At 43.8% G+C, this 68,929-nt stretch overlaps 2 protein-coding genes across 2 annotated transcripts; one reads left to right on the forward strand and one right to left on the reverse strand.

The window, feature by feature from the left end:
* The first annotated feature begins 697 nt into the window (after positions 1 to 697).
* On the forward strand, positions 698 to 48,420 carry DPYS (dihydropyrimidinase). Its single transcript, XM_066624390.1, has 9 exons — positions 698 to 946; positions 15,755 to 15,913; positions 19,943 to 20,122; positions 20,497 to 20,686; positions 26,794 to 26,950; positions 30,901 to 31,042; positions 31,401 to 31,543; positions 44,539 to 44,746; positions 48,355 to 48,420. Exons 1-9 carry the CDS (start codon positions 698 to 700, stop codon positions 48,418 to 48,420), a joined length of 1,494 nt encoding a protein of 497 aa, XP_066480487.1.
* Positions 48,421 to 52,685: 4,265 nt separating this feature from the next.
* DCSTAMP (dendrocyte expressed seven transmembrane protein) lies at positions 52,686 to 58,641 on the reverse strand. Its single transcript, XM_066626434.1, has 3 exons — positions 57,616 to 58,641; positions 53,921 to 54,247; positions 52,686 to 52,769 (listed from the first exon to the last, which is right to left on the reverse strand). The coding sequence occupies exons 1-3, from the start codon at positions 58,639 to 58,641 to the stop codon at positions 52,686 to 52,688; spliced, it is 1,437 nt and encodes a 478-aa protein (XP_066482531.1).
* Positions 58,642 to 68,929: the final 10,288 nt, after the last annotated feature.

Genomic DNA, 68,929 nt, shown 5'->3' on the forward strand with positions numbered 1-68,929 from the left:
AAAGTGAACACGATTCAAGGCTGCAGCTTTATCAACAGGCACATGTTGCATTAATGGAGAGGGGGTGTGGTCTGAAGGCAGTTCCATATTATTTTTTATGTGATCCTCAATATTTCCACAGAAAACCAAGGCAAGGGTTACTGCCATGTAAGCTTCCCTAAGGTGGCAGCATTCAGTGGCGTAGCTAGAGAGGGGGGCAAAGCACTAAGTTTTGCAGGGAGCCTCACTGCAGCGTGCAAGTGGCTCCTTCCCCTCCCCTTCAGAGTCATTCCGGGTGGGGGGAGTAAATCGGAGATGTTTTGCAGGGTGAGGCTCCCTGCAAAACCTAGTGCTTTGCCCCTCCCAGCTACCCCATTGATGAGCGCTCCTGCCATGTTGGGGACAAGTCACTTAGCTTTCCCAACATTGTATCCGTCCCCCCATTCCTCCTAGAGCAGCAACGTCCAAAGTACTTTTGTGTCCCGCCCCCCCCCATCACACTGTTGGGGGCAGGACAAGGGGGCTCTAGAAAGTACTGTCCTGCCCCAAGTGCAGGGAGGAAAGGGTTAAGTGCTCAGCCTCCAAGGGGGGAGTTCCCCAGGATGTGAAGCTCAGCCCAGGGAGGGGGGAGCCTTGGAAAGTGCGGGCTTCTCTGGCGCCCTCCTGCAAACTGGAGAGCGTTTGCAGAGACTTGCTGTGCGGGGCAGGCGAGGGGACCATGCAGAGGCTTCTGATCCGAGGCGGGAGGGTCGTGAACGACGACTGTTCCCAAGTGGCCGATGTCTACGTGGAGGACGGGCTGGTGCGGGCGGTGGGGGCTCACCTGGAGCCCGCCTCCCCCGCCGGCCTCCAGGTGATCGACGCCTCCAACATGCTGGTGCTGCCCGGGGGGATCGACACCCACACGCACTTCCAGTTCCCCTTCATGGGCACCCAGTCGAAGGACGACTTCTACCAAGGCACGAAGGTAAAGCCCGCTTGGGCAGCCTTCCCCACCCCGCACCCCCCACCGGCAAGGTCCAGGGCCACCTTGGAGGTGCTGAGAGCCAGCCTGGGCCACCCCACAGTCAGTTCAGGTCATGGGTTCTACAGCCTCCAGAGAAAGTGGGGCTACAATCCTGTCCACACTTACCTGGGAGTAAGTCCCATTGACTATGATGGGATTTAGGCATGCATTGGATTGGGGCTCCCAATAAGTTGGTACTGGGGCCAGCACACTTTCCACTTTAGGGCTCCTGGACCTTTAACAACTGAATAGAGAGAGAATTTCAGCAGGCGCAGCTTTCCATCTGTGAGACAAGAAGCTGCACTTGCTGAAATGCCCTCTTCTATACAACAGTTAAAGGTCCAGGAGTCCTAAAGTGGAAAGTTTGCCCACCCCGAGTTAGTACATTAGCCACCCCTCCCCCCAAAAACCAGCCCTGTGAATTTCCAGCACTTTCTGGAATGTGGAGTGTACAGAGAGACTAGAACTGTCTGCAGAGGGTGCCTTTACAGCCCCTGGGAAAGAGGTGTGGCCTTGCCTGGCCAGAGCTATGCCAAAAATCCTGGATTCAATGACATAGCTGGAGGGGGGGGCAAAGCACTAAGTTGTGCAGATGCCTGAAGGTGCCAGGCAAATGGTCCCTCCCCTTTGGAGCTATTTCAGGCAGCATTTGCCTCTGTTTTGCTCCTCCCCCACCTGGAATGGTTCCAAGGGGGAGGGGCCACTTGCATGGCCCATTCAGGCACCTGCAAAACTTAGTGCTTTGCATCCTCTCTAGCTACACCACTTCCTGGATTATCCATTTATCATTCTGCTGGTAAAACAGAGGAGCCCTAAAGGGTGGGGAAAAATTGCCCCACTGAATTGGTGGGCCAGTGTGAGATACGGGAAGCTGGACTAGATGGGCATTTGGCCTGATCCAGTGGAGCTTTTCCTATGTTCTTAACTGCAAACTCCTTCAAGTTTTTCTTCTGTGCTGTGACTTTCGCATACCGCTTCATTCCACCCATTGATTCCAGGCTTACAACTCCATCCACACTGCAATGCCCAGTGATTTGTAGGTCTGGTTCAGTTCCATTCTTCCCAATTTGTCAGCATCTTCTTAGCACCTGTACTGCTCTTTATCTCTTCCCCTTCTCTGAATTCCGAATAACTGGGATATATCCCAGGACTAACACTACAAAAGACCATTTCTCATGCATTTACAGGACTGGTGTAACATTATGTGTGTCTTCCCAGAATTCAAGGACTACTGGATGTTCCCAGCACATACATTCCCAGGTGGCACTCTTCCTTACACACTTCCAGCCAGCAGTAGTAACTTACCCTTCACAAAACATTCTCCAGGAGCCCACTGTATTCTGTGCAGAATGTTCTGTGGAATCTGTCTTAAATTTATATCTCTGATGGGACATTTAATAATGGCCAGCACCTCCATCTGCTGTGCAGCAAAAAAATCAAAAACTCTTGTATAACTCTTATGCATTTATTAATTTTATATCATTACAAATATTATTTTTATTTCATTAAACTAATAAAATGTTTTGGTATCTGTCAAGATGGTGGAAAGAACCTAAATTTTATGCTTAAGTTACAACACTGCATATGGTATATACACTACCATATATTATAGTATATAATACAATATACTATATACAGGTGGGAAACCCTGTCCTCTGAGCGGCCCGCTTGGAGGCAGGCTGTGCAGCATGGCCTTTCCCAGTTTGAAGAGACACTTGGCCAGCAGTCTGAGGCTAAGAGGCAAAGAAGGAAAGCCCATAGCCATGGAGACAGACCAGGGACAGACTGCACTTGCTCCCAGTGTGGAAGGGATTGTCACTCCCGAATCGGCCTTTTCAGCCACACTAGACGCTGTTCCAGAACCACCATTCAGAGCGCGTTACCATAGTCTTTCGAGACTGAAGGTTGCCAACATGACATGATATTATAGTATATTACAGGTATCATAAAATATGGAGAATACTGCATCGAAACGCAGCTACATTCAAATCTAGTTATATTAAAACAGTTAAATATTCTCTTTGCTTTATAAGTGAAAAATAGGCAAAATAGCTAGCCAAGAGAGTTGTGTAAGATAAATTGGCAGATGAGATTTTTTTTTCTCTAAAGGAAAATTCTTGGTGGGACAGACAAGAACATAATAAATGGGTATAATAAATGGGTAACGGGTTGAATCCAAATGAAATTCATTTCTGCAACTTCTTTATGCAAGTGTATAAAAATGGAGACCAAGATGGGAGGGGCTGAGTGTTTGTCCCTGAAAATGTAAAAGAATGGACTCTGTAGATCCTGAATGATTTCCAAATAAAACAAGCTGCTGCTGATGGATCAGTTAAGCTAATTTGCATAATTTCTTGATTTGAGTGTCAATTTTCCTGGAGTATTTATTATTTTGCATTACTATATTCTAGTTTTGCTGGGCATTAGGGAATGTCTAGGAACTATGACAGACCCTGTGGCAATTCCTCATTTCTGCATGTTGGAGATTTTATTCAGCCAGCTTACTCACATGGAGGCCTCCTCAGAAGGCCTCCCAGATGCAACCAGTAGCCATTTCCAGATGTGTTGGGAGGCCCTCTGCAGTGTGGGCTCAGCATCTGTAGATGCTCAAATCTAAAGATGCTGAGCCTGAACCACAGAAGGCCCACTGTACAGTAATATGTACAGAAACACTGTAATTTCCTTTCAGTGTTGCTGTATAGATAACACCAAGATAATAGATTATACACATTAGATGCTTTGCACACTCAGAAAATAAAAGCTAAGTATTTTTGACAACTATGTCCAAATGGCCTAATTCAACTGTCTGATGGTGAAGCCCGACCACATAACATTATTTTGTGACTTTGTACAGGTAGAGGAGTCTTTTCATATCTCCTCCCAAAGAAAAACCAGCCCAGGTGCAATTTCTGGCTGGCATCCAAGTCAGAGTGAAGTATGAAGTGATGGTATTTAGGTATCATTATGCATATTTTTAAGAAATAATGTCGTTTATATAGACAGCTGAAAAAATTTAATAGATCTACCTGAAGCTTTTTTTTCTCTTTTGCAACTAGCATGGTCTAACTAACCTGAGAGCCCAATCCTATCCTTTCCCCTGCCCTTGCTTGTGTAGCTGTGCCAAAAAGGAGTGTCCTGTACCCAGTAAGGGGATTAGGAGACTTTGGAAAGGAAAGGGGATTTAAATCCCCTTATCCCTCTATAAGCCTCCACAATAAGTTTCCTTGGGCCTGCATCACTCCAAAAAGAAGGGATAAGATCTGGCACATGCTATTGCTATGGGATCCACCCCCTCCCACAGTCTTTCCGCCCCATTCCAACCCCCACCCGGTTTCATTCCCTCCCTGCCCCCTACGCAGCCTTACCTGCTCCACTGGCTGCAGACAGGTCCAGTGACAGACGGACCAGTGGATGTGTCTTTCGCTGTCTCAAAACCCAGGCTAACCAACTGGAGTTCTGTGCACACTCTCATGCAAGCAAGACCCATTAAATCATGTGCACACTTTCTTACACTTTCTAAGAACCAGAGACTTGCTTCTAAATAACTATACGTAGTTATAGCATAGTTGTGCTAGCAACCTCAATTCTATATCTGTTCCATCTTAGAAACTGCAGACTGGGCTTTTCCACCATACCTGGTGACATCTTTTTCCACACACATCCACACCCTCCTCCCCAGTTAGTGTCTAGCTTGAAGAAGAATTCCAGAGAAGTCAAAACACTTGCTCTTTCCTTTGTGGTCCTCTAGTTGGTTCTGATAAAGGCATTGCCCTACTGTTATGTTTGGATTCTTCTAATCGATGGCCATGGCCAGCCTCTGTTAATGAGGAGTTGTGAAGCAACTGCCTTGTGGGTGGATTAGTGGAAGCTGCAAGAGCACAATGCAACCATCACCTCATTGCACCATTAGCAAGTCACCCACTACCCCTCTCCAATCCAACTCCTCCCTCCTTTTCCGGGGGGGGGGGCTGCAGCCCCTGCTGTTCCTTCTCCTGACCTCTTCCAACTCAGAGTTGGTGAAGGTAACGTAGAAAAGTAGAGTGGTGGACTAAAGTGGAGTTGCTCATTGTTTTGAAAAGGCAAGGAATGGGAAGAGGAGAAGCACTGACAGCAGACAAGGAAGGGGGCATGAGTGGGAGTGGAAAAGGGGAGTACAGCCTGCTCCCTTTGAAGTGGTGAGAATTGTAGGGAAGAAGCCAGGTAGCTGAAAGGAAAATACCATGTGCCACAAAAGAGTAGGTTTGGTGCATTATGATCTGGTTGGCCATCACTTTTTGGTTGAATGCAGACTTTGAATTCTGAACTTTATTTATGTTGGACATTTATATCCTACCTTTCTGTCTGGATACATAAGGTGGCTCACAAAATGGATGATCTAGAATTAAGTGCCTTGATCCAGAGTACTGTACTGTACTGTAGTCCTTTTCTTTTTCTTTCCCCTGACAACTTCACACTTCTAAGTGCTGCATGATGGACAGAAATGGAGCAGCTGCAGCTTATGCAGACATGAAGATTTAGCACTGAAGAAAGCTGCACCTGTTTCATTTCTGTTTTTTACAGGCTGCTTGTAAAGGCAACAGTTAACAGAAAGCTGGCAAATCAAATTCAACAGAAGAATGAGGGAAGATCTGCATGCAATTTTTAAAAAAGTGTATTTGTTTTTATAATGACATGTCTGTATCCTAGCAGATGCTGCTTGTGAAACCCTGTGGTAAATAGGACCTTTCACCGCTACTGAGAAGCCCCTATATGCAAGTATCTAACATGGAGCTGGCTTGCCTTAGGCAGCCAGTATAGCTTTACCATCACAACTTTTGTAACCTGCACACCCACAGGAAAAGCTTACCCTGGTATGTGGATTGACAGCAGCAGCTTGTCTGACATCTGGTTCTGTCAAAACAATGGCAAGAAGGAAAACACTAGCACCTCTTGGGTTGTGCTCCCATACACCCAGTCAGGGCCTCTGAGATGAATTTTGTCAGGGGGTACAAAGTTTCTTTTGGACCCCTTCCCAAAGAGGGAGGGGAAGAAACAGAGTGGGGGGGGGATGGGGGGAGAATGGGGGCAAAACAGGCAGGAGGAAAGTGGCAACAGCCAGAATAGTCTGGAGCCCAGGTCTACCAGTCTTCCCAACTCAGAGCTCAGTCTTGGCAGCTAGTTACAGTAATACGGAAAAACCAAACACACTCCTAAGTTTCTCTGATACCTTTCAAATATAGAAAATCAATGCAGGAGATTAGTATCGTTGTACTTAGGCTCACACTAGAATGGAGAGTGTCCTGTGTACACCATAACTGACTTCCGCAGTCGCTGCAGTCCTACAGCTGTGTCACTGTGTTCCTATGGTTAGCAGATCCACAAGCCGAAGAGCTACTACAGCAGGTCAGTTTTCTCCCAGATGTGACTTTTTAATGAATATATGCATTCTTGGGCCTGGCTTATAGCAGTAATCACCGTCACATGCCCACAGTAATAGCCATGTAGACAGTGAGTCTGGGTGAGATTGGAAAATGTAAGATCCCAGGAAATTTGTGAGCCCCCTCCTTTGGCTCCTGGGCCCCCTTTCTGACCCTGGGCTCAGGTATAAATTACCCCCTTTACCCCCTCCCCCAGGCCCTGCACCCAGTGGTCAAGTCTGTCTTCCTGGCTATGGCCGAGGAGAGATCCCCAGGCTACAGTGAAGTTTCCCACCATTGGAGTATCAAATAGGGAAGGTAGAATCCCTGAACCGCATAAAAGAAGAAGACTGGGTTGAGCGATATGTGTCTTGTTCTGATTCTTATTGTGACACCTGTACATTGTGGTCCCTCCCCTCCAGACTCTGGAGAAGAAAATGGGAACTGCAACTAAGGCTGTAAGTCTAGCTAAGAACTTGTCTAGGAAGCCTGCATGAGGATTTTGTTTCATTTGCTCTAAGGTAGAAGACCTGATTATGTTTCAGTTTCAAGACTTGTTTCTATCCACCTCAAATGCCTGTCTTTTAAATACTTAAATGCTGCCTAATCTTCCTGTTCACTCTTTCCCCCCTTACCCTTATACTGAATACAGCTATTTTTGAAACTTTTCTGTCCCATTTCAGTCAGACTAAAACAGAATTGGCCATTGCACTCTTAGAGAGTGCTCATTCCTAATAATATAAAATCTTGTATGTATGAATAGATACAGAGGAGCTGTGCCTGGCCATGTCAGACACTTCTGTAGCAAGTGGCCTGCATCATGAGAGAACCCTGGTAATTGGACGCTCTCCAGATGAAAGGAAGGGTATGCAATGGCACCCCCACCCCTGTTTTCTGGTTTTTTCTGCTGGCAGCAACTATCCTTTCTGGGACTGTTTGCATCAGGGTCTTATGCATGTCACAGTTGCCCCATAAGGAACTTCTGACAAGAAATTTTATCAGGGGGGAACAAAGTTTATTGGGGAGGGAGCAAAACAAAGCAGGGGGAGGTTGTGACAGCCAGAAAGTCTTTGGAGCCCAGGTCTACCAGGCTTCCTGATGCAGAGCCCAGGTCTACCCATCTGCACGGTGTTGGCAGCTAGATACATTAATACAGAAAACAAAATGCACTCCTCTCTAAAATCTTTGAAATATAGAAAACCATTACAGAAAATTAGCATCATGGTATTTAGGCTCATGCTACAATGGAAAGTGTCAAGTTGGTGCCAAAATGTACTTCAGCAGCAGCTATAGTCCTGCAGCTGTATCCCTGAGCTTCAGTACACTCCTTCATGATAAGAGGATCCACTGTACTGTAAAAGGAGCTACAGTAGCAAGCCAGTTTCCTCCCAGATTTGACACGGTGTTAAGGAGTGTCATGTATGCATTCCTGGGCCCAATGCATACGGCTTGTGGCCCTCTCCTTTGGCTTCTGGGCACCCTTTTTGACCCTGGACCTGAATACAAATTATCTCCTGTACCCCTGCCCCATGGGCCCTGCCTGAAAGAGTGCGGGGAAGGTAAGATGCATGAGCTGTGTGCCTTTCTGCATCCCCACTCCTATATGGAAGGCCATGGTGGTCCCACCAGATCAGTGAAGGATCTTGCTGCTTTCAAGCCATGATCTATCTCAGCTATTTTCTTCTTCACATTGCTTTCCTCCTCTGCATCTACTGTAATTGAGTAACTAAAGGCCAAATGTTGTGTAACAGAGACATGTGACACCAACTGTAGTGGCATTGCTAGGGAGGTGCAGGGGGTGAGGGTCTCACTGGGTGATGCTCACAGGGGCGACACCACTACTGGCCAAAATTTTAAAAATCTCGGTATTTTCAAATAACACCATCATGTTGTATATCATTTGATGTGTAATTTCATGCAAAATGCAATGAAACAAATCGCGTTGAAATATCTATATTCTATCAAAAGTTATAACCAAAAAACCAGAGGGCGGGGCAATGGTACATCTACATGCCCACCACCCGGGGTTGTCCTGCCCACTGCATGGGAGGAGGTCCATTATGGGGGTGTCACACTGGCCTCCTGCACCAAGTGATGCCACTGCATAACTATGCCCTAACTTTGTTTAAAAGTGAAAAATGTGAGAAGCTGCAGCCTAAAGTGGAATACCAACAGGTGAGGAGAAGATGCTTGACCCTTTTCCTTTCTGTACATTTTTCCATCGGCTGGATGGGTTGTCTATCCCATATAGCTTGACAATAATCAGTCTCCAATTCTACCCTTCCTCAAAGCACAGCTTTGCCTTTTTTCCCCCTCAAAGGATGAAGCCAAGTAAGTTTTTGATTTTGCTTGTTTCTTTGTCTACTCAGGAATATATATTGAGTTTCAAATTGATTTAAACACAGGAAAAAATGGAGAATGTATACTCCTCTACAAGAATCATTGTCAGAATCCATTGAATAATTCTCGGAGGGAGTTCAAGGAGCACCAAAGCATCCCAAAGTAGTTTTATAATTGATCTTAACACAAGCCTTTACACACAGAACAGTATTGCTGTGTTTGCTGTTCTAGTTAAATTGGCTGGGATGATGAGTGGACCCAAACTTTTCTGAGAAACTTAGATCAATAAATATTACTTTGAATTTCACACACACACACAAACACGCACAAACACGCACGCACACACACACACACACACACACACACACACACACACACACACACAGGATTCAGTGCCACTGAATGTTGCATTGATTCAATGTGATGAAATATGTTCTTGTGTACAAGCTGAACTACAAATTTCCATGTGTACTTTTTGTAAATCTGGAATATTTTGCACAAGTTCGAGTAAAAAGTGGTAAACTAGCTTCACTCTTAAGAGCTGCAGATAATCCCAGCTCCGTACTTTTATCTGCATAATGACATAAGAACATGCAAACAGCTCTGTATGATGAGGGCAAGCAAAAGTTTATGTAGTCCAGCATTCTGCTTCCCACAGGCGTCAATCTTTTGGCTCTGGGAAGCCCACAAGAAGTGCAGGAAGGCAACGCTTCTCCCACATTGTCTGTTCCTTCCAACTAAGAACATAAGAACAGCCCCGCTGGATCAGGCCAAAGTCCCATCTAGTCCAGCTTCCTGTATCTCACAGTGGCCCACCAAATGCTTCAGACCAACCAGTGGTCACAACCCAGGTTCGCAACCCTGGGTCACAACACACAAGATGTGTGACCCAGGAAGGGTCACAACCTGATTGTTGGTGGGTTGTGAAACTGACAAGCAAACTGAGGTGGCAACCCTGGGTTGCAACACACAAGATGTGTGATGGCCACTAGTTTACAAGACATTTAGTCAAATTCACGTAGAACATGGACAACAAATTCTAACTACTTTCAGCTGCATGGGCTAAACAATGTCCATGTTCTATGTGAATTTGACTAAATGTCTTGTAAACTAGTGGCCATCACACATCTTGTGGCCATGAATTCCATCTGTAATATGCAATGGGCTAATTGCCCAAGCAGTCACTTGGGGTGAGAATGTTTTGTAGGCGTGCCAAGGAAGCAGCATGCAATCTGAGATGTATCTCCTTGGATTATAGTTATAGTCCTTGAAACATTGCAGAGGATACTGAAATGCAACTGTGGGGTTGTAAATATCTGCAAGCGTTGTGGAGTACACCTCTTGGAGCACACAGTATTATTGGAGCTGGAGGCTGATAAATCAATTGTCAGCCGACTTTAAAATACAGCAGTACCTTGACTTTCATCCGCTTGACTTTCATCTTTGCTCTTTCAGCTGTTTTCAGTTATAACCACATTTTAAATTTTGTCGATGTGCTTTCCTCTTTTGTCTGATTTCATCCAACCTTCCAAGATGTTTGATGTTATGTTTTCTTTTCTTTTCTTTAGGTTTTGCATGCATTCACATGTGTTATATCAGTATGCTCAAAACTGTGCATTCAGACCAACCAGTGGGTCGCAACCTGATTGTTGGTGGGTTGTGAAACTGACAAGCAAATAGCTGACAAGGAAAATGTATTGAGCTCTGTGGAAAATGAAACTGAGCTACACTGCATGTTTACTCCCAAGTAGGCAAATGTGTCTCAGTCCTCCTCAAAGGGCAAGCTGAGAGAAACACAATGTTACCAGAATAATCCAAATCCAATGATCACAGGCCCCCAGAAACACGCGAGAAGGAAGTCTCCCCCCACTTTCAGGCTGACAAGGAAAAATGTATTGAGCCCCATGGAAAGTGAAACTGAGCCAGCTGTGTGTGTTTACTCATGAGTAGGGGACTGTGCCTTGGTTCCTATCAGGCAGGTGAAGGGAAATGCAAGGCCACCAGAATCGTCCTGATCTGATGACCATGGAGCTCAACAAATGCTCCAGAAGTTTGCTTCCCACCACAGTAAATAGGATAAAAACAGAAGCTTGAGCAGGTGGTAAGGTGAATCTGTTGTGGTGTTTATTTGTCTCCTAAAGCTAGGTGGGTCCCGATAGAGTGTCATCTTAATCCATTTCTGTCCAGCCCACAGATGTACACATTTGATTCCTGTTGCATATATGCAATGTTGGGCAGAAATGACTTAAAAAGTAAGTCCCAGAGCTAACACGTTTGGGAGCCACTGTGTTGTATGGTTAGTTATTTACCTTTTTTGCTGGCCAAAATAAATTTGCAAGCTAAATAAGGCTCTGCTTTGACATTCAACCTTTTTTGACTTTCATCCATGCTCTGGTTCCAAACCAGACAAACATGCAAGATATTTCTGTAGGTCAGTGGTTCTCACACATTTAGCCCCAGGACCCACTTTTAGGAAGAATCTGTCAGGACCCACCAGAAGTGATGTCATGACTGGAGGTGACATCATCAAGCAAGAAAGTTTTTAACAATCCTAGGTTGCAATCCTACCCACACTTACCCAGGAGTAAGTACCATGTGTGCTATCATTGTTAAAAGTATATACACAGTAGCCGATTAAAAGTACGGATCTGTAACATGTCCCCAAATGCAGTCACATACCATGGTAGCATCAAGTCTAATAGATTAAAAATAAAATATTGAAATGAATGGGGACCCACCTGAAATTGGCTTGTGACGCACCTAGTGGGTCCCGATCCACAATTTGAGAAACACTGCTGTAGGTAGTTTACTGTTCAAAATGGTGGACCTGGCCAGATCTGCACTTCTTGACCATTTTCCCTTTGAGCGTTGACTACCTCACATAAAATGATGTAAAGCATTGCCTTGGGCAATCGTTAAGAAAGCAACATGAATCATCAGGGAGGTCAGCTTCGTATCACACCTATTGCAAATAGTGAATTTAATGTTTGCTTTCAGTTTAATAATTAAAAACGTGGCATATCTCTGTTTGCAGATGTTACAAAAAATAAGACGGTGAGGCACTAAGGGCAGCATAAGAGCAGATATCCTCTTGCATATTTCCTTTAAAATGCTTACAAACCATTTTTGTATCTAATTGCATGACATCAAAGGACTGGATTTTGGTAAATAAAATCTAACTGTAAAGCAAAAGCAAATCAGTATGAAAAGGTGCATCAACACTGATAAAACATGACCCATGAACTTATGCTGACTAAACATTCGACAGTCCTTGGACCATGCTCATTTAAGCAGACTGCTTTGAAATCCACAAAGTATTGCAAAAAAAGCTGTAACTGCAAATAAATATATTTGATTTACCCAGGGTAGTAAGGAAATCATTAGAGAAGAATCACCTGATGCCAAAACCTACTGATTATTCTTCTGCTCTAAAAGTGGGTACAAAGAATGATCAGGACCCACATCATGGTTAGGACTGCAGGGCAAGTTGGTTCCTAAATACTAGAAACCTTGGAACTGCTGCAAGCAGGGCACACCATTTGATGCAGAGGTGTTCTCTCTCATGTAAGAGTGAGAATGAACCTCTGTTACTTTCTCTGTGTTCTCATATATGTAACCGGGTATTTTAGAACTTAGAGCAGCCATTTTCAACCACTGTGCCATGGCACATTGGTGTGCTGCAAGTGGTCCTCAGGTGTGCCACAGCAATTTGGGGGAAGATCATTTATTAGTAGGGCCAATGGGGATATGAGCCCTCCACTGGCAGCATGGTGTGCCTTGTCAATTGTCAAAAACCTGATGGTGTGCCTCCACCATTTTAGTGCCTTGTCAGTGTGCCATGAGATGAAAAAGGCTGAAAGTTGCTGACTTAGAGAATAGTCCATATGAATTTTTCTCTCACTAGCACAATATATGAATATGTTAATAACAAGATTATGCAGGGGTTCCTAAGCTGTGCATTGTGACACCCCCCACCTTCCCTGGGGTGTTGCAAGCTGCCAGTTGGCCAGCAGCAAGACCTGCAACAGAGCTTCAAATCACAGTCAGAGGTACAGACCAGTGGGCTGAGCTCCAGCCCATGGTTTTCTCGCATTTTCATCATCCCCAGTCACTTCCAGGAGTTGCACACTGAATTTCCTGCACTGGGGGGGGGGGGAACAGGACATTGTGGACCGAACAAGATTGGAAGGTGCTGGGATTATGTATCACACTAACCATATATGTCTGTATATACCTACCAAATTATAAAATAAAATTCCAGTTCAACTTCCCTTTCTATAAAGCCCTTAATGATGCATGAGTCAAGCATGTTTTAGGAGCACCTTGCATATGACTCTGGCAGTCCCTAAAGAACTAGGGAAGGTTTGCATTCATAGACCATCCTGTCTATATAGATCTATAGATCTATATGAACCATCTATAATGGATTGGCAATGCCAATGTTTTGGTCTAGATGTGCTTATTGATACTTCATAATATGTCTATTGTCATTTGGGAATTTACAAAAAATCAAGTAGAATAAAATCATTTCAGGAAATATTTCTCAGTACGTACTTGGAATTTAAAAAAAATGCTTAGGATATTTTAGATAAGGCTGTACAGAGTATATATGGATCCTCAGCTTTTAGCATGCCATGGTCATGGATGGCATCAGCCAGATCAGGAGCCCTCATGTTCCTGAAGGCCCACCTGATTAACCCCTGAAGTCCCCCAGAAGCCACATTCAGGCAAGGATAGAATGATGTGCTTGAGCATGTTGATCCATTATTGCCTTCTCCTGCCCTCCTCATCTGCAAATGGGCTTTCTCAGATGACTCTGGAGCCTCTCAGGAGGAGGTTACAATAGAGTGACTTGCTTGGCTCCCTGAATAGCTCTGTTGTTGACTGGGGGGGGGTGCTCCCTTCCATCAGCAGAACAAAAAGAATGCATCTACTGCACTCCTTCTTACCTTTCCTGACCATGGGGGAAGGGAGTGTGTCCATGTGCCATTGGAAGACTGTAGTTTAGAGTGCCATGAGGGGCCCAGCACAGGACTTTGCTCCACACACCCCTTGGAAATTGGCATCAAATTTGCCTGCTAAATAGGTAACATTACAGTTGGTGGAGATAGCCAAGAAAAACATACGTCCACTTGATGATAGAGCTTGAGGCCCCAAGGGGGGAGAAGTGAGAAGGAGTCTTGGGAAGTTGAATTTGGTTTGCTGACCTTTCTCACCGATGGTGCAGGCTATGTCATAACTGGACTGTGACACTCTTTTTATCAGGAACTTTAACATTTGTATGAGAGCGAACGTTTTCACTTTTCTTTATTTCCACCATGCACAGTCTGTTTTAGTTACAGCCGAAGAATTCACTGACTCCTCAACACATCCCTTGTTTTCACTCAGGAATACAGGCCATTAAGAAACCAACAGTGCATTTCATTTGTGTGCATTACTTGGCATTCATTAACCCTGAGCTTCCTCTGCCATTGCATCTCATCTACTTTGTCACTTTTTTTTTTCTTCTCAGTTGTTTTCCATGCTTTCTGGTACTCCTTATCATGTTATCTAATCTTGATTGCCCTCCATAATAATGCCCTCCATAACATTATCCATAATCAAACCACCTGCAGGTTTGTTTATCTCTATTCTTTAACACTATTGCCCTGGCCTTGATGAATGCAGGTTATTGAAGGACCAATCCTACCCAATTTTCCAGTGCCAATGGGGTATGAGCTGTATCCTGTAGTGGTGGGGCAGTCACAGAGGCGTCCTCACAGTATGGAAACATTTGTTCCCTTAGCTCAAGGCTGCATTGTGGCTGCACTGGTGCTAGAAAGTTGGATAGGATTGGGCCATGATTCCTTGGTTTTCCAAGGAGTTTCAAATGGACTCCTCAGCATCTCAAAGGGCTTTGGGTTTCCAAGGTAAAGTTCTTCTGTATTGCAGGTGCCATATTTCAAAGTCATCACTTCTGCCTCCATTACTGTTCTGCTGATTCACAGATTTATTTTTCCAGCTCAGCAGGCACTGGGAAAACTGCTCAGCTCTAATTGTGTGCCTAAGGTGCTTCTGGCTTCCTTCATCCCATTCTGTAGGCCATCTGGCTGGTGAGGTTCAGTAATGCATAAATGCTGCAGATTCTTCCACTCAAAATATTTGGTACATATCTCTCTCTCTCTCTCTCTCTCTCTCTCTCTCTCTCTCTCTCTCTGTAGGCATGCACGCAAGAACCTCTCCCTGTTTACTGCTAAAACCATGCCTATGCTGTAAAACTTGTTTTTACAAGTACATGCACTGGAAAGCAATAATATGGAAACAACAGACAGTTTTGAGTTGCTAAGTGGAATCCATACAGACCCCAAAAGAATTCCAAAAGGCTAGGGCACACTCTGGTTTGCTTCTCTCCAACCTTCTTCTTTCTTACTGGGCTGGGGCACGTTCCCTATGAGGAAAGGCTACAGCGTTTGGGCCTCTTCAGTCTAGAAAAGAGGCGCCTGAGGGGGGACATGATTGAGACATATAAAATCATGCAAGGCATGGACAGAGTGGATAGAGAGCTGCTCTTTTCCCTCTCGAATAACACCAGAACCAGGGGACATCCATGAAAGCTGAGTGTTGGGAGAGTTAGGACAGACAGAAGAAAATATTTCTTTGCCCAGCGTGAAATTAGTTTGTGGAACTCTTTGCCACAAGAAGTTGTTATGGTATGTTGCCTGGATGCCTTTAAGAGGAGATTGGACACATTTCTGGAGGAGAAGTTCATTACGGGTTACAAGTCATAGTAGGTAGGTGCAAGCTCTTGGTTTTAGAGGCAAGCTGCCTCTGATTGCCAGATGCAGGGGAGGGCACCAGGACACAGGTTGTGCCTATTGTCTTGTGTGCTCCCTAGGGCCTTTGGTGAGCCACTGTGAGATACAGGAAGCTGAACTAGACGGGCCTTTGGCCTGATCCAGCAGGGCTCTTCTTATGTTCTAGCACTTAACAAAATTAGAGATCCTTACAGTTCTTTCTGTACCCATCACAAATTGTTTGCAATGTTCTGTTTTAGGCTGCCCTTGCAGGAGGTACCACAATGATCATTGACTTCGCAGTACCTCAGAAAGGCTGCTCCCTCATTGAAGCCTATGAGAGATGGAGAGGATGGGCGGATCCCAAAGTCTGTTGCGATTATGCGTTGCATGTGGCGGTCACCTGGTGGAGTGACAAGGTATTGAAAGTAGTATACCAGATAGCATGCTTTATTCCTTCAGAGATGTGAATGGATGCCACAAGATGGTGATGTTCCTAGACAGATGTGAAGCAGTAACTCTGGCAAGTTTTGGCTGCACAGTTTGTGACTGGCCTCAGCTGAAAATCATGGGAATACCAGTTGACTTCTGAATAAATCAAGTTTCAATATAAGTAAATGACAGTTCTACATAAGCAAGGTGTAGGTTGCAGAGAAAAGCAATGGTTTATGCTAACCACCTCCTTCATAAAATATGGGCAGTCTTTTAGGAATTATTGAGCCCTAGTTGGACCGTTTAGAATTCCCCATCCCTTCATGCTTGATCTGTGATGGAAAGACTTCTGCTGGTGCACAAGTGAAGAATGGGGGGATGGAGCAGGGTGGGGTACAGCAGAATGCTCTTTGCCTTGGGCAGCTTTTCAACTTGTTCATAAATAACCTTGAGACAGGGTTAAGCAGTGAGGTGGCCAAGTTTGTGAACAATACCAAACTTTTCTGAGTGGTGAAGACCAGAAGAGATTGTGAAGAGTTGCAGAAGGATCTCCAAACTGGCAGAATGGGCAGCAAAAGGCAGATGCGTTTCAGTGTAAGTAAGTGTAAAGAAATGCACACTGCGGCAAAAAATCAACACTTCACATATAGGCTGATGGGTTCTGAGCTGTCTGTGACAGATCAGGAGAGAGATCTTGGGGTGGTGGTGGACAGGTCGATGAAAGTGTCGACCCAATGTGCGGCGGCAGTGAAGAAGGCCAATTCTATGCTTGGGATCATTAGGAAGGGTATTGAGAACAAAACGGCTAGTATTATAATGCCGTTGCACAAATCTATGGTAAGGCCACACCTGGAGTATTGTGTCCAGTTCTGGTTGCCACATCTCAAAAAGGACACAGTGGAAATGGAAAAGGTGCAAAAAAGAGCGACATGCAGCACAATCCAAACAGGGAGGCTGACATGCACCTCCTTGCCAACAAAGGCATTGAGCCTTGCATCAGCTGAGTTGGGCCGACACAAGATTCTGGTGTGGGCAGGGAAGAGGCAGGAGGGAGGCATTTCGGGGCTGCGGGACTGCGGGCAGCCCTGGGGGCAGGCAGGTGGGGAGCAGGAGGCAGGGCTGGAACCTGGCAGTTATGCTGGATCCCAACCCCCATTCCCGAGGATTGTGGAGTGGCTTCAAGCTACTCCACTCTCCTCTGACTTGTGCCACCTCAGGGGGTGGCACAACTCTGAGGAGACCCATTGGGGCCTGGGTGGTTTACTCAGAAATAAGGGAGAAAGTTTTCCCTTACCTCTGGCTGAGCCACTTTGGGCACCTATCCTGCACTGGATAGAGCGCAAGCCTCTTGGCTTGCCTGTTCCAGCACAAGATAGGATTGCGCCCTAAAAGGATTACTGGGCTGTGGCACCTCCCTTATGAGGAAGGGCTACAGCATTTGGAGCTCTCCATTCTAGAAAAAAGGTGCCTGAGTGAGGAAGTGAGACATACAAAATTATGCACGGGAAGGATAGAGTGGATAGAGAGATGCTCTTTTCCCTCTCACATAACACCACAACCAGAGGACGTCCTCTAAAATTGAGTGTTGGGAGTGGACAGACAAAAGAAAATATTTCTTTACTCAATGTGTAGTTGGTCTATGGAACTCCTTGGCACAGGATGTGGTGATGGCATCTGGCCTACATGCCTTAAAAGGGGATTGGACAAGTTTCTGGAGGAAAAATCCATCACAGTTTACAAGCCATGATGTGTATGTGCAACCTCCTGATTTTAGAAGTGAGTTACCTCAGAATGCCAGATGCAAGGGATGGCACCAGGATGCAGGTCTCTTGTTGCATTGTGTGCTCCCTGAGGCATTTGGTGGGCCACTGTGGGATAAAGGAAGCTGGACTAGGCGGGTCTATGGTGTGATCCAGCAGAGCTGGGAGGCTCTTCTGGTTGGAAGAGAGGTTGTTAGAAATAGGAGGAAATCTGAAGGACAGGCAGAGACTTACAGCTTAAGAGCAGGTCAACTGATGAAAACCCCATGAGGAATTGGAATGGACGATCCCCAGCATAGACATGGGAAGAGAAGGAAGCAAAGCTAGCCCTGAATCTATTGCTTGAGAAACTGTGCTGGGGAAGACTTGGAGAATAGGAGCCTGATATGCTGCTGCACCTGTGAGGTGCACTGAGGCCCACATGAAGACTTTGTTTACTATGCCTTTTGGATCTTATTCTTATGTCCCAGCTCCAGGAGATTGAAAACTTCCCCATTAAACTCTCTCTTGTTAGCCACCTGTCAGAGCGGTTGCTGACACTCACCATTGTCAGCACAGAACCTGCTACTCCTGAAGTGCCACCAGTACTCACTTCCCATCCTACAGCTCAGGATGCTACTAATTCACCCTCACATTACAGTTTTCATTCTTGCCATCAGCAGAAGATAAATACCTGCCTGAAACAGTCCAGTCCAGGTAGCTGTGCACCTTACGAGAATTCTGGGTATGAGAATTCAGCCTTTCCATAATTCCCACAATGAAGATTAATGTGTTTCAGTATTTTAATATTGGAATTGGTGCTACCGAGGCTACTTTTAAAATACTCACCCATGAACAATGTAATTATGAGCCAGTTGCCCACAGTTCTCAACCAGCAGCTTTGATGATCTCTATGTAAGTTTAGGAATTTTGGAAAATGCTGGCATTGCCCCTGCTAACTGGGCAAAGAAGCACGTTTTAAAGTGGTGCTCCCTTTGTATAGCGGGAGAGCCACTGTGGATTGTGAGCCCTTTGGGGACAGGGAACCATTTATCTATGAAAACCAGTTTATGAATGTTTTGGTTGTAAAGTGGAACATAAATATTCTTAATAAAAAGATGCGTGCATAAACTGCACAAGTTATGCAAACAGACTATACAGTATTTGCATACTTCATGCTTCAGAGCTATTGTTTTCACTCTTATGCAGATTTGTGAAAATGTGATCAATACATTAACTGAATGAGGGCCCAATTTTTTCCAACTTTCCACTGCTGATGCAGCCATGCCAATGGGGTGTGTGCTGCATCTTGTGGTGATGGGGGCAGTCATGGAGGCCTCCTCAAGGTAAGGGAACATTTGTTGTCTTACCATGAGACGTATTGGAGCTGCATTGTTACTGGAAGGTTGGATAGGATTGGACCAACTGGGATTTTTCTATTGGATGACAGTCTTATTATTCATCCCAGCATACCATCTCACCTAGTGACTATTGCTGGAGTCTCCTGTGTGCTTCCTTTTCGATGGTGAGCACCTTTGGGTCAAGGAAGAAAGAATAATCTTTACATCTGTTTTGTTATGTTCCATTGAGAAGTTCCTTTAAGAATATTTTTTTGGGGTTGGGAAGTGGTTTGTAAATATTCTAGATAATAATTCTGGGTATTAAGGAAAACATTTGAAAATTTTTTCAGAGGGTTGAGTAGCTGTTATCATGATACTTAATTTCCTTTTTTCTAACTGCTCTTTAAGAAAAGATATTAAAATGCACTGGTAGCTAGAACAGAACTAATGAAGAACCTGTGGACAAGTTCAGATGATACCACCTGTCAGTTTCCCCCCACTATGCAATTATAAACAAGGACAAACATGTCTCAGCAGGAGCACTGTTCCACTGCACCCGCTTATTGAGGGGCAGTTTCCAAACCAAGTGACTAGGGGCACATTGGACTTTTCCACCTCTCACAAGTGTGCGGAGTGGAACAGCATGCTTTGGGGGATTGCCAGATGTTACACTCTTAGTCTTAGTTGTGCATGTGTGAAGTGGACTGTGGACTATATTCTTGCTTTGGAAACCTTAAATGGAAGATTTTCATTTAACACAGTTACAGATAGGAGCTATTTTTAGTAATCAATGTGGAATAGGATTCTTGCAGTTGCTAATTGTTGTGTTCTATTCACATATCACCATTTTAATATTTAATTTTAATTTTTAGCACCGTGCACAAAATAAAGTAAGAGCTTGAGTGTGTTTAATCTTAAAATTGTTGTTTTTCTTTAGGTCAAAGAAGAAATGAAAATTCTTGCCCAGGACAAAGGTGTCAATTCATTTAAGATGTTTATGGCATATAAAGGTCTCTATATGGTTGGTGATCAAGAACTTCATTCAGCATTTTCTCAATGCAAGCAAATTGGTGCAATTGCTCAAGTCCATGCAGAGAATGGGGATTTGATTGCAGAGGTAAATTTTTTATTTCAACATTGGTTACATATTTCACAGCAAGTAAATTAGGGCGCAGTCCTAACCCCTTATGTCAGTGCTTTCCAGCACTGACACAAGGGCATTGCAGCTCTGAGGTAAGGGAACAAACATTCCCTTACTTTGAGGAGGCCTCCGTGAGTGATACCCAACTGCAGGATGCAGCACACGTCCCATTGGCACCGCTGTGCCAGTGCTGGAAAGCACTGACAGAAGGGGTTAGGATTGCGCCCTTAGTTGTATTGCAAGGTCTGCAAACTAGACTTTCAGATTATTCAGGGGACCAGAGAGGCTGAGAACTAACTAATATTGTTGCTTGTACCCATGACATCTGTGTTGCTGTGCATGGCCTGCAGGGTGCAAAGAAGATGTTAGCCCTGGGAATCACGGGTCCAGAGGGGCACCAACTCTGTCGCCCAGAAGAAGTGGAAGCAGAAGCCACAATGAGAGCAATCACCATAGCAAACTCTGTGAACTGCCCTCTTTTCGTTGTTCATGTGATGAGCAAGTCTTCAGCCCAGGTGATAGCAGATGCACGGAGACAAGGTATGTTTCCTACCATATACACTTTAAGATTTCTATGGAGAATTCGAATTTGGCTCTTCTTCTCTGGATTACTGTTTCACTATGGTAATATTCCTCTTGCTGGCTGCAAGTTGGCTGCCATCTTTTTTCTCAGAAGCCCCTAAGAATGATACTGTGTGATGTACGTAGCTTCACTTTGATGGGAAAGAATTGCAGCTCATAGCCTGCAGCTGCCTTAAAAAAATCCACCAGTGAGTCATGCCTTCCTCTCCTAATTTTGCTTACCTTTAAAAAAAAAAAAAAAGGTCCCAATTTTTGTCAACTGCAACTAGACAGCAAAAATGGAGGGTGGTGCATTTGGAGATGATTGTAACCTAGAAACAGTGCTCAGCCACCCCGTTTGGAGAGATCCTTTTGGAACCCTTCACAATCAGCTTTGGTTTTTACTGCCCTGCATAGTTTTGGGTCAACTGCAAACCTGGCTGCCTCAATGCTTGCTCCAGTCCCAGATCATTTATGAACAAAGATCCCAGTATGGATTCTTCCAGGACCCAGTTTCTTCCTTCCACAGTGAAAACTGCCAGTTTATTCTTATTCTCAATGTTAATTATGTTGTTGTTGCATTCATCTAGTACTATCGCTCACACATGAAGTACCTATACAAAGTATCTGTACAAAAAGTGTCATCAGAAGATACCAGCAGTATGGATTCCCTGCATAGTCTAGGAAACTCTTCCCCACATGAACTGCATCGGAGCCCCCACGCAACATTAGTTCTGTGTCTTTAGCATTGTTTTGTTTTTTTTTAAGATGGATTTTTGTTCATCCTTTTTTATCAGCTATAGCTAATTATTATTTTTACCAGCAGAATTTTTATATTGATGACACAGGAGAAATTTCAACACATGAACTGTGTTTGGGATCTAGGTGTTATAACCTTTGGTTCTATGCCAATAAAGTTCTACTCAAAGAAAAAAGGATATCCTTTTGGCAAATTAAATACATCCAGAGAGGTGAAAAGCGGTGTGCCCCAAGGATCTGTCCTGGGACCGGTGCTTTTCAAGCTCTTCATAAATGACCTGGAGACAGGGTTGAGCAGTGAAGTGGCTAAGTTTGCAGACGACACCAAACTTTTCCGAGGGGTGAAGACCAGAAGTGATTGTGAGGAGCTCCAGAAGGATCTCTCCAGACTGGCAGAATGGGCAGCAAAATGGCAGATGCGCTTCAATGTCAGTAAGTGTAAAGTCATGCACATTGGGGCAAAAAATCAAAACTTTAGATATAGGCTGATGGGTTCTGAGCTGTCTGTGACAGATCAGGAGAGAGATCTTGGGGTGGTGGTGGACAGGTCGATGAAAGTGTCAACCCAATGTGCGGCAGCAGTGAAGAAGGCCAATTCTATGCTTGGGATCATTAGGAAGGGTATCGAGAACAAAACGGCTAGTATTATAATGCTGTTGTACAAATCGATGGTAAGGCCACACCTGGAGTATTGTGTCCAGTTCTGGTCGCTGCATCTCAAAAAAGACATAGTGGAAATGGAAAAGGTGCAAAAGAGAGCGACTAAGATGATTACGGGGCTGGGGCACCTTCCTTATGAGGAAAGGCTACGGCGTTTGGGCCTCTTCAGCCTAGAAAAGAGACGCCTGAGGGGGGACATGATTGAGACATACAAAATTATGCAGGGGATGGACAGAGTGGATAGGGAGATGCTCTTTACACTCTCACATAATACCAGAACCAGGGGACATCCACTAAAATTGAGTGTTGGGCGGGTTAGGACAGACAAAAGAAAATATTTCTTTACTCAGAGTGTGGTCGGTCTGTGGAACTCCTTGCCACAGGATGTGGTGCTGGCGTCTAGCCTAGACGCCTTTAAAAGGGGATTGGACAAGTTTCTGGAGGAAAAATCCATTATGGGGTACAAGCATGATGTGTATGCGCAACCTCCTGATTTTAGAAATGGGTTATGTCAGAATGCCAGATGCAAGGGAGGGCACTAGGATGAGGTCTCTTGTTATCTGGGGTGCTCCCTGGGGCATTTGGTGGGCCACTGTGAGATACAGGAAGCTGGACTAGATGGGCCTATGTCCTGATCCAGTGGGGCTGTTCTTATGTTCTTATGTTTGTTCTTAACCTAACTTTCTGTAGTGTCATTTTATATCCACTAGATGTCACTGTTGACAGTACTGAGGAATCTGTTTTATTGGACTTTGGTCTTCATCTTTGTAACATCATTGACTGATGTAGTTTCAGACTCAAATCCCAAAAACTGTACAGTCAGCCAAAACATGTAGGTCAAAGCAGAAATTTAGCCAAAGCAAGCCAAAAGACTCTGAAAGAAAGTTGAAATGAAAGAAGCAGAATATTACATTGCATCATGCAGTATCAGAACGTTGAACAGATAAATGCTGTCGCTACTCATCTCCAAAAAATTACGTTTTCTTCCCTATATTTTCATATGTGATGTTATACTACATAAAAAAGCAAGTAATTATTCAGCCAGAAGGTTTGCTTTTCCTGCACGATTGTAATGAAGAGGGAGGGTGAGGGCAGAACCTAAAATGCAACTCTTCACAACATGAATATATTTCAGGCACACTTGCCATCAAATGTGTTTGGGAAGCACTGAAGGCATAAATAAATGTAACTAGTCACAAACAGACAAGACTAGCAGGGCAAGCTAATGCATGTCAATTCAGAGGTAAGTCTTATTCAGTCAATGGGACTTGTCCACTATAAGCAAACTGTAGGTCTCGGACCCACCAGTGGGTCATAATGCAATTTTTGTTGGGTCATGAAACTGACAGGGCAGATTCGTGACCCATCAAAAATTGGGTTATGACCCACTGGTAGGGTGATCCTGAACCTCTCAGTGTTGACACTTACTCCTCCTCTTCCAAATTCCTCCTCTTCCAAATGTAGGAGGAGCAGACAGGTGGCAGTAATGAGCCTGTTCCTGTTCCCTAAATGGGAAGAGAACTGCCACCTTTCCTCTTCTAAACTGAAATGGAAGAAAAGGAGGTGGGCAAGAGGGTGTATTTACCCATGAGGGAGTTGCAGCAGCAATGGGGAGGGGGTGATGGAATTTCAGTAAAATTTCCCCTTGTGCTCAGTCTGTGACCTTCTTTTGAAACTTTTTTTCAAAGGACCTTAGAAGAAGGCTCAGCAGGAGGCAAATTGAGAAATTTGCCTAAGTTAATATCTAGGCCATTCCCCCCCCCCCCCAAAATCTACTAAGATATTAACATACAATCTTGGCAAATTTATCTAATAGCACACTCCTATACATGTCAGAAGTAACTGCCATTGAGTTCAGTGGGACTTACTTCCAAGTAAGTATATATAGGATTGCAGCCAGGCATCCCAATTCTATGTTTCCCTGTACCCAGGGCTAAGGTGGTGCTGAAATGGTGACTGCTGCATCCCATGGGGCTGAGAAGCAGCGCCAGGTCTACTCTGAGTAAGGAGCTTACACTCCCTTAACCTGTGTAGTGGCCAGGAGGCCCCAATGGATCTCCTTAGATCTGCTCCCGCTGTTGAGCAGGCGCACATTCCAGGAGACCCATGTCAGGTCTCCCAGGTCGGGGGGGGATTAGGATATGGTGGCTGGATTTGCCACCATCTCTGCCCCTCCTGCCACACTCCCATTCCCTGCCTCACCTTCCCCCTGCCCTCCTCCCGCCATGGAACATCTCCCCCTGGTCCGACTAATCGTTTCGCCACCTGCAGCTCACCCAGAGTTCCGGGCAGTGTTCAACTATCCTCTGCCTGGTGCCAGCTCAGTGGTGTCACAGGCTTGCCTTACGGCACATTTGGAACACTGAGTGTCGGTGCTGGGCTGATAGGATCAGGCCCTTAGTCCTATTAACATAGTGGGACTTCTGAATAAGCCTACACATGCTAGCACACACATATACCTTTATACTGTATTTTGGAATATTTTGTAATCTCATTTTTCAGTTTTTATGTAACTGTTCTAAACTACTGCAAACCACTCTGAGTGAGGGTGAAAGGAATTAGATATTTGAATCAAATATAATAAATTTCAAAAGTAGAAAAATGCCAGGAGAAGAAAACACTCTGATGAAGACATTTAAAGTTGAATTTGTTGTTGTTATAGTTTTCATAGGGTGTCACTATGGGGGATATCACGATGAATGTCTACACTTTGAAATGTATAATACCACTATACCAGTGGATACCAAGGCAATGGAAATCTACATATTAGCAATATATTGCATATTTAAAATGAGTCTAGTGGCAATGCAGTAAGAACAAAATGTCCCAGAAGTGACAGCAGGGGGCAATAGCAGACATTATATCATGCACAGGGTATAGAACCAAAGCTGCAAATAGTCTCTGTTACTCTGTGCACAGGCTTTGAAAAATACCTAGGAAGAAATAGCAAGTAAAGAGTAAATCCTTTTTCTTGGTGTTTAAGCTCCAAGTAGCAAATGAAAGAGCAATGTTGTATCGGAGTCAGTTCGGTCTTGAAACTTTAGAACTGATCAGTAACATTGCCGGGGGAGGTAGTACAGTAAGTACAGCAGGCACCACAATGTGCCATGTAAGCAGCCCCTCCCACTTGCTATCAGAGCCATTCCAGCCATGTTGCCATCATTGCCCCGAATGGCTCCGATGGCAATGGGGGGGGCACTTACACAGCACATTGCAGCGCCTGCTGTACTTATCATGCTGCCCCCCCCCTCTGGCTGCACTACTGGACCTGATTGCTCTCTCTACCATCTGTTCTGGTGTGTGATGTGCTCAAAAGGCATTACCACTAGCCGTATAGTAAACCAGTTGTTTGAGTACCTTGCCACATAATCAGGTCAGAGGTCATGGGTTCAAAATCTTGGTGTCTTTCCTTGTTAAAAAGTGGATAGGAAGACTCAATGAACAGTGACACTGAAACCAGTTAGTCCCATTAAATTCGTTGGCTGAAAGCCAGGGAGTTTCCGCTTAACCAGGTTGCAGAACAGGCAAGCCCCATTCTACTAGATGTACCAGTGATTAAGTATTAACACTGCTGTCCTCCTCCTTGTCTCAGGAGTGATCTTTAAATTAATAGTGACATAGAAATTTCTGTATTTTTGTTTGAAAGGATCCCAAGCCATTGGGTTATGCGATGTAACTAATGGTAAATTTTAAAGGCACACAAGTTCCATTAGTATTTTATGATTGAAGCCTTAAATTAACCTTGAGATTTTTCTACCCATCCTAATCTTCATGGAGAGATTGGACAGACAACGGCTTCCACTGCGAATGTAACCTAAAAAGGTTTTCTGATTGTCCAAGAATGACACTGCTTTTAAGTATTTAAAGTGCTGTCCCTTTGGACGTGGTGACATTAAATGCTCTTTGAATTTTTATTATTAAAAAATACAGCTGGCCCTCAGCATCTGCAGGGGTTCCTTTCCCAGAATCCCTAGGAATGCCAAAATCCACGGATAACCAAATCCATGGATTGGGACCCTCACCTCTGGTCACGATAGGAAGCGGAAATTCAGAGGTATTTGGAGGTATTGTTGGCTAATGAACAATAATCTAAAATATATAGAATGGATCCTGACTTGCATGAGTAGAAGGATGCTTGCGCAAGGAGACTTCCCTGCCCCTCTCTCCCCATTGAAGTCCCCTGCACCCCTGAAAAGCTGCTCCCAAGAGTCAGAGGATCCTCCATCACAGTATAGGATATGGTGCAAAGGAATGCTGCAGGAAGAAGGATTGGTGCACAAAAAAGGAGCACCTGTGCAAGGAGAAGTGCCTTCCATTTGCACCAGAGTGCCTTAGAAGTCATGCCATAAAACAATTATATGAAGAAATTAGCCATGCAGCAACTACAGAGAAAGATAAGCACAACCAGGGGAGCAGTGGAGAATGCAGAAACCTAACCCAATGCCATCAAAGCATATCAGAGTGTTGGTCATCAGAAGTTCCTTGTTATCAGAATCTCTGGGTCCATATGGGCTGATTCGCACAATCATAATCCAGATCTACATACTTTGCTTTTTTTTTTTTTTTTTTAATTTGAAACCTGACACAATGACTGGCGGCTGAATTTGGAAACTGACTGGCAATATAAGAACATTGTATCTGTTTGGGATTTTTTTTTCCTCCTTCAGGTAAAGTTGTATATGGGGAACCTATTGCTGCCTGCCTTGGTACAGATGGCACTCACTATTGGCATAAGGAATGGCCCCATGCTGCAGCACATGTCATGGGTCCTCCCCTGAGGCCGGATCCTTCAACGCCAGATTTCCTCATGAACCTCCTTGCAAAGTAAGCGCATCAAACCCATGCAAAGCTTTTCTGTTAATATGAGTAACATTAGGATTGCTTCCTAATTAGGCACATTTACAGATGAAATCAGCCCTCATGGTTTGGGCTCAGTACAGTGCAGTTCATTTATTTCATGCTATGTACATTCAATAAGCATCCAACTAAACTGTCCAACCAGGGTAGTTTCTTTCCACGGCAGATTTTTTTTTAAGCAGATACAGACAATGGTTTTAGCATGTGACAGGTGCATCAAAACTCAGCAAAGTTGTTCATATAACTGCATTATAAACTAGTTTGCAGAACAAACCACACAATGACATGGGAAAAGCCATGATGTGTAATGAAAGCTGCAGATGGCTAGCTCCCAAAGTGACTGCGTGTATCCCAAAATGAGTTTACTTTTAGTAACTATGGAATGTCTGCACTCATCTAATGTAAGAAAAACTTTGCTAGCCATCCCCCAGCTAATTGTTATCTTGCTGCATCGATCCCCAATTTAGAGTATTGAGCTGTTCAGGTGCCAGTTTCGTTCTATGGAAACTGATACATGTACAGGCAGATCTTGCATTGCGCAGATCCAGTATCTGCTGATTCACTTAACATAAGAACAGCCCCACTGGATCAGGCCATAGGCCCATCTAGTCCAGCTTCCTGTATCTCACAGCGGCCCACCAAATGCAGAGAGCAAACCAGATAACAAGAGACCTCATTCTGGTGCCTTCCCTTGCATCTGGCATTCTGATATTACCCATTTCTAAAATCAGGAGGTTGCAAATACACATCATGGCTTGCAACCCATAATGGATTTTTCCTCCAGAAACTTGTCCAATCCCCTTTTAAAGGCATCCAGGCCAGATGCCGCCCACATCCTGCAGCAAGGAGTTCCACAGATCGACCATACACTGAGTAAAGAAATATCTTCTTTTGTCTGTCCTAACCCTCCCAACACTCAATTTTAGTGGCTGTCCCCTGGTTCTGGTATTATGTGAGAGTGTAAAGAGCATCTCTCTATCCACTCTGTCCATGCATAATTTTGTATGTCTCAATCATGTCCCCCCTCAGGTGCCTCTTTTCTAGGCTGAAGAGGCCCAAACGCTGTAGCCTTTCCTTATAAGGAAGGTGCCCCAACCCAGTAATCATCTTAGTCGCTCTCTTTTGCAACTTTTCCATTTCCACTATGTCATTTTTGAGATGTGGCGACCAGAACTGGACACAATACTACATGTGTGGCCTTACCATCAGTTTGTACAACGGCATTATAATACTAGCCGTTTTGTTCTCAATACCCTTCCTAATGATCCCAAGCATAGAATTGGCCTTCTTTACTGCCACCGCACATTGCGCTGACACTTTCATCGACCTGTCTACCACCACCCCAAGATCTCTCTCCTGATCTGTCAGACAGCTCAGAACCCATCAGCCTATATGTAAAGTTCTGATTTTTTGCCCCAATGTGCATGACTTTACACTTACTTACATTGAAACGCATCTGCCATTTTGCTGCCCATTCTGCCAGCCTGGAGAGATCCTTCTGGAACTCCTCACAATCACTTCTGGTCTTCACCACTCGGAAAAGTTTGATGTCGTCAGCAAACGTTGCCACCTCACTGCTCAACCCTGTCTCCAGGTCATTTATGAAGAGGTTGAAAAGCACCAGTCCCAGGACAGATCCTTGGAGCACACCACTTTTCACCTCTCTCCATTGTGAAAATTGCCCATTGACACCCACTCTCTGTTTCCTGGTCCTCAACCAGTTCCCAATCCATGAGAGGACCTGTCCTCTAATTCCCTGACTGTGGAGTTTTTTAGTAGCCTTTGGTGAGGGACCATGTTGAATGCCTTCTGAAAGTCCAAATATATAATGTCTACAGGTTCTCCCACATCCACATGTCTGTTGACCTTTTCAAAGAATTCTATAAGGTTCATGAGGCAAGTCTTACCCTTACAGAAGCCATGCTGATTCTCCCTCAGCAAGGCCTGTTTGTCTGTGTGTTTTGAGATTCTGTCTTTGATTAGGCATTCCACCATCTTACCCAGTATAGATGTTAGGCTGACCGGCCTATAATTTCCCGGGTCCCCCCCTTTCCCTTTTTAAAGATCGGTGTGACATTTGCTATCCTCCAATCCTCTGGCACCGTGGCCGTTTTGAGGGACAAGTTGCATATTTTAGTCAAGAGATCAGCAACTTCATTCTTTAATTCCTTAATAACTCTTGGGTGGATGCCATCAGGGCCCGGTGACTTATTGATCTTTAATTTATCTTCTCTTTCAACCTCTATCTGACTTAATTCCTTGGTCAGGAGGGGCCGTTCAGGCATAAGAACCACTTATCTGTGGTTCTTTGAGTCCCTCCCACCCTGTGCCCATTACCTTTGTTTTTCTTTATCAGCTGTGGAAGAACACAGTTTCTTGCTTAATTTTACCTAGCCCACGGAGTACACATTTGGTCCCTATTGCATATGTGCAACTTTGGGCAGAAATTGCTTAACTGAGGAACACGACATGCAGACAGGCATCCTGGACTCTAGAGGAAGGAGACTCACCAAATGTTAACAGGAAGCAGAAAACTTCCTGTTAACATTCGGGTAGTCTCCTCCCTCTAGCATCCAGGCTGCCTGCCTGCATGTCACATTCCTCAGTTAAGCAAGAAACCGTTCCTCTGTTAAGCAAGAAAATGTAAGCTTTCACTACTAATAAAGAAAAACAACTTTATTTGAACTTTCAAAAGTTCAAAACAACTCTTTGAACTTGCTTCTAGAATTTGCTCCCCTCTTAATTTCTCTATCCCGCTAAAGTATGGGCAAATGGCTCCTTATCTGAGTATTCTGATCAACCCCTCTGAACATCGTGCAATATCTTTGGCAAGATTCAATGTGTTTCCATCCAAGGTCACAGAAGGCAGATATAGGCAAATACCATATAAAGAACGCCTCTGCCCTTGTAATTTGGGAAATGTTGAATCAATCATACACATTCTTTTTTATTGTCCTCGGCACACTAGATCCCGCCACACTTACATGACTCCACTTCTCGGCAAAATGAATGGGCTTTCGGATGAGGCAAAACTGAAGTGTCTCCTAAATGACTGCTCACCAGATGTGCTAGAGGGAATTTCTAAATTTTTACTTTTGGTGATTTCCAAGCCTTCTTAATGCAATTTGTCAAAAATGTTGATATTTTATGTTGAACTGTAAATGTTTTATTAGTAATTTAGTATCTTAACTCCGTTTTTGATAAATGGGATTAGGACTAATTATGTTTGCTTTTATGATTTCTCTATCTATGCCTAATAAAGGTTTATTCATTCATTCATTCAAGAAAAACAAAGGTAATGGGTGGGGAGGGCATGGGATGCAGAATATTGTATTTTATAGAGGGTTCCTCCATATCTGTGGTTTCTGTATCCATGGGAGGGGGGCAGAATTGAATCCCTGTGGATACAGGGGACACACCTGTATATGGTATTTTCCTGACAGCAGGAAATTACTGTCAGACATTTTAATTGTTCAAATACTTGCACACTTTAGTACTATCCTTTCTGAATAAAAGTCATAGTGTGCTCCTTGTGTTAAAGAGCAGCTGTCAACACGTCCAAAGGAACCGTGGAAGAACATAAGGTGCTCCTTGAAAAACTACTTGATCTCTTTGTAATGCCATGTCGTCCCCCAGGCTGCAATCCTGTGCACACTTTCCTTTATGAGAATTATTATTATTATTAAGCACAATGCATAGGATTGTGCTGTTACTAAACTTCATCAGTGTCTTATTCCTGGTCTTTAAATTTCTCCTTTAATACTGTCAAGAAGGGGAATACAAGAAGAAGAATGCAAAATTAATGGGGAACTAAGTGGATAGAATTATGCTGGGAAAGGAAGTTGGATGGGGTGGGGTGGCAAGAGGTGATGGGACAGATAAAAGAACTTGTCTTACTTAGAAATGTTTTCTTTTAGTGGTGACCTCACTGTAACAGGGACAGACAACTGCACCTTTGATATCTGCCAGAAGGCTTTGGGAAAGGATGACTTCACAAAGATCCCAAATGGAGTGAATGGTGTGGAGGACAGGATGTCAGTTATATGGGAAAAAGGAGTGGTGAGTTGAACATAATGAGGAAAGTTGGTCATTTCTCTACAAGGGAATTTTTTTCCCTATGAAAAATATCCTTTTCACTCTTCCTAGCTTACAAAACTTGAACTAGATGCTTCCAGCGGTATGAACTGAGAAGTTATGAAGCTAGCATCTCCCATTCCTGAGGGACATCCTGCCACTGTAGTCCACCCCAATGTCAAAGGAAGATTGGCAAGAGGCACCTTCAGGGTTCTCTGAATCCAGCCCGTTGCTCAGAATATTCCATGCTAAACTTCTTTGCAGAGAAGTTTTCTGCCAGTAGGAAGTGGGTTTCAATCCAATATTTCGTTCCTCACTGATGTGTCTGGTTACTGTTTTGCAGCACAGCGGCAAAATGGATGAAAATAGATTTGTGGCTGTTACCAGTACAAATGCAGCTAAAATATTTAACCTGTATCCAAGGAAGGGAAGAATAGCTGTGGGCTCTGATGCTGACATTGTTGTTTGGGATCCCAAAGCTACAAGGTATGGTCTATAGTCTAAAGCAATAAGAATGAATTTTCTTTTTCTCCAAATTGACATGAATCCTGGTATTGGATGGAGAACAGTCCTTCATTTAAATTATTTATAGGATGTTTGGTGCTGGCTGCAACATATCTGTGCAAAGGTTTTCGTCTGGTCAGAACATTAAAAAATAGATATCTGGACTGCTGACCATATGGGGAAAAACAATGCTTGTACTTTGCACTAATTGCTATTTTCCTGAAGATGGTCAATGATTAAATAAAACCTGCAGGTAGTTGCATTACAGGAGTAGTTTATGCCCGCAGAAGCACTGTAGCTTGTGCTTCTAAGCACCACAGTGGTGTACGAGGACAGTCGTACGACTCGTACTAAGTGTACTCGTACTAAGGACAGTCTCACACTTTCCTCAGAATACATTTAGACAAATTAGCAATGCTGTTGCTAATTGATATATTAGCAATATAATTTTAAATTATATTCTGGATATTATATCCTAGTTATATGCTGGTCTCCATCTCAGAACTTGTCCCAGAGTGAGTTAAGATTTTAAATGACTGGCATTGAGTCAAAGGTGTCACTGCTCAGACTGCTTCCACTTAGAGACAGTTGGACAAAGAACCTGCTGATGGCTGCTCTTGTGTGATTGTGCTGTTCCTGTTAGGCGACAGGAGAGAGCTAATGGTTACATGCAGAGGTAAAATTAGTCAACAAACTGTGAAATATTGGACTGGAAATGAGTGCCAAGACCACATGCCCCCTTTTCTCAAGGGTTAGCCCCCGCCCCCAACATCATAGCTCCAATCTGAATCCTTCCCAGCTACTTTTACAGGAACAACATTACTATTGTTAGACCAATAATAAACTTCAGTGCAGTGAGTAATTTTGCCGTTAGTTCATCCACAACCTAGATACGCATTCCGTACATAGAAGTCCAGGTGGGATTTTATGTGAATGATGCAGTCAAGCCAACAACCATGCAGACATCAAGTGATGGACATAAATGTGTGAACCAACCCATAAATATAAGTTAAGGGTCTATACTCGTAAGCAAACAGTTATGTGTGAAGTCATTTTCAGTTTTGTCTCTGGGGCATCTACATCCATACTTTAAGGCAGCAGTTTGAGTTTGAGAACTGAGATGAGTCGTTGCGGGGGAGGGGAGAAGGCAGCAATGTGATCCCCAGGATTGCGCTGCTGCCAGGGACAAGGGGGGGGGGTTTCTACTTACCTACAGCCTGTGGATTCCTCTGCAGTGCTCCCAAGCCTCCAAACTTCTGTAAAAAGTTTTTTTAAAAACCCACTTCCTGTTTTCATTGAGAAACCAGAAGTGGGTGTTGTTTTTTTTAACCTTTTACATAAGTTTGGAGGCTTGGGAGCACTGCAGAGGGGTCCACAGGCTCCCTTGACCTCTCAGGAGGCTGGAGCTGGCTGTAGTTAAGTAGGAAACACCCCCCCTTGTCCCTGGCAGCAGCGCGATCCTGGGGATCATGTTGCTGCCTTCCTCTCTACTCCATCCCTTAAGGTGCCAGAGTCAGAGCTTCTGAGCTTCAGAGTTTAAGAACCTCTCCTTTAAGGCATTAATTGGTAACATGTGGCATGGAATTATTACATGTATATTGCTTCCATCATAGAGCTCAAGGCAACATACCTGGGGTTCGAGGCAGTCTTACCTACAGCATATGGACCGTAGCAGGCACTATAGAAAATCTTTCTCAAATATTGGCTACTTGACTTGTGGTACACTTGCCTCCCCCCTGCTGAAAAGGTTGACCTCCACTTCACTAGTGCATTACAAAGATGCATTTCTTCTCCATTCATTTGATGAGACTTTTTCAGAGATGAATTCATTACTTCATGAAAAATAATGTACCTCTTTGGCTAATAATGCACCTCTGCACACTTTCCTGGGAGTAATTCCCATTGAATTCAATGGAACTTACTTCTAAATAGATATGGATTGTGCTGTTAGGCTCCAAACCTATGTCGACTTTATCTAATAGTTTTGAAAGGGGTATGTCATGAATATGTACATGTTAGGCCTTGGTTAGCATGTGGAGCAGTTCCTAGCTGCAAGAATGTGAGTAAACAAAGAAAAAGATTGTTGTCTCTCCTTTGCTGGCCAGAAAGGACAGACAACAAGAATTACAACCCATTGGAATGTAGCACCTTTGCAGACAGAAAGGCACCTTATCAAGCTGATGAAATGCAGCTGTGGATCTCCAGTTGGGAGGGGTAAGTACTAAGAGGGCTAGCAACCAGGCCCACTTCGAGAAGGTTCTGTCCTCAAAAGTTTCTGATTGGACAGTCTAAATAAGTATGAAGTCACCTCAGTACTATTACCATAAGAAGTATAATAATGAGGGTGCAAGGGGTGTGTCCGGGTCCCTTCTTGGACAGAGGTTTTGGGTGCAACATCCTACACACAGTGAGCTCCATTGTCCACCATGGGCATCTGGCCTCACAGGTAGCCTGGAACTAAAAGATCTACAAGAGTAACTGACCCAGGTGAGAGATAGGGATTAATAGAGATAGCCAGCTAGCTTTATTATTTTATTGCTTATATGTTTCCTAGATGTTTATGCCTCTAGCATTTGCTGCTTTATGTAACCTTATGTACTTAACAAATTAAAATCTCTTTTACCAAGTTGTTTCATTGTCTGCTGAGGACAAAGTTTCAGAATCCTGCCTAGCTGTTCAGCAAGCTACCAAGTGCTCATTGAGGTCTAGTAACTTGAGGACTGAAGTGTTAATTGAAGAAAGCGCTCAGTGCCTGCAAGGAATAGAATTAAGCCTAGAGGGTCTCAGTGTCCCTGGACTGAGACACTGGCACGTACAGGGTGGTGGCAGTGAACAGGGCTTTAGGGTTCGAGAACCAAGAACTCTGAGCACCCCAAACCCCCCTAAGTTTGCGACAGAGCAAGACTGAAACGATGAGCAGTTTGTGGACATTTTAATTCTGACTAGTTACAACACTGTACACTTCACCAGAAGAGGGAGCACATGTCCTAGAAGAGGGAATTGAAAGCCTCCATGTACGCTTGTGAGATTATTTTAAACTTAAATTTCTTACAGCGGTATCTGTTCTTCTGTAGTCAATACCTAAGTTGTTTAATGTAGCAAACATTGCTCTTTAATCTTGACATTCAGATTGCATAAAAGGGGGTCATCCCAACAGAGGCATATCTAGGCACGTGCAAGTAGAACATGTGCCCTGGGCACCAGTTGAAGGGAGCACCACTAAAGTAACTAGAAGGAATGGGGGGACTGGATCACAGGGCTGCCACTGCTATCACATGTTTCAGCAGCCCCACAGTCCAGTGACCACACCCATTCATTCTCCTTTGGAGGCTCTTACTGCTTCCTCCTCAGAAGAGGAAGTGACATCACTGCCCCCGGAACCACTGCCTCCAGCAACGGCTCTGTATACAGCTCTTTTATCCTTAATAACAACAACCTTGTGAAGCCTTAAGTAAGTCTTCCTCATATTAAAAACCTGTGAATCTTATTAAATTTGGTGTATTTTAGGTGGGAGGGGAGTGGTTTTACATTGTTGAGTGAGAGCACAATCAATGCATTTTGGAGGTGTGTGCACATACAATTTTGGTGTGTTGAATTTTCTTGATTGTGTGGAAGTGGGCAAATTGGTGGATTTAGTTAAATGGGAGTGAATTAATTACTCCAAGTTACTTAAAATGGCATAAAGTGAATGGGCTTGTTTTGTGACTATACAAGCTAGGCTGCACATAACCTTATACTGTGTTAATTAGTCTTAAATAATTAACCTTTCTGCCCCAGTTTTACTCTTTTTCCAGTCTTCTCCTATGCAGATCATGAGTGCAACAGGCTAGCTCAAGCTAACATGTCTATGCCCTTAGGCCCTCGCAGAAGAAACTCATGCATAAGTATTTTCAACTGAAATTTTAGAGGATGGTATCTGCCAGTTTGCTCGGGCTGCTGCTTTTCAGGGTTGTCATGAAGACACAAGAAGTCTGGGGAAATGGGGTGGGCAGATCAGGTCCTGGGAAGGGGCGGGATTAGTGGTGGGTCCCCAGTTTCATACTTCGTTTGCTTGGGTCATGCCATGAAAAGGCTGAAGGCCACTGGTGTAGATAAAGCTGAGTTAGATGGACCAATGGTCTGACTCAGTACGACAGCTTCATAAGATCATGTTCTGAGACCCTGGCCCCTTGCGGCAACTACACAACTGCTTTATAAACAGACATTGTCTTATAAGTGCAGCATGGATGGAGATGATGCTATAAATGAACTAGTCAGAAATGCATGTATGTGGAACTATGGAAGCCAACTGACTTTTAACAAAATATACCTCCAAGATAATGTGCTAGCCCAACATGTCCTACCCCCAACTGACAGTGGCTCTTCAAAGCATGAGGCAGAGGCATTCCCACTGCTGCCTAAGACTTTGAACTGAAGATTCATAGTGTTAATCTCCAAGGTCTTTGTACAATAATGTGCATACAGTGTACAGTTTAGACTGAGTGGCAATTTACAACAATACATTTGAATTAATTGGCAGCTAGCATGGAAGGTTTTTTTGTTTTGTTTTTTTTAATGCAATTGAGAAAGAGGATGTGCTGGAAATCAACTTTAAAATGTATGACTAAAGTAGGAGAAACCCATCTTTGCTAATTCAGGAATATTTTATAAGCTTCTCTTCTGTTTTGAAATATTCATTAAATAACACTTAGATATCAAAGGACCCTTCACTTTGTGGTATTTATGCATTTTGAAACTACTTTCTTACACACTGATATGCATGATTCCTTAAATATATCACATGCAGAGAGATGAAGCACATCAAAATAACGAAGGCTGTCTTGAGGATGTGAGATTTTTGCACTTAGTTTTTTTAATTCCTGCTTGAACTATTGTATGCAACCACTTTTTCTTCTTCTTAAATCTAATACAACTGGACTCTCTGGAGTGCAAATATAATTCCCATGAAAAGACTTATAGGGTGTTGTTCTGTGATACAAGATAGTTTTAGTGTGTAGCTGCATAGGACTGCAGGAGATTCTAGATCAGTTATCCCTTCTGGGCCAGATAGAGGTGTGTGTGTGTGTGTGTGTGTGAGAGAGAGAGAGAGAGAGAGAGAGAGAGAGAGAGAGTGCACAGTAGTGTTCTCGGGGAGACGGACACGGCACTAAATTCTGCAGGGTGCTTCAACACACTGTGTAAGCCAAGGGTGGCCAACCTGCCACTTTTTATCTAGAAAATCTTGAATGTACGAGATTCAACCACTCGTACCACTCCACCTTAACATCACTTTTAGTGTTTACCATGATAGCTAAATAGATACTCCAAGTTCAAGGCAGTGTATCTCCAAGTGCCAGAAGTTACAGAGCAAGGAACATAGGAGTACTATTGTCTGAGGCTTTCTAGATACCTGGCTGTCTGTTGATGAGGCCCGAAGGCGGCCTGCATAGACTTTTAGTCTGGCCCAGCAGGACTCATTCTAAGGTGCCTTTCTGCACAGCCCAGCCGCCCAATGTCTGCCCACCTTCTCGTCCTCAAAAATTAGGATGAGCCAGGATTTCTTTGTGGATGATTTTCCCAAGGATGGTATCTCTGCCAGCTGTGCCACCTGGACTTTGCTGATCTCATCGGCCATGTTTGTGCTGCCCCACGCAGCCCTGACCAGCTTCTACTGCCAGCCCTTCACCTCTGAGTGCTCCACCAATCTGACCCTCTTGGGTAACCAAGTGACCCGCCAGTTAGCGGAATGCAGCTCACTAGCATCCACCCTATTGGCTTTCTGTCCTGTCCAAATTCTTTTCTGGCCTTTCTCCCTGTTTTTCAACATGAGCACATCAAGCAGAATAGGCATGGCACCCTAAGTGCACCTATTACAGTGCTAGAGACTTGGGGACATGCTGTGTAAGGAGTAGCAAAGAAATCAAACTGTAAACTGCTATGGTGCTTTTTTGTTATTATTTAAATATTTTTCAACAATATAGGGGGACTTTGTGCGTGCCACCTAGAAAATATCTGCGTGCCACTAGTGGCATGTGTGCTGTGGGTTGACCATACCTGGTGTAAGCTGCCCCTTCCCTCTCCTCTGCATTGCTCTTGTTGCCTGGAATGGCTCCGACAGCAAGGGGGAGGGCAGCTTACATGATGCATTGAGGCACCCTTCAAAACTTAACGCTGCTCCCCCCAAACACTACTGAGAGAGAGAGAGAGAGCAGGAAATAGGAAGAAAGGGTTAACACTTTCCATCCCCAATCAGACTAACCCCTCCCCTTGACTCTTATTAAACCTTTTTAAACCAGACTGGGGCCTTACAGTGGTATCACTAGAGGGGTGTGGGGGGTGACGTGCACTGGGGGGTGACATGCACGGGGAGTGGCACCAGTACTGACCAAAATCGCTAAAACTACAGTTTGTAGGAATAATACCATCATGTTATATACCATTAAGTGTGTAGTTTACAGCAGAATGCAATGAAACTAAATGTTTTGAAATATCTCTATTCTGTCAAAAGGTATGACCAAAAAAACCAGTGGGGTGGGACAGTAGTACATCACCACACCCACTCAAGTTGTTGCCCTGTCCACTACATGGGAGGAAGTCCATTGTGGGGGTGAGGCGCTGGCCTACTGTACTGGGTGATGCAAACCCTAATGATGCCACTGGGCCTTGGTGAGAAAACCAAAGAGCTGTAGCTCTTCAGAAGAGGTACCCTGATTGAGTTAAGGCATTTCTCAGACACATGCCTGAATATAAGGCCCCTGCTCAGCCTTTGGGGAAAAACAATCAAGCACCATGAATGCTTCTTCAGCGTCTGGGCAAGGGGTAAACATGGCTAGTTGCATCAGAGGCGAGGAGGCTTCGGTTTCTTTCCTGTAATATCACCTAGTCTTTGGCCTAGGCTGGGTCCTGCTTGACCAAACTCTCATTATGGCCATCCAGGCCATGAGGGAGGGCAAAAATGAGGCTGTTTGGCAGCACTGGAATTTGTATTGGTAAATATTACAGCCTTTGTAATTCCATCCTATTTTGAAAAACTTGCTTCTAGTCTGCCACTATTTCTACATGCAGATAATGAAGAGAGAGTCCAGTTTCACCACCAAGCCAAGCATCTTAGTGGCCTCATGCCTCTAGTAATTTATTCACAGTAGCCATTTTTCTTCTGCTCACAAAGGAATATGGTAAGCTTTCCATCTGCCCACTCTTTTATTCTAGATAAAAGGATCAACAAAGAAGAAAACAACAAAAGTCAGTCTTTCTGAGCACACAGGGTGTCTTTCCTCTCATGCACAGTCTCACAAAATGTCAGCTACTTTCTGCATGAGCATATTCCTAATAAAGGGAGCTGTACTATATCATTTTCCTGAGAACCTAAAGCTCAAGGCTTACATTCCTAATTGCTTAGTAGCTACAGCGGGTCTTTTTGTTCTTCATCCCCAATGCTCAATATTCTTTCTTCTCTCATTATTTCTGTTGTCTCCTGTTGCTAAATAATTGCATGCAGAATCCTGCCTTCCCAGCTATCTACTCTTAAAAGACAGACAGGAATTTGTGTTGCTCTCTGATGGCGCTTTCCAGCAAACATTCCACTGTAACTGGGGCAAACTACATGTGACACTAAATGCTCCAGTGTATAGTTATAGGTTGAAGTTTACTCATGTGTAACTGCTACATGGGGTTGCAATTTGTATCGGGAGCATAGCACAGAGTAGAAAGTATTTAACATTTTACCTCCATGCTGTGAATCACCTCTGTGAAGCAGCAATCCGAAAAGTGCCACTTGCTATGATGCATTTTTAGGAATAAATTGCTGTTAATGTAGAGGTGACTGTTAGCAGGAAAGCAGCATGTAGGTGAAGAGTTCGAACTTCACACCGCACTCCAGTACAAATTGTGGCATGGTGTGGCTTCTGCACATGAGCAAACTTAAGCCTGAAACTATACACTATAATCTCGTCAACAGTGCTGTCATCACTTCTATTTCCACCTTTGAATCTTGGATCCAGCAGATTTGCAGCAGCATGAATTGGATGGCAACAAAATTCTTCCCTTTTAAAAAATAAAATCTTTCACTTTATTTTCTTCTATAGTTGTAAGTGGAGATATACTGAAATTTTCAAAAACATTTTTTTTAAAAATAAGGAATTTCTGACAAAAGTGCACTATCTGATTCAGATGCAGTGATTGCTGCAGCAATTGGCTTTAGAATCTTCAGGGAATTTTGCAGCTGAACCCAGAAGACATCCTGATCAAGAACAGTGTTTCTCACACTCCTGGGTAAGATCTTCAGATATTACTGTTTCTTGAAGAACTTCTTTGTTTTTTAGTAAACTTTCAAAGGAAATCACCACTCCAGCCCACCGAGTTTGACTACAGAGTTTCAGTATCACTATTTTATTCTTTGCATTTTTTCTACTTGCTTCTTCTTGAAAACTGCAGCTACAATATCAGTACCCTTTACATGTTTTATAACTTCTTTTGCTCGTCTATAGATCATTTGAAGGGTGTCCAGTTTCATAATATCATTAAGAAGCAAGTTGAGCCCATAAGATGCACATCCTATTGCAGTAATATGTGGATACTTTTCCATTATGATTTCCCTTGCCGCTTTCATATTGCTGGCATTGTCAGTCAGCAAAGCAAATACTTTACCACTCCCAATTTTCTGTAGAACTTCACACATTTTACAGCTGATATACTCTGCAGGATGTCTGTTCTCTCCTGTTTCAATGCTTTTGTAAAAAACTGGTTGCGGTGTTATAACAAAATTTATAATTCCTTCTCTTCCATTTGTCCATCCACCTGTAAGTAGTGCAAGACACAGTGCTTCATTAATTTTTCCTTGCACAGATTCCATTACGTGTTCATATTCTGACTCCAAAAGAGGCTTGCTCAAAGAATGTCTGCTGGGCAAATGGTATGATGGTCTTAGTAATTTCAAAGCTTCCTGCCACTATGTATTTTCAGTTATTGAAAATGGTGTTACAGAAGAATATATTGCTCTTGCAAGAGCTTGATCAATTTTTTCCTGATCTTCAGGTCTACAAATGAAGTTATTGAATAATTTTTGGATGCAGCTGTCTTCAGAATCTGTTGACTTGAAGATGCTGCTGATGGGACAGCACTTTGTGTTGCTGCTGATGTTACAGATGGAGTAGAAAGTGGACTTTTTGAATGAGAACGTTGAGAAAAACTATGTGCATTTTCATCATTGTGGTCCTCTTCACTTAGATCCATGAAGGATTTTTTAATATCTGCAGTTAGCGATTCACTGCTGGACTGGGGCTGCCCCCTCTGCCCTCCTCCTTTATAGGAGGAGACAAGATGGTATCCTAGAGAGGCAGTGTGCTGTGAGTTGCAACTCCCAGCATGCTGATGCTCTAGGAAGCCCTCTCATCTCCTCCGGAGGATAGGAAACGGGCACCCTAGAGCGTCAGCATGCAAGGAGCAACCCCCGGCATGCTGTCTCTCCAGAGTGCCCATTTCCTCCTATAGAGGAGGAGGGGAGAGGGGGGTGGCCCAGTCCACCGCTGAATTGCTGCCGGAGAGGCAGCAGCTCACTGCCTCTCCAGCAGCGATTCTGGGCACCCTTCCTCCGTTGGAAGGAAGGTGGTTTTTTGTTTTTATTCCAAAGGGAGAGAAACTGGCAGAGCTGCAGGCTTCTTTCTCTTTTAAAAAGAAAGACAAACAGGCAGTGGGGGTTGAGGCTGGGGGTGGCGCCCCTGCAGGGTCTGCACATGGGGCATTAGCCCTGCTTGCCCTTCTCCAGGTACGCCTCTGGTTTTTATGTTTATCATTTGCAGCTAACCATTAATCATTGTAATTAATTTTGATCAGGAAAGGAATCATAGTTTTTACCTTCTACTTTTCTTTTTGTCATAAAGTAACTGCTCTAAAAGACTTTAAAAATTGCGTATATTAATTTTGTTGCAGAAGAAAATGAACAGGGCTTGCCCTCCCCTGCCCAGTTTTAGTTCTGTTGAAGTAAATAATGGAATCTTTCAGCAAACAGGCACTGGAGCCATTCGTCCGAATGGCTCTTTAGCTCAGGTGCACTAGTGAACTGGCTGGCCAAAATGGACCCTGGTGATTGTAAATTGTAAATTGGCAGTTGCAGTTCAGAAGCTTTTGCCATTAGCTGAGTAATCAATACCAGCCAGACATTTCAAAGCAATTGCAGGAACTTTCAGAAGCTTCCTGGTAATGCTCTTGAGTGATGAAGTTGTCAGTGATAACAGAAAGCAGTTTGATGTGAAACTTTATCGAGCTGCCCTCTTTGACCATCAAAGCTTCTTTTCAATCCGAGGCTGCTTCTTTCTAGAAGTGCCTCCTGGCTGTTAGCTGCCAGTTAGTCAGGGCCAGCCTAAGACTGCTTGGCGCCTGACTCCACGTGCCAAATGAGCTCCCTCGGTACCTGGTGATGTGCCAGCCTCTCCTCCCATTCTCTGGTTTGGAAAAGTAATAGGGCGACAGAGTGGAAGAGGAAATGTGAAGGAGAGGAGCAGTGGAGGCAAGTGGGCAGATGGAAGTGGGTGCCCCCCGACAGTCTGCGGCCTGAGGTGGCTGCCTCAAGAATGGTCCTGTCCTGAGGCTAGCCTAAGTAGGGTGCTTTTTTGTAACGGGAAAAAAATAAAAAATGAAAAATCTTTTACTGTTCTGTAAATGATCATACATTTTGCTGTCTTAGGGCAAACTTTAGGAAAAATCATTCTTCAGATTTTTGGAGTCGTTCAGTTTGTATTAAGAAAACCTGACTATGGAGGACACTGGCTAGCTCCCATATTGTCACTTATATCCTTCCCCCCCCCCCAACCAGGCGAAGTTTTACAGCTGTGAAGCTCAGTTGTAAGGAGGAGCACAGGCTTGGTTTGCTGGATGCAGTCCCTGGCATCTCCATTTAAATAATCTCAGCTAGCAGGACTGCAAAATACAGAAACCATGGATTGCAACTACCATTATAGCACACAGTACTGTGCTGAATGCCTTGTTGGATTGCCTTGTTATTAAGCAGCTTCAGTTGCTTGTCTATGAAGGCTGAGATGGGAAGGCCCAAGAAGAACTGGGCCCAGGTTTTCTTGGGTAAGAAGAATTAGTTCCCAAGTTTTCTAACTTGCCCAACTTTTAATGATACACTGGAGGTTTATTTGTTTCTTGACTCACTTTGTATTGTTTCTAAATCCATAAATTTAATGTGCCAGTGCTTTTGTATGTTCTCTTCCCTGAGGATTTTGTAAATAATTATGCTGTGGTCCTAACATCTAGCATTACTCACTACTCTGACAGTACCAGAGGGCCAGAATGACCACTATGCTAATGAAGCTGTTGCCAAAGGTTCCTAGCGAGAATTCTGAAAACCACTAGGCCTGGAAGAATAAGAGGACCAAAGAGAGCAGTGCTAAATCTGCCATTTGTGTGGGCAGGCATCTTGGCTCCTGAGTCTACTGGCAGCGTCTTCTGCCTCTTCCTTATGCAGGGAAGAACCTGGACTAGGTCATCAACTACCAGGGACCAGCAGAGGCTGCTATAAATACATTCATGTATCCCTAATGCAGCCCTAACACCTCTGTGTGGGCTTTAAGGCTTTTTAGATTGTGAGCCCTTTTGGGACAGGGAGTCATTAGATATTTGATTTTCTCTGTAAACCGCTTTGTGAACTTTTTGTTGAAAAGCGGTATATAAATACTGTTGTTGTTGTTAAGGCCAGACTATACAGTACAAAGAATGTATGAGTTTGGCCTGCTTCTTTCTTGCTTGCTTGCTTGCTTATGAAAGAAGAGCATGTGAAACACTGAAGAAGGGAGGATGGGGGTATTTACCCCTTCTCTGGTTCCCACCCTAATCATGTGCTTCCCTCCATGCTAATTATAGCTTTTTAAATGCTTCATTAGAAAGCTAGTTGAAGTTTTCTTATTGTAATTAGTTTGCTGGAGGGGGGGGGGACTGCTGGAGTTGGAACCAAATTTGGCTGGAAGTGGGACAAAGTTGGCTGGAAAAGATGAAAGTACTCCTGGATAAGCAAAGAGTGCATTTCCTTCACCTCTAAATGACCACAAAAAGTCCACACACATCAAGGACTTTGGGGGTGAAGGCTTTCAGATAGGAGGGCGGTTTTTGCAGAGTTTCAACACCAGCAGCTTTTCACACAGTATCAAAATAAGACATTTTCAAGATGTCTCTGGAGACTTCCTAAGGGTGAAAACGAAAATGTTTGAAGAGAATACGCAAGCCTGCAAACAAGCAGTAAATTTAGCCCAGGAACTTCAGCCAATCGTAGTTCCTGGATAATATCTCAAAAACAAAACAAGTCAAGTGGCCAAGATTTTTCTCTCACCATCTCGGTTTCCACACTTACGCATCATCAAGAAACTCTGCATTTAAATGTGTTGTGGCTCTTCCACTTGAATCATTTGTCTCTCATCTTTTGCAGTTAGTCATTAAATGGCTGGTGTTTGTGTTTTAATGGTTGCTTCAATTCCAAATATATTTACGTGTTTCAGTGAAATTCATTTTTTGAACTCTTAGGATTGCAGCCTTAGGGCGCAATCCTAACCCCTTATGTCAGTGCTTTCCAGCACTGGCATAGCGGTACCAATGGGACATGTGCTGCATCCTACAGTTGGGTGTCACTCAGGGAGGCCTCCTCAAAGTAAGGGAATGTTTGTTGCCTTACCTTGGAGCTTCATTGCCCTTATGTCAGGGGTTAGGACTGCGCCCTTAATTACACTTTTCAATTTTTTCTCTCATATCTCTTATATCTATTGTATCACTATAGAATTTTTAAATCTAGATTTTTATTTACTTAATTTGATCTGTAGTCCACCTTTCTTCCATGCTGGAAGAACAATGTACAGGTAGTGTCCATTGTGTTTCCCAAGGGATCTCTCATCCAGGAATTGATCTGACCCAGATCTGCATGCTATCAGCAAGGTGGAAAGAGCATGTGCTCTCAAAACATGCCCACAGAAACAGTTCAGATTATTGTTTGTCCTTCTTTTCAAACGCAGAACTATCTCGGCAAAGACGCATCACCAGGCCATTGACTTCAATATATTTGAGGGCATGGTCTGCCACGGAGTACCGGTTGTGACCATTTCACGAGGCAAAGTGGTTTATCAAAGTGGAGTTTTCCATGTCACAGCCGGAATGGGAAAATATATTCCCCGTGAACCATTCTCTGAATACGTCTACAAACGGATCAGGCAACGAGATCAGGTTTTTAAACTTTTTATTTCTATAAGTCTTTGTGTGTATAATGAGACTTGCTATTAGTTTCAGGGATTCATCTCCTTCTGACAAAAATGGAACAAATGATAAAATAAAATTAGCCTATTTAGCTGCTTTCATTAACCACTTTATTACAGCTCTGATCATATCAGTAAACTGGGGGTGGCCTCAAACCAAAACATTTAATTTCAAAAAGAGAAGGGTTAATGGTGTGTGATCCTGTGCCCTGAAGGGGCAATCAACTGTTGGTTTCAGACATGTAGCAGTCCTTTCATTTTTCTAGGCCAGTGATATAGAGAAATACATGTCATTATTGCTAGGCCAAACTCCCTTCCCAAGCATCTCCAGGTAATTTTAAAGATAGGTTGTGGAAGGCAGAAATGATTTGAGACAAAAAAAAGACAGGCCTGAGGCCAAACTGGACATGACTCCAGCAGGTCTGTTACTGGATTTCCCATATGTGTAACCCAATGATATCAGGGCTACAGCACTATGCAGAGGGTTTTTCTTTCCCTCCCTCCACTATTTTCCTGATTTAAATTGGCCCTTCAAAGCTGCTATATGCAAGGGAAACAGCCAACATGCAAGAGTTCTTGTGCATGTATGAGAACTAGGGAATTCTGTATGAGTGTTGAGTAATTTCCACACTTCCACACAGTTATAGGATAATTCAGGGTGGTTCAGTGCAGCACTGGCTTAAGCTTGGCAGTGGTTTCTAGTGCAGCAAGCAAGCGCATGAGTGGAGGAATGAGGTGCATGGCTAGAAATAGAGACTTTTGTCCTGGAGAAATGAACTCCAAAATTCTGGAGCACCTACCAAACCAGTGTTTCTCAAACTGTGGGTCACGAACCAATTTCAGGTGGGTCCCCATTCTTTTCAATATTTTATTTTTAATCTGTTAGACTTGATGCTACAATGGTATATGACTGCATTTGGGGAAATGTTACAGACCTGTACTTTTAACAAGCTACTATGTATATTCTTTTAACAATGATAGTAAATGGGACTTACTCCTGGGTAAGTGTAGGTAGGATTGCAGCCTAGGATTATTAAAAATTTTCCTGCTTGATGACGTCACTTCTGGTCATGACATCATTTCCTGTGGGTCCTGACAGATTCTCATTCTAAAACGTGGGTCCTGGTGCTAAATGTGAGTACCACTCCACCAGACATTCTTCTAAGTCTTTACCAGTTAATTTTGATGCAAGGATGGGTATCAGCAACAGGCTGCTTTTGGCTTGCTATCAAAATTCCACTGCAATAAATTTTGTGGATAAACTCTGAGGTAGCAGACAAATGTCAGGAGAAATTAATTGCTAATACGTTGGTCACTACATACATTACTTCACATAGGCTTCTGCCAATTTGCCCATCAACAAGCCTAGTAATAGCACTAAGAAGTGTGAGTCCTTTAGGCCAAGCCCTTTGCTGTGCCCTCATGACGCTTATGTGTGCAATCTTGCATGCACACATAGAGAGCCCCCCCCAAGCTGTTTGGCCACCCCCTCCTCAGGACTGTCAGCGTACTGAGCAACTAAGATGATTACAGGGCTGGGGCACTTTCCTTATGAGGAAAGGCTACGGCGTTTGGGCCTCTTCAGCCTAGAAAAGAGACGCCTGAGGGGGACCATGATTGAGACATACAAAATTATGCAGGGGATGGACAGAGTGGATAGGGAGATGCTCTTTACACTCTCACGTAATACCAAAACCAGGGGACATCCACTAAAATTGAGTGTTGGGCGGGTTAGGACAGACAAAAGAAAATATTTCTTTACTCAGCGTGTGGTCAGTCTGTGGAACTCCTTGCCACAGGATGTGATGCTGGCGTCTAGCCTAGACGCCTTTAAAAGGGGATTGGACAAGTTTCTGGAGGAAAAATCCATTACAGGGTACAAGCCATGATGTGTATGCACAACCTCCTGATTTTAGAAATGGGTTATGTCAGAATGCCAGGTGCAAGGGAGGGCACCAGGATGCAGGTCTCTTGTTATCTGGTGTGCTCCCTGGGGCATTTGGTGGGCTGCTGTGAGATACAGGAAGCTGGACTAGATGGGCCTATGGCCTGATCCAGTGGGGCTGTTCTTATGTTCTTATGTACTGAGGGAAGATTGTGTCTTCTGAGATCACTCCACTCTCAGGGAAGGAGAGTAGAGCAATCTCTGGATGCTTCTTGCTCAGGACCAGTAATGCTGAGGGACAAGCATCCAGTAGCCTCCTCTTCCATCCTCTGAAAACTGGGATTCATTTCAGGATTCTCTGAGGAAGCATAATTGTGGACGGGGAAAGCAGGAGAAGGGTGTGGTAACATGAGTTGCAACATAACAGAGGCCAAAGAGGCAAAACTGGGTGAGGAGAGGGTGAAATGGGAGTGAGGAGGCTGCTGGAGGGGTGGATCCAGCAGCAGCCTTCCCACCCTCTTTCTTTCCTTGGACTTGCACCAGCCATTTCGCGATTGCAGGTCCAAGCAGACCCGTTGAGGAGTGGAAGGCTTCCGGAGGTATAAGGGGATTTAAATCCCCTCTGAAGCCTCCTGTTTGCACCCTCCTCTACTGGATACAGCATGCCTGTTTTCTGTGCAGCTGCACCAACAGAGTGGAGAAACGGCTTGGTGTATAACTGAACTTCCTTTAACCCTGACACCAAACATTATCACATGCATTAGGATAGTGGAATGCAATTAAACGGCAATGCCACATATTTGATTAACTTTTACAAAATGTATTTTTCATATATTGCTGACAAGACTTTAAGTGATATTAATAGCAAAGAAAGGCTATCATTTTTAATTAACTGGAATTGACCTTGTACTATTATAGATGATGTTAGGAAACCTGCTCTGTGCAATACTGTGTGTTTGGTTGGTAGTAGTTCCACTGGATTCCATGAATCTTTCTAACAGGTCATGGAGCCTTTGTTGATCATTACCTGGGCAGAGCAATGTTCCAGAAAGTATGTCTATCAAGTTGAGCAAATGGTGCCCACAGGGACACAAAATTAGGATTAGGAGGAAAATGAAAGAGAGGGCTGAAATGTCGGTGAAGACGCCTGAGCCATTAGTCACAAGTAACAGTATGCCTCCCTCCAAGCACTGCCTCCTTTATGCATGAGTGTTTTTTAAACAGATTTGTGCTGCCTTTAGATGATTCAGACACAAATCCATTACTCCTGTTTTCTTACATCAGACACCTCAAATCCCCAGGGTACTCACCAAATGGACCCAGCTCAGAGTTAGGGAATGAGTAATTTCAAATTTCACAGTCAAATAAATTAGCATATGCAATGCAATTGAGCAATGGATGTTTCCCATTCAAGTAGAAATGGCAGCTCACTGCAGTTCTCATGCGTTCTCATAGAGACAGCTGCCTGGCTGGTCTATGGGTGAATTCTCAAATACAGCACTGGAGAGGTCAAGAGGGGAGTAGATTGAGAAGGGTGAGTAAAGTGGTCCTGAAGTCTGCCACAGATTCATGATTTTAAAAATGCTGTTGCAAATTAAGTCTGCAGCTATGAAATACTGTACTGTTTTGATTTTTGAGCAGTTTCTAGGAAGGGTAATGACAATGATGGTTAAATATGAAACATTTGATTACAGGTCTGCCAGCCCGTTCCTGTCAAAAGAGTGCCATATGTGGGCAAAGTGATTGAACTCATGAAATGAACATAAATTCTGTAGCGGAGTCCATCTTCTGCAGGTAAATGTTTCATTGTGTCCAACTCCAAACACATTCAACAACTAATGGTGCCAGATGGTTATGCCCCTCCAAAGTCTCCCTTGTTGGATTGGAGCACTTGTCTTTTACTACATTTTTCTGAACAGTATGTTTATCCTACTCATGAGACTAGTATTGGACTTTGGAACGTTTATGCTTGCGACCAAAGGAAACCAAAGAACTATAGTTCTGAGAAGTGGCTACAGATAGTTTAACACTCTCCCTAAATTACAACACTCTAAGGTTCTGCAATGTCATGGTGATAGCAGAGCAATCTCAGGTGACAGATCACCTGGAAATCGATGATGGAAGAAGGTGGAATATAAATATAACACATAAATTACTCTCTCCTACATGATTTGGTCTTGAGTTGGACTCAACCTAAACAAGAACTCCCCGTGTTGGTCCTAGATCAGGGGTGCCCAAACCCCAGCCCTGGGGCCACTTGCGGCCCTTGAAGCCTCTCAATGTGGCCCTCAGGGAGTCCCCAGTCTCCAGTTAGGCTCTGGCCCTCCAGAGATTTGTTGAAGCCCACACTGGCCCAATGCAACTGCTCTCAGCAGGAGGACAACTGTTTGACCTCTTGCATGAGCTGTGGAATAAGGGCTCCCTCCACTGCTTGCTGTTTCACATCTGTCATACAGTAGTGGCAGCAAAGGAAAGGCCAGCCTTGCTTTGTGCAAGGCCTTTTATAGGCATTGAGCTATTGCAAGACCTTCATTCATTCATATAAGTTCATCTTTAATATATTCATTTATGTAAACTTATGTAAATTTATTCAAATTTTAAATGTAAATTAATTCGTTTTTCCCGTGGCCCCTGACACAGTATCAGAGAGATGATATGACCCTCCTGCCAAAAACTTTGGAGACCCCTGTCCTATATGATGTATGCCAAACAATCAGTGTCGTCCGCCCGTCCCAGTCCCGTCCCCCAAAAAAGAAAAGAAAACTGGCTTCTTGAATCTCTTACCCAGTTCAGTGGTGGGATTTCTGGACCTACAGAAGGTAGAGATTCTCTGGTTCAGGGACCAGAGTACTCTGCTTTCTTTAGCTACTGGGAAGCATGCAAATGTTGGTGCAAGTACCACTACTGCTATCCTGGTCTATGGTAGCAGGTGCTAGTACAGAGAGTTGGATGAAAATAATCAGCTCACTACATGTTGTATTGTCTTAACAGTGACTCACTGTCAGTGAATTCTGTCTACTAAAGGATAAAGCAGCTGTAGTGTTTGTGCCATTTAAAGCTGAAGCTGCATGAAGCATTGAACAAAAAGGGAATTGGGAAGGGAGCATGCTATGCAGATATATTACAAAGGGGGAAAAAGACTGAAGCTGCTGGGAAATGAAGAAGTTTTAATTTTGCTATTAAGAATTCTGCTGTGAAGAAATGAAGCTTTAATTCTGCTATTGTTTCACTGGGTGGCAAATTGCAAAATAGAAGACATCTTACTTTTAAAGGATTATATCATATCTTATTATTTTCTCTGCAGGCCAAAAGCAGATGAAAATGATTCTGTTTGACCTGCGCATCCCATCTCTTTTGGAGCCACTGCAGCCTGCAATTTTGATATCAAGCCTTGAAGAATCCTGAAAGATTTATCAACCCGACAAAGCAGCTACTGCTTAGCTTAATGTGCCAATGACTTTTTTCCTCCACTAATTTGACTACTGCTACCTCTGACGTGAGAGTCTTTTCTGGAAATCTACCATACCAAAAGGCACGGTCTTTCAAACAGGGATGACCCTGATGTAGAGCTCATTTGACTGTTTTCTGAGGTCCGCTGTGATTTCTGGGAGGAAAAAAGTTGCCATACCCAATATCTGTATTGGAAGTTAACATAATCCTCAAAATGGAGGTGTCAAAACCAAAGTGAGTTAGGAATATGTGTATTATTTGGATTTAATTAATGCTATAGGTGTCCCCTGCTCATTTGACAGGTTAGGGACAGAGCACTGGCAGAAACTGGAAATGGTTGAAAAGCAAAACCCAGTCGTTTTTTAAGTTGCAAATGTTGCTTGCAATACTGTTTTAGCTTGGAAATTTCTTCTCTTGCACCCAGATTGCTGCAAATGGACTCTCATTAATGTTTTCAGGAAAGGGGAATGAACCCTAAGCTAAAGTTGATGCTCTCTCTCTCTCTCTCTCTCTCACACACACACTCACACACACACACACACACACACACACACACACACACCAAGCAGCTTGAATCACCGTGTCATATACAAATCAACGGGGGTGGGGGAGGGCAATTTATGCTTTTAGAACAGCACAGAGGGTGCATACAGGCTGAAATAGGTTGAAAGAGCAGAGCATGTGCTGAACTAATGATTTCCGAGTATAAGAAAGAGCGGACTATAAAAAAAAAATATCTGTCAAAAAGCAGAGGATACCTGTATTATGTAATTGTATCATATATGAATATCCAACATTTGCTTTATTGTGGAGCTAGAGCACTATTGTTGCTCTTCTTGTTCACTGAACCTGTTTTTGTTCCTGATTTATAGCTGATTGGATCATTGGCATAGTGCCAGGAGTGATCACGTCATTTGGATCTGAAACATGCCCTAATTCTCATTTATGATGGATAGCATGGGTTTGGGTGCACCACTGTCAGCCTCGATATAAGATAAGATAGCTTCACATATATTTTTAAACTGCTGATAAATTGACCCTCTGTAATAGTGCTGTGGCTTGGCTGCTTCTTTCTGAACTAAACAGTTACCCCTACTGTAGCTCTACTGTTTGTGTTTTTGGTTTTTGGTTTTGTTTGTTAATGATTTTACTTATTGCTGTTATATATTGTACATGTTATTATAGAGCTTTGTAAGCCACCTTGGGTATTTGCTTCTGCAGGGGAAAGGGGGGATATAAATTTTTCAGATAAAATGATTAATAGATGATAATTCACCACATTCAGCAGAAATGTTCCCAGTTTTAATACGTGTGATATTTTAATTGGACATGGCCAGATTTGAAGCTGGGACCTTTTACAAGGCACATATATGCCCTACTTCTAGGTTGTAACTTGTTCTTTGCAGTGCCTGTCTCAATCCTACAATTGGGGAAAAAATACACAGTTTTTTTATCAATATACACACACTGCACCTGAACTTGGCTTTCCTCAGCTCATGAAACCCTACCTACAAGCTTAAATGCATATTTCCAGCACATCAAAATGGGAGATCAACCATAGCCCAGCTCATGTCAAAATACAGCTGTGGAATAGTTTCTCCAGCTTAAAAAAGTCCTTCAGAGTCTTGGGATTAGCAAAAAAAAGAAAATACATATGCTGTACACTGCTTCAGCATTCTGCACATTTAGAGAGGTGATGCTTCAGGAGTGGCAGTGGCCTGGATTCTTCCAGTTTTGATTGCCATCCCAATACAACTGGGTCAGTCCTTCATTAATTTTTCACACTGCCACTGATCTGATTCAGGGATTTTTTTCCACAGCAAACTCAACATCTTTTTTTTCACTGCCTAAAAAAAAAAGGAAGTTCTGCATTTCAGAATGTGGGTGGAATGGTTGAGTCAAAGGGGCAAGTCAAGGGTATGGTTATGCATCGTCACTGGTGCGCACAAGAACAGAGAAGCAGGAGGGAATGAGGTCACAGCACCACTAGAAGCAACATTAGAAAAGAAATCCAGTAATCCTAATTGGTTTTGAATAAACTAAAACCCTTCATTTCAAATCTGCATCATTCATGTTGAGTTGAAAGCAAAAGTTCTTTCATCTGTGAAAAATAAAACATGAAGTAGGAGCTGGCTGGAGGAACCAAAGACACTTGAGTGATGAGAGATATAAAACAGGAAAGAAACCACCCACCCACCCACCCATGTTAAAACAAAACAAAACACCAGGAGCAAAGGTAAGAGAAAAGCTTCAGAAAGAAAGGGGACAAATATAAAGAATGCTGATTTCTCACAGAAGGCAAAGGAAGGCAAATTAAAACAATATTGAAAGAAATATGTGAATTACAAAGAAGTACTACTTGGACAGATGACAGGACAACCATGCAAATGAAGCACAAGTTTTGAACGTTTTGATGACTCTATAGATTAACCATGAGATGAGATTCAGAAGTACTGTACAAAATTATTCCCATGTCAGCAAACTCAAACATACCAGGCTGGAGGAACCTGGTGAGGAACATGGTTCCATACCATTCAAGGAACCATGAATTTTTTTTAATATGTCCTTTATGTTGTTAAATGCTACCATCTTTTGCAACATCTGTTTCTTTCTTCCTGACCTTTCTCATTGCGTGGAGAATCGGGAACCAGAAACATAACTGAGAAGAAAGAAAAAAAATGTTACTTTTTTGTGAAAGTCTGTAATGACATTGCAGGAGCATTATCTACTACAGGGGTGTCAAACATAAGGCCCGGGGGCTGGATGCGGCCTCCAGAAGCTTTTTATCCAGCCCTCAGGCTCTCAGCTGCTGAAGTGTTACAGCTGAAATGGCAGCCCTCAAGAAAATTGGGCTTTCCCAAATCTTGAAATATGTCCAAGTTTTGCATACTTTCTCTTATGTCATTAGCAGTTAATGAGTTTCTATATGAGAAAAGGTCTGATTTCTGGCCATTAGCTTCTTAATGATGTAACTTTCTGCTTAATGACATCACTTCCGGCCCTCAGCTGGAGCCCTGAATGCTAACTTCGGCCCTCTGTATGAAACAAGTTTGACACCCCTGACGTACTACATCTTGCTTTGTCCAGAGCAGAATGGGAGCTCTTGCACTCCTTCTGTTTCTGAAGATCAAGGGAAGGGATGAGTGGCTATGTACACTCCTTGAGCAAGAGGAGAATAAAGAATCTACTCTTGCCTGCCTGCAAGGGATAGGAGAGTTGTAGTTCAAGGAGCTTAGCTGGTACTTCTCCCTTTTGTTCCCCAGACAAATTTATCACGTACCCTTATTCTTGATTACATGTTACAATGACATACTTGCAGCAAACTATGAAATGGGCCTTATGTCATGCATAGGAGAGGGAAGAAGGATCAACACTAATGCCAGCATTAGTGCTGTGCAGATTGGCATAGAGGTATGCCAGCACTATAAGTAGGATTAATACTATGCACTAACAGAAGAGGCTTAAGCCAGTGCCAAGACATTGCTGTGTAGCCATATTCACTGCAGTTCCAGATTGGTGGCTCATAGGCATCAAGTCAGTGATTTTCAACCTTTTTCATCTCGGGGCATACTGAGAAGGTGCGAAAATTGTCAAGGCACACCATCCGTTTTTTGACAATTGACAAGGCACACCATACTGTCAGCCGGGAGCTTGCACTCTCCCCCTGGCACTACTAAACTATGATCCTCCCCCCCAAAACCCCTGTGGCACACCTGCAGACCACTCATGGCACATCAGTGTTCCATTTTCAAGTTAAGCATTAAGTATTAGTCAAAACTAGCATTGCATTCCATGCTGTTTGTAGTTTACCGTTGCAAATGAATTCAGTTCCTTTTTCATGTTTCTCTTGGGAAGCTTTGATCTTCGGTTTAATAATTTTGTGTGCAGATACTCTATCCGTTTCATATCAATGTTAGGAAAGAACGATGACATCACAACTATTTTGAGCTGTATAAGTACGGAGGCTAACAGTCCAAGTACTATTAAAAACAAAATGATGACTCCCAGTTGGACCCAAGTTGCAGAGATGGAAAACTTTGGTTTGGGGATACAGGCTGGCTCAAACAGAGGAATTTTAAAGGACGTCTTCTCTTCAACAATCTTCCCATAGTTGAAAATAAATTTATCTGCATTTTTCTGTATAAAATAAATGAAAACAAATGTTAAACATGAAATGTTCAAACTTTCTCCGATCTGTAAATAAGTAATCCCCCTTTGACAAAACAGGAGCCCCTATTGCAACAACCACTAGCATAGACAGCTTTGTTTTCTTTTAAAAACTTGAACACTGCATTGATAATACAGGCTTGCCTGGAGCTAATACTGATGATGATCAAACATGGAATTTCTGTGTTCAGAGACAAAAGGTCTTTGATTACTAGTTGGTTAGGACAAAATGGTAGGGCGTAATATCTGGTGGGCTTTTGGAGACCGAGTGCTGGACCTTGAGTTTGCTCCAGCATGGAAATTCTTGTTTTTATGTCTGTGCCATCAATCTAATCCTTTCCAAGGCTACAAACTGAGTATCAGCAGTGCCTGGCAGCCAAAAAAAAAGTTAAGATACTAAAATGGAAAATTGAATTGTTGCTGGATTGTCATGCTTCTGAAATAAATGAGAATCATTTGAAAGCATAATATGAACTGGTATATGCCTTATATTGCTGTAGTATTTACCCCAGAGTGACTCAGTTCCCATGATTATGGTAAAGGCAGCAACTAAGGTTTATATAGAATTTGAAGAGTGGATAGAGGAAGTCATATCAGATGACTGGCAACCCACCCTATTTATCCAAGATGGACGGATGCTGTTTGTGGTTGCACATGGAGATAGGCACTCTGCACATGCTTCTAAGCTCCTTTATTACTTCATACAACCCATGCCTGAGATCTGGCATTGAAAACAGACTTCAGGACTAATTCAGCTAAGTTCCTATTCCACTAAAATCCTGAAAGCTTTTCACATACTTCTGGTGAATGTCCATTAGCTGCTGTGTCTGAAAGAGACATGTTGCTAACCAAATAGCACAAGCCAGTGGTTCTCAAACTTTTAGCACCAGGACCCACTTTTTAGATTGAGACCCAGTGGAAGTGATGTCCTGATTGGAAATGACATCATCAAGCAAGAAAATTTTTCACAATCCTAGGCTGCAATCCTACCCACAGCAAGTCCCATTTACTATCATTGTTAAAAGCAAATACATAGTAGCCTGTTAAAAGTACACATCTGTAACATTTCCCCAAATGCAGTCACATCCCATGGTAGCATCAAGCCTAGTATATTAAAAATAAAATATTGAAATGAATGGGAATCCACATGCAATTGGCTCACAAACCACCTAGTGGGTCCCAACCCACAGACTGAGAAACACTGGATAAGTAGATGTGCTCACAGGTCTGAGTTTAAGAGGAGGAGAAACTGGGTATGGGAGATCACAAGCCAGATTTGATCTGAATAGTACTGATCACTCCCTAAGGTATACTGTGTGGGAGAGTTTTGAAATAGAAATTCCTCAATTTTTTTTTTAAAGGAGTTAAGCTTTATTTCCCCTTTGGAGAGTAAATTATCAGTACACACATGGGAGGCAGAAAAGAAAATTTCATTGCCCCATCATGCAGCAGCAGGTGTTGTATAAATCCCTTCCTGTTTTGTTGTAATTGGAAGATAAGCACTAGTTATGCTGTTGAACCCAAATGCCCTGCTTTCCAGAACACCTGAGATTCTTATTATTGCTTCTTGGATAAATGGTTTCTTAAGGGGAGAGGGGAAAAAAATGATTGCTCAGAGTAACCAGCTTTAAGAGGAAGTAATGAGAAATACACCTGCTGAGAAGTTAAGAAAAAAAAAAGCAAGAAGAAAGAACATGGATCACTAAACCACGCAAACATCTTGATGTTACTTAGAAATCCTTTACTGCCTTTAGACAGGATCCCAGCTTGCCAGCTGCCAGTTCTCCTTCTTTGGTATTTATTGGCTGGGGATATAGGGCCTACAATTCAGTTTGCACATCCAGCCATTTCTTTGAAGCTAATCAAGATTATGCTGGAATAACAAATGTGAAGAATACAACCTAAACAGGAAATCTGAAACACACCAAGGGTAAGAAATAGTGTCATTAGGAGCAAAGGGACTCATAATACTTAGAATTTGTAGTACATGTTTTGAGTGTGCAGAGTGCTTTACGCCTATTATCCTGCTGTGAGCTTTACAACTACTACCTAGGAAGGTAAATAGGAATTATTGTCCCCATAGCACAGTGTGGTAGCTGAGACTGGGAGGAAGCTGTTTGCCTGTCACTACCTAGTGATCACACAGCAGATACAAGATTTGAACTAGAGGAGTCCAGACTTGTAAAGACATCACACTACACAAGCCACCTACTTTGACAGGTAGCAGCTCTAAGTCTTAGGGCCTAATCCTATCCAAATTTTCAGCACTGATGAAGACATGCTAACAGGGTATGGACTGCATCCTGTGGTGGGGTGGGGGGGACAGTCACAGAAGCTTCCCTCAAGGTATGTTCCCTTACCTTGGGGCTACATTGCTGCTGCTGGAAAGTTGGATAGGATTGGCCCTTAGGCTGCAATCCTAGATTCATTTTCCTGGGTGTAAGCCCTATTGCAGTGGTTTTCAAACTCTCTAGGAGAGTTTGAACTGCTCTAAGATTTAACTGCAGGGGCGGGGGAGAGGCAGCAGGGGTGGGGGAAGGCAGCGACACGATCCCCAGGATCGCACCACTCAGGGGGCTGCAGGCATCTGGCTGTACTTACCAGAGCCTCCTGCAGCCTCCCGGGGAAAGAGGCCTTGGTTCCTCAGGCTGGGGTGTCGCGACACCCCAGTTTGAAAAGCCTTGCCCTATTGAATACAATGGGACTCACTTCTGAGTAACCATGCATAAGATTGTGCTACTAGCCATGTGTCTTTCCCAGCTCTGCTGCACAAGAGTTTTAACTGGAAATGCAGGGATTTGTGGAGGTCAAAACATTTTTGACAATCACAGGTTGCAATACTATCCCCACTTACCCAGCAGTAAGGCCCACTGACTCTCATTGCTAAAGCATATACATTGTAGCCTGTAAAAGTACAGATCTCCCAAATGCAGTCACATACCACGTTGGCATCAAGTCTAATATACTTAATATAAAATACTGAAATGAATGGGGACCCACCTGAAATTGGCTCACAATCTACCTAGTGGGTCCTGACCCACAGTTTGAGAAACAGTGCCCTAGAGAATGTGCTCCACCTCTGAGCTGCAGCCCTTTCCCTTTCTCTGAATATTCAGCATGCCTAAATGAAGGCAGTTGCAAACCATCTTTTCCATAATATATTTTTTTATTTACAGGCCTTTAAACGCCTGGGTTACCCGTTATCTGTCCTGTGCCACTCGATAGCACCTTCAGGCATTCTGGGCTGAATTTTAGCATAAGTTTATTCTGCAGTAAACTTTTATCCAAAGCAATAAAAGCTTGGAGAAAAGTGCTGGTGCTCCATTGAAGATACTTACTTGGTAATACAATTTCAAATGGACCTCTAGCTCAGGGAAATTTTGGAGATGCTTGCTCACTGAAAAAATGAGCCAGTAAAGCAAATAATCTATTGCTGTAAAGAGAGTCCAAATGCAAAGGTTAGCAAACACTGGAAGAAAAAAGCGTGCTGTGCATTTCCTTTCCTTATGTGTTTGGCAAAAGGATGGGACCACCGTGTACACCTTTTGTTCTTCTTTATTGAGAGGAAGGACCGAGCGCTTCCGTTGTTGCCACTGTTGCTCATTGTATCGAATGAACTTCTTTGTAATGTACGTATTCTTAAACTTGATGTTATGGGGGCTCAGGAATCTCCGAATGAAGAGGTATGTGCCAAGGAGGATGAAAATAGTTCCCAGAAGAGGGAGCACTTTCTTGCCCACATAAGGCTGTAGGGCTAGTATGGAAGTGATCTGGTCCGTGACATTCCGGATGCCCAGTTTTGTGTTGTTCAACTTCAGCCTCAGAGCTTCATCTGAAATTGAGTAAGTCACATTCAACTTGTCGTCCACGGTCACAAGGTCTTTAAACGGGTTGGGCAAGAGCTTACTCTGTTTGTAAATCCACCAAATGGCCTCAATGTAGTGGCTGAGAAAAGAAAAATTCTGAGATTCCAGAATACAAGTGACACTATCAGCCAGCTGCTTTAGGTTGTAAAAAATACTCTGGATGTTGCCAGCGACCACTACACCAGTCCCAGCGGCAATGAGAGCATTTCTTCCTTCATGCAATCCACAGGAAAGGAAAAAGAGAGCAATAAAGCAGCGCAGGTGCCTGGAGGAGCACAGACCAACAGAAAGGATAACCCAGAGGAATAGGGACATCACTAAAGAAAACGCTGGATATTCCATTAGAAAGGAATACCCAGCCAGGAATAGGCACACCGTTGATAGCAGACTGACAAAGCTGCAGATCGTAAACAGATGCAATAGATGCTGGAGGCCAGGCCTCCTCTCAGCCACAAAAAGTCTCCATACATGCCAAGCAAAACTGGCAACGTTAGTCATTCTCTCCTGTGGGCTGGAGATCCACTGACAGTAACTGAAGATGGAAAGAAAGGGAAGCGAAACAACTTTTAGAGAAAGAAAACATCTATGGCAGTGGTTCTCAAACCAGTTCATGTAACCCTTCCCCGTCCCTTTAAGGGAGGTAGCTAAGGGGGGGGCGAGGGGGGTGCTTTGCACTTACTTTCAGAAGGCAGGGCTGCAGCAGGCTGCAGGAGGTGCGGGGAGCCCTGCGCAGTGCTCCCCAAGGCTTGGAACTTTCACTAAAAGCAGGTGTGAAGCACTTCTGTTTTGCAGGAGGTGCTTTGCACCTGCTTTTAGCGAAGCCTTGGGGAGCACTGTGCAGGGCTGCACAGGGCTCCCCGCACCTCCTGTAGCCTGCTGCAGCCCTGTCTTCTGAAAGTAAGTGCAAAGCACCCCCCATCCCCCTTATCAACACAATCCTGGGGATCAGGTCTCTGCCCTAGGCCCTCCCCCGCAAGAACTTACTGACGGAGTAAAGCTCTCTCACAGTTTGAGAACTGCTGATCTATGGACTTAAAGACAATCAATTGACCTACCAACCCAATTCTCACATGCATACCTGGCTGCTCAGACGTGGGAATGTAGCCATTGCTCAGACTGAGCTAAGCAGGATCTTGACAGGTAAATTACGTTTTGGGGACAAGAAAGCAGCACAGCATTCCAGTCATTCTGAGCTCACCGGAGGATTCCATCACTTGCCTACATTCCCACGTCTTGGGGCCTATAAGAAGGAGTGAGTGCTCATGTGGGAGGAATGGCTACGCAATGCAACACGGCGCATAGCAACACATGGTCTTTTGATTACTTTGTCTCTTAGCCAGATTGAGGTTTGATGTGAAAAGAAGCAACTGAGAAAAGTACAAACACATTCAAAAATACACAACTATTTTGTTAGATATATTCCCCTCCTACGCGCAATGCCACTAAAGAATTCCTTCTTTTTATTTTTAAAAGTAAAATTCCAAACAGTTACTAGAAATTAAGTGCATTGTTTATGCACTGTCAGAAAACACAACTTCCCAGCTTTCATTTGTTTCATGCTCTTTCCATTGTTTCAATACAAGATTTCTCTGAAAAGGAGGAACTGATTTATATGTTATTAGATTTTTAACACAATATGATAAATCAGATTCTAATTAACTAAGATAAATGTTTACAATTTTGTCCTGTAATAAAGGTCTGTTTCCTTAGCATATATCGTTTTACAAGAATAACACTTTATTTTAGTTGTAGTTCAAACACAGCAGGTTACCAGGAAGTGGAGTAGAAGTTTATTCAGTTTACAATAATCTTAAGATTATTAATATGCTTCTCATTTGCAGCTTTTGTCATCATTCATGCACTTGTATTATCTGTTGTGACTCCAACAGATGATACAAGGGTGCAATCCAAAGAAAGCAATTCATGACTAAGCACCATTGAAATAAATGAGACAAAGCAGTCATTGCTTACTTAAACCACATTAATTTCCACAGGACTGACAGCCCGATTGTGCATGTCTACTCAGAAGTAAGTGCCATTAGACTCAACGGGGCTTACTCCAGGTAAGCGTACATTGGAATGCAGCCTGAGTCACAACTAACATTCTTGGGTACAACCAAAAGTAATAAGAGACACAAATTTTTCAAGAACTGATTTCCCAAAACCTCACGCACCTCAAAGAACATCTCTCCTCATGCACTCTCCTATCATCTGTTCAGAGTTCCACCTCTGAGGAAGAGAACAGTGAGATGGAGCAGGGCTTTTCATCAGTGGCTCTGAGACTAAAGTACATGCTCCCAGTGAAGTCCACCAGTGTCCCCAAATGAAAGGCACTTTTATTTCAACAAACTTCCCAGGACATTTTATCACTGGTATTTATTACTTAAAGCATTTGTACCCTGCCCCTTCTTTGATTTTACTCTAAGCTGATCTGGGAAACTTGTTAGTCAACAACAGAATGGGAGAGCACTACAGTAGAAAAGGGGGGTGGGATGGGGTGGGGATTCATGCCTCACTGACTGGCTTCTCTTCACTGGCCACAAAGGGCAGTTGTTGGTTCTATGGCCACTGTGAGGGGGGAGAGGCCCAGTCGAGAAGCACAGTTGGTGGAGCTGGCTATGGTGACTTCTCCCATTGCTGACTTTTCCTTCCTCTGTATATAGCTGCTGCAGATGTCACCTGATTGAGTCAACTCAACCTAAGAATCCCATAGGATTCTATGGGGCTAAAACATATACAAGCTATGTTCTTTGGTCCACAGTTGACCCTGTTCTTCATCATCCTTCATTCCACACCCATATCCTGCCTTGCTGAGTGTGGATTGTTAACCTGCTGGGGCTGAGAAGTCACCCCCATTCCAGCCTCCATTCAAGGACCACCATGCCAGCCAGCAGCCAGGATGGTCACTCCTACAACTCTCTTGCCATTCCTCACTGTCTCCTCATCCCCCTGTCTTTCTCTCCCGGTCTCAAACTGCTGAAGGCAGTTGCTGCTTCTCTCTAAGCACTGTACCTCATTTCTCTCTCCTGCTCAGCTTCCTTGTCCTACTGCCTCCCTTGCAAGTTAAGGGCTTGTTTCATAGCCTCCTTCCTGTCTTTGAGACCCTTCTCTGTACATGAGATTAGCGTGGTCTGCACCTTGTCGCCATGCACTTTTATTCTTGCCACAGTCATCCTTCCACCGCTGAATTGCATACATATGCCATTAACAATGCACTTTTTCCTGGCATACAATTCTTTTACCCTGTGTAAATGCTACTGGTGTTTTAAATATCACTGCCAGCAACAGATACACAATGACTGTTTCATTGATTACTATTAACATATTTTGACACTGTCTTTTTGGTTTGTCTACCCATTGCGCTGATGTTACACTATCTTGAGCCACACTCAGTAGAAAACGAACAGCCCAATCCTATCCAGCACAGGAGCGGCAGCTCCAAACGCCTACTGCTGGATCCTGTGCCGGATTTGAAAAGGCTGGATGTCTCCTCACTCCAAGTAAAGCCCCAGCCTGTTCAGTGGGACTTCCCAATGGGGCTTCATCACTGGCACAGACTCAAGAAGCCCTGTGTCCGGCTTCTGAGCCAACATGGAGTATAGGATCCAGTGGAGGAGGCCTCCACTGATCCCACCCTCCTCCTGGGCCTGTCCATCTCCTGTGCCGGGCCTGTCCCATCTTCTCTCTACCCTCCCTCCACCCAGGAATGCCTCTCCTATGCTCTCCCTTCACCCTTCCCATGCTCCCACACCACTGCTTACTTGTCAGGTGTTGTAAACGTGCCTTATGGCATGTTTGCAGCACCCAGTACCGGTGCTTGGATGGGGCTGTAAATATCTACACAGCCACACCACTGCTGCGGTCCTGAATCAATCCAGAAACATTCTGCATTTCCTGCAACTAGTCAAATAGCCATCTAGGACAAAGATCAGTCAAAGTGATCTCAGCAAGACTTTCAAAAATTTCAGCAAAAATTTCAAAAGTGTAGGATGATGTGTAGGATTGGGCTACTTACCACTAACACAGGAGGAAGGGAGAACAGGGATACACTCCATACATTCCTAGGAAGTCCTTTTTTCTAATTGCTAAGAGATATGTGCTCAAATGGAGCCTGCTGAAAAGCATAATTCTGGAAGTTTACTTACAGATTCTTCTGCAATGCACATGACGATTTTCATGTCATGATTTTTCTGGACTCCGAGGAAAAGCACTGACAAGAGTTGACAAATCCAGTCCCAGCGTACTATGAGTTGTTGGTTAATTCTCCACCCACCTATCTGGTGAGTCAGACAAATCACATCTTGAAATAGTTCTAGTTTTGAAGGCAATAGACGTGGAAGCATTTGTAACAACCCACTACTGACCTGGATATCCTGAAAACAAGGTTGTTTTAGTGAACCAATAATTCCATCGTAATGGAGACAACCACTGAAGATCTGAAGCTGATCTGCTAAGCTCAAGTACTGGGACTTGATAAAACAAACAGCCAACTTCTTATTAAGAACAGCATAGTTACGATTTCTGGGCATGGGGGTGGAAGAAAGGAGAAGTGCAACTAGTTTGTAATCCTTATGAGGTTCCTTTGAAAGTGGGTGTATATGTAATTAAAACAGAACTAACGAGTGTCGGTTCAGCTGAGCTTATAACGTTTTATATAGCTGTGCACATCCAACAGTGATCAGCAACCACTGGGTCTCCCCCTTGGACCTATGCTAGCTGTTTAGTGGGAGTAAATCCTAGGGCAGAGTGCAGTTCAGGGCTGGGAAAAGGGGATAGGATCTCATCATTCACCAAGATCCTCCCCTCCCACCCCCACTCACCCCACTCCCTGTCCCAAACCGTCCCCAGTCCTTCCCTGCTACTGATCTGGCAGGGCATTTGCAAGCCACTGTTGGGGACACAGGGCCTGTGGTAGTTTCAGCTGGTGGCCCTGGCATGTGCAACAGAGCCATGGCTTTCATCTGGGACTCATAAAACAACAGTGGTACACTGATTAGGCTGAAAATGCTATTGTAATGAATGGTTGAGAGTTAAGATGGTGCCATGGTTCATACAGAATCACAAGTGTGGGGGACATGCATGGGGGGACATTCTGCCTTACACTCTTCTGCCCTGAATGCTTTCATTCATGCAACACAAGTCTGCAGAGTAGGTGGAGCAGTGACTAGGAAGTTATTCCAGCAGCCAGAAGGCATCAGCAGACTCCTCTGTGGGTGTATGTGCACCCACAGGTACTAAGTTGGGGGACCCCTATTGTATAAGATTATAGTCTGAGGCAGCCAGCCTAAGCTATCTGATCACCCCATCACCACCATTAGATGCAGTGTGCGCTCCATCAGCACAGCTGCACTGGCACCAGTGGTGGGGAATTGGACAGGGTAGTGAGACTTATTTCTGAACAAACATACTCAGAGGCATGTTCTTACTGGAGTGAAGTGATACTATCAACACAGTCAAGGCCAAAAGAAAGTAAGTTCTAAAAGAATGCTTGAAAGAAAGTTGCAGCACAATTCCAAGCAGGCTTATTAGGAAGTAAGTCCTACTATGTTCAGCAAGTCCGACCAGGACCACCACCTTAGGTAATGATGAACTAAAGTACTGCAGATATAAACAGTCAAACTGACATACAGATGTAAAGTGACACCAATAGCATGGCTAGGGGGGTGCAAAGCACTAAGTTTTGCGTGGTGCCTCACCGTGGCATGCAACAGCTTCTCCCCCTCGGAGCCATTCTGGGCCACTAGAGCAAAATGGAGGCAGCCAGGAATGGCTCCTAAGGGGAGGGGAAGAAACTGCTTGCATTCTGTGGTGAGGTGCTATGTAAAACTTAGTGCTTTGCACCCCTTCTAGTTACACTACTGCGTGACACCTATGTATAGATGTAGGGATGCTCAGCCTGTGTTAAATGTTTTCCTCACCTCGTAGAACCACTAACATGGAAATTATCATATTTGATGTGTGATTTTTCTAAACAGCTGGTTCTCCAGCAGGTGGTGATAACACTGGAGCAGGTGGCCATGCTGGCTCACCACTGGAACAGGTCTTACATGCGCAGCATGGCTTCCGCCCCTGCTGTTTCAAGGGCATCTACCAAACAAAGACACACAGCAGGTATAACTCCGCATCGTCTCTAAATTATGTTTAATTCAGGAGTGTAATTGAATGTCACATGAGGAGCACCCAAGACGTCTATCAGTATGTCACTGCTTGTTCTATGCGTGTGTGCTGCGCGCATGCATGAGTGCGTATTTGTGTTTAACCAAAGAAAAGGACAGCTATCACATAGAAAACTCTGCATGGATTTGCAAGTGAGAAGCACAGGTTTATAAACTGTGTATCATACAGCCCAATTACAATCAGGGGAGATATGAAAGAGTATGTGTATAGAGAGTGCACACTACAGAGTGCATTGGTATTTCTTTGGTGGACTGGGATGGGTCTTCAGTAGTATAATGTATAATCTTTAGCTGCATCATGCACCAGAATGCCATGCAGCTTTGCATTCTGGGGCACGACCCGGAAGCCACAAGGTATTCTGGAGCGCAACGTGACTGCTGCAGCTGACAAAGTGGGTCATGGCAGTAAAAAGTTGAAGAACCACTGACCTAGACATGACATTCTTTTACATGCAGAAAGCATTGCACAGAAGTTAAGTAGTAGTATTATGGCCAGCCCCAGCTGTTGTGCTCCTTGGGGCATAATAAATATAAGATGAGAGTAACCTGCTGTGCCAGTGTTATACTCAAAAACCTACAGTCAGCCCGCAAGAGAGTCTTGTGGCATCAAACAGGCCTCCTTATTAATCACCAACAAAAGGAGATACCAATTCCTTAAACTTCAACAAACACACTGAAGGAAAGACCCCACCCCGACAGGCCTCAAGGGGGAAAAGGCCTTCTTTCCCCCTTGAGGGGGAAACTCCTACTAAACTCTTACAAGTCTACCTCAGTGGTGTATACACACAAACACATCAGCCAAACTGAACCAAGCCCTCTCCAGTCCATGCCACTAGACTTTGAGCATGCTGCTCTGTTACGTAGGTGGCTACATTAACAGAGCAGAGGCCTGCTTGATATCTGCTTAACACAATTGTTTTTTTTCTGGCTAAGGATTATAGAAGGATCCCCCAGGAACGGAGTCAAGAACACTTCAAGCAGACATCAGTAGCTGGGCTTTTGTCCACTTTGCACAACAATTTAAATATATGCACTAGGCTTCTAACTGGGACTTGCCATTGGAAACACACTGTCAGAGCTCCAGTCGTTCCAGGTCCATTTCGAAGACCAATTTAAAATACTGGTGATTACCAATGACTTGGGGAATGCATGCTCCCACACCACTCTCTCCATGCACTGATCTCATCTTCAGCATGAGAAACAGGTGACCATAAATCAGAAGCAATGTGAGTGGGGATCAGAGAGAGAGCTTTATCAGTGGTGGTGCCCTCCAGGTAGAATTCCCTCCCTAGGTAGACTCATCTTGTAATTACCATGTTGTGTTTTCAGTGCCAGACAAAGACTTTTTTTTATTTCTACTTTTACTATGATGTATTATTCTTTTTTTAAGTTGTGGTTTTATTGCTGCCGCCGCCACCATTGTTATTGTAAACCACTCTGAGAAGATTATTGAAGGGTGACATAGATATCTGCTGAAATAAAAAAGATGTGCAACAAAAATGAAACCCCGCAGAGGGAACCACCTTCAGTATTCCAAGCAAATATATTAAAAGGGTACCAACTACAAAACTAATGCCGTAGCCAAGGAGTCAAGTCTAACTAAGCATATATGTCCTTGTTAGCCCCTGATAATGAGCTTATAAACAATAACCTTGGTAAGTATTAGAGGGCAGAGCTGGCATTTAAAACTTGTCCAGGAGTGACCGCTACCAGGAGTGATTGGAGCTGCCAGCTCGCTGCTTTGATTAACAACCCCCATAAATACTATTCTTCCCCCCTCCCCGCCGCCTTCGTCTCTGCCTGCTGGTGCAGTGCAGCTCTGTTTGCACAGCAAGGAAAGGCTGCAGCAAGCACTGAGATTTTGACCTTTTTTCTTTCCACCTGATCCTTTTAATTCCCTGCATAGCATAATTATAATTTGTCTCCAACATAAAACCGAATACAGATTGATGCAGGTCATGAAACAGTGTCATATTTTCCCCTCAATGGTCCAATTTTGATTTAGGTAGGATCCCCGATTAATGCACAAATGATCCCGGGCGCTCCTTTAGCCGATGTTAACATGCAGGGTCCGTTCTTTCCACCAGTGTTTGTTCATTTTGTCTGGGGGAAGGTTTCACGGCTGGCCCGGTGTGTGTCAGGAACAAACCGCATAACGCCGCCAAATCCTCCACTGCAGCACATTCTATTTAAACCAATTACATTTATTGTTCTCGTCCGCATGAGTCTCCCTGAGCAAAGTCAGCTAATTGTCGGTTGCCTTTTTCAGCATTCTGGTTTCAGGGAGCAAACAGAGCCAGAGGAACTGCCGGTGCCCTGCTTACTGTTCAGCAATACAGCCTGCTCTTTTGCAGACCAAGAAAGGGCTTCTTAGATGTGCAGTGACATTGCTTAATATTTAATTTTTTCACATATATGAAAGCAATTCAGGTGGTTGTTGTTCTTCACTCTACTGGAGACCCACTAAACCTGCATTGAAGGGTAAGGGACTTTTCCTCTTTCTCCCAGTCAGGATGTAAGCAATCTGGATCCCAGGGCTGCAACGGGAAGGAAAATAATAGGTTTCCCTAAATAATAGGGAGGGGTAATGCAGACTCTGCATGTAAAAGGTCCCAAGTTCAGTCCCTGCTACCTCCAGCTAAAATGATCTCAAGTAGCCAGTAGCACAGCTAAAGGGGGTCAGCATGGTAAATATTGCAGGTACTTCAATGTGCCATGTATCCTGCCTCTCCCACTCACTGTCCAAGCCATTCTGGGCAACGATACAATGTGCGTTATAGTTGCTGCCTAGAATGGCTCTGATGTCAAGTGGGTGAGGCCAGTTTCATGGCTTGTCGCAGTGCCTGCAATATTTACCATGCCCCCCCCGTAGCTATACTACTGCAGGTAGCACAGGGCTGGGAACAAGCTCTGTTTGAGACACTGAAGCGTTGCTGCCTGTCAGAATAGACTATGCCCAATTAGATGGGCTGAGTGGGTATTGGGCTGCTTCACAGGTTCAAAGACTCCCTTATTGCCCAGGATGAAGAAATATGAGGAGTTTTCTTTTCTTGCCCTTCCCAATAGCCATCAGTCCCTGAAACATTGTGAGGGTTTCCAATGTACTCTTTTTCCAACAGTGTGTTGCTGCTACTTGTGATGGTAGAAAATCTTGGATTGACCCTACAAGTGAACTGTCAAAGTTAGGACCTACGTTTACACACACAGCCAGCATTTATCAGTTCATTAAGTTATCAAGGCCTCTTCAAACAGCCTTCCCATTGATCCTGCTTCCAATAAAATCAATGTAAAAGACATTAAAATTCGGAGTAGTCCATGATTCATAATCCTGTCCAGATTTTGCATTTGTGACTTGCATGCAATAAGTGAAATCTACACTTTGGACAAAGCTTGCCTATGCAATTACCCCAGCCCCTCGAGTGCATCAGTGAGATGGATTATATCTGCCAAGAAACACAATTCCCCAGAAGACTGTTTTACTGCAGTATCTGGGTTAATTCAAATGATTCCTTCCGCCAGTAGTGGCTAAATTAATGCAGTGATGGTGAATCACGTTTCCTGAGCTATCAGCAAGACTAAAGCACAGTAAAGTTGCAACTAAGATGAACAAGCAGAAGAGACCCACTCTCCTTCGCTTCAAAATGAAATGTTACCACGAATATTTTTTAATCGGTTGCTGGAGAGAGTGCATCTGACTGTGAACTTGGAAGGACATCCAACTGACATTTTAAAAGATACTTGCCACACACACCAGCAACAGTGATGTCAGGGGTCAGGTACTGGCAAGAGCCTACATTCCTGGGCTGACCTTAAACCCTCAGCAGAGGTAATGGTGGCCAATGTGTCATCAGCGGATAGACAGGCAACATCATAAGAACATAAGAACAGCCCCACTGGATCAGGCCATAGGCCCATCTAGTCCAGCTTCCTGTATCTCACAGCAGCCCACCAAATGCCCCAGGGAGCACACCAGTTAACAAGAGACCTCATCCTGGTGCCCTCCCTTGCATCTGGCATTCTAACATAGCCCATTTCTAAAATTAGGAGGTTGCACATACACATCATGGCTTGTAACCCGTAATGGATTTTTCCTCCAGAAACTTGTCCAATCCTCTTTTAAAGGCATCCAGGCCAGATGCCATCACCACATCCTGTGGCAAGGAGTTCCACAGACCAACCACACACTGAGTAAAGAAATATTTTCTTTTGTCTGTCCTAACTCTCCCAACACTCAATTTTAGTGGATGTCCCCTGGTTCTGGTGTTATGTGAGAGTGTAAAGAGCATCTCTCTATCCACTCTGTCCATGCCCTGAATAATTTTGTATGTCTCAATCATGTCCCCCCTCAGGTGCCTCTTTTCTAGTCTGAAGAGGCCCAAACGCCATAGTCTTTCCTCATAAGGAAGGTGCCCCAGCCCAGTAATCATCTTCGTCGCTCTCTTTTGCACCTTTTCCATTTCCACTATGTCTTTTTTGGGGAGCCCAGTACAGGGCTTTGTCCCAGGACTGCCAGCAACATGACATCCCAGTCCAAGCACACCCACATTCTCCCCTTCTTTCTGTATGCTAGTCAGAGTAGAGACAGCCCTGAGCAAGACAAGACCAGTAGT

Source organism: Tiliqua scincoides, chromosome 4, assembly GCF_035046505.1.
Source record: "Tiliqua scincoides isolate rTilSci1 chromosome 4, rTilSci1.hap2, whole genome shotgun sequence".
NCBI classification, from domain to species: Eukaryota; Metazoa; Chordata; class Lepidosauria; order Squamata; family Scincidae; genus Tiliqua; species Tiliqua scincoides.

Bases quoted from the DNA above. Each gene is read 5' to 3' on its own strand.
- DPYS (XM_066624390.1), top strand. From the start codon at position 698: ATGCAGAGGCTTCTGATCCGAGGCGGGAGGGTCGTGAACGACGACTGT. The intron at 947-15,754 runs GTAAAGCCCGCT...GTTCTGTTTTAG, and splicing joins ACTTCTACCAAGGCACGAAG to GCTGCCCTTGCAGGAGGTAC. The intron at 20,687-26,793 runs GTATGTTTCCTA...TTCCTCCTTCAG, and splicing joins AGCAGATGCACGGAGACAAG to GTAAAGTTGTATATGGGGAA.
- DCSTAMP (XM_066626434.1), bottom strand. From the start codon at position 58,641: ATGACTAACGTTGCCAGTTTTGCTTGGCATGTATGGAGACTTTTTGTG. The intron at 54,248-57,615 runs GTAAGTATCTTC...TATTTTATACAG, and splicing joins ATTTGAAATTGTATTACCAA to AAAAATGCAGATAAATTTAT. The intron at 52,770-53,920 runs GTAAACTACAAA...CTTTCTTCTCAG, and splicing joins AACTGAATTCATTTGCAACG to TTATGTTTCTGGTTCCCGAT.